Source organism: Humulus lupulus, chromosome 7, assembly GCF_963169125.1.
Source record: "Humulus lupulus chromosome 7, drHumLupu1.1, whole genome shotgun sequence".
Lineage (NCBI taxonomy): Eukaryota > Viridiplantae > Streptophyta > Magnoliopsida > Rosales > Cannabaceae > Humulus > Humulus lupulus.
This window is the reverse complement of record NC_084799.1, coordinates 204,350,047-204,422,135: the sequence shown is the minus strand read 5'-3', so window position 1 is coordinate 204,422,135 and position 72,089 is coordinate 204,350,047. Positions and strand designations below refer to the sequence as shown.

The window sequence follows — 72,089 nt, the reverse complement described above, 5'->3', positions numbered from 1 at the left end:
ATCCTTATCATATACAAAAATACAAGGATGTATAAACACCTCACATGTGAATTACAATATGAAAAGAAGCGCCCCATAGTTGAGTCGTAAGATCGAACTTTGCGTCCACCCTTAAGGGTCCGACGTCTTTGTCGGTTACATTTCTGGCTGGGTAAAGGCTCTGATACCATTTGTAATGCCCCACGTCACTATGGCTGCTTCCTGGAATGACAGCTGTGAGGTGTTTATATATCTTTGTTTATATGACTAAAGATGTTTTGAGTTATATGAAATGTAACACAATGCCTTTATTGAATACCATAAAACATCAATCATAAACATGAACATTGACATTTCAACATCAGCATGTATGCATGACATGTACAGTTATGTGATACATCACTATGTGATATAAGACCATGCATAAAAATATGAGAAAAGTTATGAAATGCCTTGATATCACAGATTTTATCTTGTATAATATGTATCACACTATTTTCTTTGATAACGAAAAACAAACTTATTAAATATTGTTGACAAATGAATCACTTCTATTGATTTTGTGATCCTGATCTGAACATGGAAATAATTTGTGAATTGTTGAATGAATCGATGTGATAGATGTTAATTATTGAATTACTCTGTAGCGTGAAATATGTGAATTTTCAAGTAACCACGGTTATTTGCATTCTAGCATAGTATCAAAAAGCCCCTTATTATTTTTTTACATTTGGAAACAATTTTGATTTTTAAATTTTTTCTTAGAGAAAGAATGAGAGTCAAACTTTTCTGAACTCGTACCTAATAGATAACCTATCTCACTATTACTATTTCTCATTCAGGGAAAAGAATTCGGTTTTGACAATGGAAGAGTTTCATAGAGACTTGGTTTTAATAATAATAATAATTTTCGTTATTAAATAACCTTATTTCAATATTAAAATAATTTTAAACATATTGATAATAACAAAATACAGGAATAAAAATATGTGTGAGTGTATATATTCGAATAATCATTTTATAAAAAAAATCATATTTTTAAAATGAAATTGTAATAATTGATATAATGATAATAATATAAATATAAATATTATATTACTATTAATCAGCTATAAAATCGATCATATTGATAAAATAAATATAATTTTTACAAAATTTAATGTTCTTACAAATATCAATAACTGTATAAAATTAGTTTTTTTTTATCTTAATATTCAAATATTAATCAAAATATTAATACACCATAATAACCGTTAAATAATAGTTTAACCACAATTACACTTTACATATAAAAATTATATTCTTATTTACTAAACAAAATAATAAAAATGATTACTTTTCACCTTTTTTTTCTTTTTCTTTTTAAGTTTTTAAGGGAAGAATAATTTTGTGAATAACAATAGTTATAAGAGAAATTTGTGAAAATGTAATCTTTTTTTTAAAGTGATTTTGCACTCAGGCATATTTTTTATAACTTTTTGCGAATTGGCTTCTGTCTAAAATTTGACCTGTTTAAATTTTTCGACTAGCTATTTAAAATGTTCAACTGATTGTTTGAATGTTTTGTTCAATTTTTAAATTTTTTTGACTATTTGTCTCAATTATAAGAGATTATTTTGTAAAGAATTATTAAAATTAGGCTAGAGTGTAAAATGACTTAAAAAAATATATTATTTTGCCAAAGAACTCTAATAATAATAATAATAATAATAATAAATACCAAATTCTAGTGCATTTGCTAATACCAATATTATAACAGGGAAAGAAAAATGTAAATATACTAAATTTAACACCGATTTCAACTTATACTGCAATGATATTGTAAATGATTGAATTCTTTATTAACATATAAGTATTTTATTTCTTAATTGTTATTTATTTATTTATAAAAATATTAAATTTATATTCATATTAAAGTTGATAAATTTTAAAATGGAATAATTATACAACATATTGATTTTTAAGAAAAAAAAATCTTTTTTTTAACTGAAAAAGAAAATATTGAGTGGTATCGCTAGCCATTCCCAAACAATTGGCCTTTGCTCTAATCTCCACGTCTCATTACCTGACTGTTGCTGACGACCATGGGTGGTAACCAACTGATCTAAATTTAAAAATAATTAACTACTTAGATTAAGAGTCTTTTGACAAAATAAGTTATTTTGTACTCCAATTTAGTTTTAATAATTTTTTACAAAATGACCTTCTATAATTTAGACAACTAGTTAAAAATTTAGATAGGTGGTCCAAAACTTCAAACGACTGGTCGAAAAATTTAGACAATTTGTCGAATTTGAGATAAATGTTATTTTACACAAAATTATCAAAAGTAGACTAGAGTATAAAATCACTTAAAAGAAAGATGCAATTTTTACCAAATTCTGTAAGTTTAATTAAAGATCTGAATTTATTTTTTCAAATATATAAAAGGAAAAATAAAACTAAATACTACATTTTGAAGAAAATCAAATTAAAATACAATCCATTTTTTTTTTGTGTGCGACGTCAACCTTTTTTTTAAATGAAATCTATGATTTTGTTTGGGAAAATTGGTAAAATATCAATTGTTTCTTAATAAATTATTTTGAAAAATAACTCATGAAATTTTAAAAAAAATGATGCCATAAATTTAAAAATGGAAAAAAAATAACGTAAAAAAAAGTTATTTTTTTCTTATTATATGAGTAATTGAAATAAAAAATCACTTGGGCTCAAGAAAGATAGCTAAAAAAATTTCGAGGAAATTATATTTTATATGAGATTTTCAATAGAGGGTAAAAAATATGGTTTTTTTTTTCAAAAAAAGTTAATATATGATTTTTTTTTTTTAAGAATTTTTATTTTTATGGGTTTATTTTATCATATTTGTGTATAAAAGTTGGTTTATGCCATAGTTTTACTCTTAATCAAATTTGGAAGGGTATGTTTGTAATTTGATTATTATTTTTGTAGGTTATTCATTTTTTTATATTGTTTTTATATTACTAATTTTATATTAAATTTTTCTTTGATTGTTTTGCAATTTTTTTTTTGTAATATAAATTGTTTTTAAAATTATTATTTATTTATTATAAACATATTTTTTTTAAGATTGTACGTTTTTTTTTTCAAATCCTGGGTAATATAACCAGTTACTTGATTGATCTTAAAAAAAAATCCTAGAGCTAGGTTAAATAACATGCACTAGGAGGGGTAACCAATTATCCTGTGTACGCCCTAAATATCCACGGGTTATTAGCGAGCTGGAATAGGGCATAATTCTATTAGCCACGTGGAAGCCACCTACCCGGAGCTGCTGTTACAAGTCTCTATCTCTTTAGCTCGAGATAACCAAAGGTTCATTGAGTACTAAGGCATCGAGTCAGCAGTGTGGACACCACGAGCTGAAGCTACATCAAGCTTGGGGTACGAGCTTGAGTTGACACCTCTTGTAATGACCCAGATTTTCAAGACTCGATAATGCGGAAATATAAATGTTTTCATTTAACAAAATGTCTCAAAAACCCATAGAAAAAAAAAACTTTTTAAAAAGTCGTATGACCATACTTAACATTTAGTTACAAACATGTTTTATAAAGAGTAGAGTGAGCCTAGTTTAGGAAAATTACACAACATTTTCAAAAATAAAACGACTTCCCAAAAGGTCGGTCCACATGTACATTTGCAAGGAAGACTCCAGCGCTCACTGCTCTGCCTTGCCCTTGCTCTTACCTACAACATGAAACAACTAGGTAAGCGAAAACGCTTAGTAAGATCAACTTTCAAACAAAGCATGTAGAGAATTAGGATTCCGGACCCTACATAATCAATTTCAAGAACGCTAAAGCGTCCTGACAAACTTATGGTCATGCCTGATAACCAATGATAAATTAATTCATAACTAGATAAAAAAATCCTACAATCAGAAAAATCCCAGAACAAGCAGATATATTATATCACAACTATATCTTATCAACAATTATATCCCTGCACTCAGAAAATCCCAGTGCAAGCAGATATATTATATCACAATATAATTCGAGACCAACGCTCGACAATTTCCAACAATTCAGGCGTAACGCGCCCTCCAACATAATTGCTAATCTGCAAAAGAGAACCGAGTCTCCACACTAAGATCTAGCCAATAAATATTCTCATCAAGGGTAACTATCGTGTTACCTAGGGCATCGCTACTTATCCAAGAGTGTAATCCAATTTACACGGTTTTATGAAGACTTCTATGTTAATCAGTGGTGATGGTGAGCAGTTGCCCCTAGGGTGTTCAGCCTCACTCAATCTTGGCAACCCGTAGTATTTCTAGGCACTCTCACTGAATGGCCAATATTCACGGTTGCTATCCGGGAATAACTTATCAGAGCACTTGCTCGGATTCTAACCGTCCAATGATTAAGTAAGCATGAGGCCCCTAGGTCCCATTTAGTTTGGCACCCCTAGGTTTAACCAGCTTATCCTCATCTCATGGCCACTCGTCGCGGTAATGAACCGGACATAAATAAAATCAAGCAGTGTGACGGGGATCAACCGTCTAGGATATGACGGACATCTACCGTTCGTATTTTCTAAATCAGCATTCACTAGACTAACGTCTCTAAGCAACTTTCTATGACAGTCTATATATGTGCATGTATCCATATACTAACATACAAGACAATAATCATTTCATGTTGTAGTCATACAATATAAGTTGACTTACTTGGAGTCCTTAGCGCTCAGCAGGTTTTCACCCTCCAACGTTCACTCGAGTTACGCTTAGCCAATACTATAGTTATCCATACAGTATACTCAGATTAATTATGGCACTCATAATTCATTATTATTATTTTGCGCAGTTTGGTCATTTTAATAAAAGTCATTTGCAAGGATTTATAATCCTTATTTGGTTTTAAACCTATTAAGGAAAGTCATACAAAATATTCGAGACTAAACTCTAAGTCTCGAGGAGACCTATCCTAAGGTCTCGATACCTAGGCTCGGGTATCACAATGGTAATTCCCCATAATCCGCTAAAAATCTTATTCTTTCAAGATATTGCTATTAACCCGCACTTTCGACTAGTCGGTTAAAATATGTAAGATTTTAGCCGGTATTATATCCAGAAAATACAAATAAATTCCTTAATTATTTTTAAAGAAAATAAACTCTTAATTTTTTCCCTTTTATTTTTCTTAAGGTTTTAATCTCTAAAAATCGTTCTAAGAAAATTGCCTAATGTGTCTTAATTAGGAAAACCGTTAAAAATTTCTCATATTGACTAATTAATTTTCCAAAATCAATTAATCAATTTTACTTACTAAAAAAATAATTCATTTAATTATTTTATCAAAATATAAGGTTTTAAACCATCTTTTAATTTATTAACTATTAATAAATTAAATATCTTATTTTTAGAAAGAATAAAAACTCTTTAATAAAAATAATTCATTTAAACTCAAAGGGGTAATTTTAGTGAAAATATGATTTCAAGACTTACCAATTTATATATTGAAATAAGCAAAATTTTACTTTTTACTTCCAAAATTTCATTTTTACACTAAATGTGAAAAACCTTTTTTTCCCATTTTTAACTACATACTTCGTTAGTTCATAACTTGAAATTTACTTACCCAATTATTACCAAAATTTCCCAATTCCATTTTTGTTATGCCATTTAGGTCTTTGTAAAATCTTAAGTTAAAATGAGCATTTTTTATTGGTGAAATTATTTTCCAACAATGAGGTAAAAATGACCTTATTTTCAAGTCCTTATTTTTTCCAAACTTTGACAGTTAATAACTTTCAAACCGTTCAATATTTTCTTACCAAATTTTACAGTGGAATAATAGGTTATGCCAGCAATATGTCCACAAAATTTTAGAAAAAACTGGGTTCATTTGCCCAATACAGTGGCTGTCCAAACTTGGTTCCAAAAATAAGAATACGAAAAAATAGTTTTTTTACCTAAACTTTGAAATAGCATAACTTACTCATTTCTAAACATTTTTTAGTGTTTCAAAAGCTCAATTTTATGTACTCAATCTCAACAACATTACAGTATAATTTAATTTTACAAAACCAATATACAGTGGCTGCTTGATCCCTTGGAAGTCACAGCTCACAACATGTTTTGTTTTAGAGTATCCTACAAAACCCTTAGGGGTTTTGGTTCCCATTTTCAAAAATCAATACACATGCATCATAAAAATTATTAAACAACTACCATAGCTTTATTACATCACCAACAAGAAACTTTAAGCATTAAATATACAAAATAATGCTTAAAACTAAAAACCCTACAACAAAATCATCAAAAGTAAACTTTTTACCTTTTTGGTATTCTTGCTTAAGGTTTGGACCTTCCTATTAGCTTTGACTCATTCAAAACCTTTCAAAAACCCTAACCAACTTCCCCCAACAACATAGTTATTTAGCTATATGAAACTCTATGCTTAAAACTTTACAAAAGTCTAGATTAATGAAACTTTACCTTAAGGAAAACCCTCCCTAGACCAAGACTTAGCCTCCAAGTTTCCTTGGTGTTCTTGAGGTTGAATATTGAGAGACAACTTGAGAGAGTTAAAAAAAAAAGATGATAGTGAGAGAGTGAAAGTGAGTGGTCGGTTCTTAGGGGGAGGTTAGAAGAGTTTATACTACTCTAATTTATCCTAAAAACACTCAAGTGTTTTACTCCCACTTGCCCACTTGACATTATCCCAAACCTTTAAATAAATGGGATTTAAACTCAATTAGTTAATAAATGGGTCCAAACATCACATGGCCGACTACCCATTGTTATATATGTGATCATTTCATTTTTTTTTATAAAGGTTAATAAATGTTTCATAAGAAGAAAAGTCCAAATTGGTTTTTGACACCTTTTTCACTCTTATTAAGTTTTAATCACCAAACTTAACATTAATTAATTAAATTAAATGTCTCTCACATTTTATTTAATTAATCACATAATAAAATTTAACCTAAGGTCCATTCATGGAATCAAATTCCCCATTTCGGCAAAATTAGGCATTTAACACAAAATGCCTTAAAATTTCCATTTTCTTTTAGGTTTATTATTTTTGACCAAACTTTAACTTTTATGAATGTATTTTATGCCCAAAATATAATTTCCATGATTTTTCATTTTATTTTCCGAGATTTTTACCCGATCAGGGTTTTTGTGTCAGTCCTGGATCGAAAGTCTTATATTGACTTTTAAAATCACAAAATTCACATTTTGGCTAGCAATAACTCATGGAATACTTTCAAACAAAATATAATATTATTTAAAATAATATTCTTAACATGATGGAAAAATCTCGACCCGAGTCGTTTAAAGGTACCCGAAAACGCAGGACGTTACAATACCTACAATTTATAAAGGTTTCGTCCTCGAAACTTAAAATAAATGAGGATACAACTCCCTCATCTTGTCTTCTGTTTCCCAGGTTGCCTCTTCAATGCCATGGTTACACCACTGCACCTTTACCAATGGCACCGTCTTGTTCCTCAACACTTTTTCCTTTCGGTCTAGTATCATAACCGGTTTTTCCTCATAGACGAGCTGAGGATCCACGCTCAGCTGCTCATAGCTGATTACATGCGAGGGATCGCGCATGTATTTTCTCAATAAGGATACATGAAACACGTCATGCACCTTAGACAGGGCGGGCGGAAGAGCTAAACGATAAGCTACTTCCCCGATCCTCTCTATGATTTCGAAAGGTCCAACGAACCTTGGGCTAAGCTTTCCTTTCTTTCCGAATCGCATAGCCCCTCGTAGCGGAGCTACCTTCAGCAGAACATTATCGCCAACCTCAAACACCAGGGGTCTCCTGCGTCGATCAGCATATTTGCGTTGCCGATCAACCGAAGTTTGCAAGCATTGCCTTATCCGTCGGATGTCCTCTGTAATCTGATCAACCTCATCCGATCCGAGAAACTTTCTTTCACCGGTCTCGTGCCAATGAATCGGTGATTGGCATTTTCTTCCATACAACGCCTCATACGGGGCCATCTTGATGGAATCATGATAGCTATTACTGTAAGCGAACTCTATTAGTGGAAGGTTCTCATTCCATGACCCTTGAAAGTCGAGCACGCAGGCTCTTAGCATATCTTCCAGGGTCTGAATTGTTCGTTCGCTTTGACCGTCTGTTTGTGGGTGGAAAGAAGTGCTAAACTTCAGTTTAGTACCCAACCTCGTTTGGATTCTATTCCAGAATGTCGAGGTAAAACGTCCGTCGTGATCTGATACGATGGAGTTGGGTACACCATGCAGTCTCATTATTTCTGCAATGTAAATATCTGCTAACTTATGTGCGCCATAAGTTACCTTGATCGGCAAGAAATGAGCGGACTTAGTCAGCCTATCCACGATAACCCAATTGGCATCGTGCCCCTTGGGAGTGGTTGGTAGACCTGTGAAAAAGTCCATAGTGACCATCTCACACTTCCATTCTGGAATTTCTAAGGGTTGTAACAATCCGGCTGACCTTTGTCTGCTGACAAGTCAAGCAGTGTGCCACATATTCTACAGTCTCCTTTTTCATCCTAGGCCACCAAAAGTACTTCTTCAAGTCTTGGTACATTTTTGTGGTACCCGGATGCATGGCATAAGGAGCATTATGTCCTTCGAAAAAGATCTGCTTCTTGATCTTGTCATCATCAGGAACACATATTCTTCCCTTGAACCCCAATACTCCATCCTCGGAGATATGGAATCCTGGTCGCCCCTCGTTCCTCACTTCGTGCATCAATCCTTGAATCCAAGGATCGACTAACTGCCTGCCTCTTATAGCTTCCATAATGGTAGGCTCGATAGAAAGGTTAGCCAATTGACCAACTACTATCTCTAAATCCAAGGTAGCAAGGTCGGCTTGTAACTGCAGCAAAATTTCCTTCACTGTCATCACATAAGCACCTGGTTGTCGACTCAATGCATCTGCCACCTTGTTTGCTTTTCCCGGGTGGTACAGAATATCGTAGTCATAGTCGTTAAATAGTTCCAACCATCGACGCTGTCTCATATTCAATTCCTTCTGAGTGAAGAAATACTTCAGGCTTTTGTGATCAGTGTAGATGTCGCAGTGTATCCCGTACAGGTAGTGCCCTAAAAGAAAATGGAAATTTTAAGGCATTTTGTGTTAAATGCCTAATTTTGCCGAAATGGGGAATTTTATTCCATAAATGGACCTTAGGTTAAATTTTATTATGTGATTAATTAAATTAAATGTGCGAGACATTTAATTTAATTAATTAATGTTAAGTTTGGTGATTAAAACTTAATAAGAGTGAAAAAAGTGTCAAATGCCAATTTGGACTTTTCTTCTTATGAAACATTCATTAACATTTATAAAAAAAAAATGAAATGATCACATATATAACAATGGGTGGCCGGCCATGTGATGTTTGGAAATCCCATTTATTAACTAATTGAGTTTAAATCCCATTTATTTAAAGGTTTGGGATAATGTCAAGTGGGCAAGTGGGAGTAAAACACTTGAGTGTTTTTAGGATAAATTAGAGTAGTATAAACTCTTCTAACCTCCCCCTAAGAACCGACCACTCACTTTCACTCTCTCACTATCATTTTTTTTTTTTAACTCTCTCAAGTTGTCTCTCAATATTCAACCTCAAGAACACCAAGGAAACTTGGAGGCTAAGTCTTGGTCTAGGGAGGGTTTTCCTTAAGGTAAAGTTTCATTAATCTAGACTTTTGTAAAGTTTTAAGCATAGAGTTTCAAATAGCTAATTAACTATGTTGTTGGGGGAAGTTGGTTAGGGTTTTTGAAAGGTTTTGAATGAGTCAAAGCTAATAGGAAGGTCCAAACCTTAAGCAAGAACACCAAAAAGGTAAAAAGTTTACTTTTGATGATTTTGTTGTAGGGTTTTTAGTTTTAAGCATTATTTTGTTTATTTAATGCTTAAAGTTTCTTGTTGGTGATGTAATAAGGTTATGGTAGTTGTTTAATAATTTTTACGATGCATGTGTATTGATTTTTGAAAATGGGAACCAAACCCCCAAGGGTTTTGTAGGATACCCTAAAACAAAACATGTTTTGAGCTGTGAAATCCAAGGGGTCAAGTAGCCACTGTATATTGGTTTTGTAAAATTAAATTGTACTGTGATGTTGTTGATATTGGGTACATAAAATTGAGCTTTTGAAACACTAAAAAATGTTTAGAAATGAATAAGTTATGCTATTTCAAAATTTAGGTAAAAAAATTGTTTTTTCGTATTCTTATTTTCGGAACCAAGTTTGGACAGCCACTGTATAGGGCAAATGAACCCAGTTTTTTCTAAAATTTTGTGGACATATTGCTAGCATAACCTATTATTCCACTGTAAAATTTGGTAAGAAAATATTGAACGGTTTGAAAGTTATTAATTGTCAAAGTTTGGAAAAAATAAGGAATTGAAAATAAGGTCATTTTTACCTCATTGTTGGAAATTGATTTCACCAATAAAAAATGCTCATTTTGACCTAAGATTTTATAAAGACCTAAATGACATAACAAAAATAGAATTGGGAAATTTTGGTAACAATTGGGTAAGTAAATTTCAAGTTATGAACTAACGAAATATGTAGTTAAAAATGTGAAAAATAGGCTTTTCATACTTAGTGTAAAAATGAGATTTTGGAAGTAAAATGTAAAATTTTGCTTATTTCAAGATATAAATTAGTAAGTCTTGAAATCATATTTTCACTAAAATTACCCCTTTGAGTTTAAATGAATTATTTTTATTAAAGAGTTTTTATTCTTTCTAAAAATAAGAGATTTAATTTATTAATAGTTAATAAATTAAAAGAGGGTTTAAAACCCTATATTTTGAGAAAATAATTAAATGAATTATTTTTCTAGTTAGTAAAATTGATTAATTGATTTTGGAAAATTAATTAGTCAAGATGGAAAATTTTTAACGGTTTTCCTAATTAAGACACATTAGGCAATTTTCTTAGAATGGTTTTTAGAGATTGCCTAATGTGTCTTAATCCTCATCCCCATTGGCGGGCTCCGAGCTTCTCAAATGGAAGCTATTGGACCGGGAGTCGTCGAAGTGACATTTCCGCCGGAGACCTGCGCCAACGTTTGAGCTCGGCGCAAAGTTCTCAGGCCGCCCCGAGGGGCGACCTCCGAGTTCGTTTAAACTCTCAGAGAGGAGACCCAGTTGGAAATGGCAGTCGTGCTCGCCAAGGGGAAGGCCTGTCTGAAGTACGTGACAGTGGGAACGTCCCATATAACCTATCTCAAGATAGGAGGGACAATAACCCGCCTAACACGTACCATGGAACCAGAGCTGTTGAACAGCTCCGGAACAACCAAAGAAGTCAGGACCAAACCCTTGAGCGTCTGGCTCAAATGGAGGAGCTGATGAGGAAGCTCTTGTCGGAAAAAGAAAAAGATGAGTATGATTCAGGGGACGAAATCGAGCTCTTCGCCCCCAGCATAGCAGCAACGGTGTATTCACCTGGTTTCCGTATGTCCAAGTTCAACGGAGACGGGGACCCGTCAGATCATCTGAGTATGTTCAACACCTTGATGATGGCCCACAACATTGGTCCCGAGCTGAGATGTTTAATATTTCCTTCCACCTTGATTGGGCCGGCCAGGCAATGGTTCAAGCAGAGTAAAAAGCAATCAATCAGCTCGTGGAAAACTTTCTTTGCTGACTTTAAGAGGGCCTTCCGAGCTTCTCAGGCTGCCCGCGTCAAGGCCGACACCCTGGAGAACGTAAGACAGCAGCCCGACGAACCTTTGAAGGCTTACCTGAGCAGATTCGCGAACGTCGCTGCTCGAGCCAGAGATGCGGACGACAGTTCCAAGCTCATGGCCTTGAGAACTGGGATCCTCGTCGGAGGCGGACTCTGGGAAGAAATACAAAGAAAGGGAGTCAGCACCGTAAACGAATTCCTAAATAGGGCCCAGGGATGGATCAACCTGGAGGAGGCGCGAGCATCAGCCGCGGGAACCAGCCAGGCCCCTGAGCAGCCTGCTGGAGAGGGAACGGACGTCGTGACAGCGACACAAACTGTTACACAGAATAACCAGTTTGGTGGAGGCAAGAGAAAATGGAGCAGCGAGGGCGGCCAGCACGACCCAAAGAAGAACAAGTCCGTAGAAAAATTTAAGCCGGTCTACACGACTTATACCGAGCTCACACACACTAGGGAGAACATTTTCCTAGCCAATTCTGCTCGCCTCCCCTGGAAGAGGCCGGAACCGTTGAAGCACTAGAAGGGTAAGTGAGACCCCTCCAAGTTTTTTCGGTTCCACAACGACATTGGCCACAATACCGATGACTGTAGGCACTTGAGGGATGAGATTGAAACTCTTATCAGAGCCGGACCCTTGGCTCAGTATGCGCGGAATAGAGTTTCTGCAGGCCAACCAGCTCCGGAGGTCCGATAAGTCAGCCCGGCTCTCGGATAGATCAGGACGTCCCTCCTCCTGTGATAGGAGGAGAGATCTCCACTATCTCCGGTGGCCCCCATCTGGCTGGCACGAGCTGAGGTGCCCAAAAGAGATACGTCAACGAACTTAAGGCTCATAATGGAGTGGAGTTCGTCCCTGAGTAGCATCTCCCAAAACAACAACGATTGGAGAGGCAACCAATCATATTCACTGAAGAAGATGCCAGCCACGTCCAGCTCCCTCATAACGCCGCTTTGGTCGTAGTCTTTCATCTCGCTAACTGGAGGGTTAGGAGAGTACTGGTCGATAATGGGAGCTCGGTAAACCTACTATTCCGGTCCACACTGGAAAAGATGGGTCTCTCTGTCACCGAGCTGAAAGCCACCTCCATGATGCTATACAGATTCTCTGGGGAAGGGTCGGCGACAATAGGAACGATCGAGCTGGTGATCACCTTGGGAGAAGGACCTCGGACAGTATTGAAACTCCTCGAGTTTGTGGTCATCGATTGTCCCGCCGCGTACAATGCTATTTTGGGCCGACCTACATTGATAGCGTTCGAAGCCATAACCTCCATCCGCCACCTCGTGCTAAAATTCCCCTCGTCCTCGGGGATATGCACGGTTCGTGGCGATCAACTTGCTGCTAGGGAATGCTACAACATTTCTATGAAGGGAAAATTAAAACCCGGGCAGTTAACGATGACCGTCCAGAGCGGGAATGAGGAATCTCAAGAACTTGTGCCTAGTCCTGAGATTGAAAAACCTCAGAATGTCGAAGGGGAGAATATCATCTTAAGTGATGATATCGACTCCAGAATAGGCGAGGATAAATCTAAGCTCCAAGCCATCGAAAAGCTCGAAGAGGTAAATATCGATCCACAAAATCCCTCGCGGATGGTAAAACTCGGGAAAAATCTATGTGGCGAAAGGAAGGCGGAGCTAATTAAGTTTCTGCAGGAGAACCTGGACGTGTTCGCATGGTCTCATGAAGACATGGTGGGGATCAGTCCGAGCATCATCATGCACACCCTCCACTTGGATAAAAGCGTGCCTGCGAAATCCCAGAAACAAAGGCGCCTAGGAACAACCCGAGTTGAGGCCCTAGAAGAAGAAGTAGCCCAGCTCTTAAAGTGCGGCTTTATCCGCGAGGCGAAGTTCCCGATCTGGGTCGCCAATCCTGTGTTGGTCCCAAAGCCCAACGGGAAATGGCAGACCTGCATCGACTTCTCTGATCTAAACAAAGCCTGCCCCAAAGATTGCTTCCCCTTGCCGAGGATCGACCAATTGGTAGACGCCACGGCGGGGCACGAGCTCATGTCCTTTATGGATGCATACTCGGGTTATAATCAGATCGTCATGAATCCAGCGGACCAGGAACACACTAACTTCATGACCCCAACTAACGTTTATTGTTACAGGGTCATGCCCTTTGGGTTGAAAAACGCCAGAGCTACGTACCAGAGGTTGGTAAATAAGATGTTTGTCAACCAGATCGGGAAGAACATGGAAGTGTATGTTGATGACATGCTGGTCAAGTCGAAAACTGCCGATAACCATGTTTCCGATCTGGAGGAATGCTTTAAAATATTGAGAGAATACGACATGAGGCTTAACCCACAAAAATGCACTTTCAGGGTCGCGTCAGGAAAATTCCTGGGTTTCATTGTTAATATCAGGGGAATCGAAGCAAACCTTGATAAGATCAGGTCGTTACTCGAGATGCCCTCACCGTGGTCGTGAAAGGACGTTCAAAGTCTGACAGGAAGGGTGGCAGCCCTTAATGGGTTTATTTCTAAATCTACCGACAAGTGTCTGCCATTCTACAACCTGCTCCGGGGGAATTGGAAATTCGAGTGGACCGAAGAATGCGAACGTGCCTTCCTCGACCTGAAAGCACATTTAGCCGAGCCGCCCGTATTATCCAAACCAACGGCAGGAGAGCCTCTTTCCCTTTAACTAGCTGTCACGGAAGACGCAGCTAGCGCCGTATTAGTTCGAGAAGAGAACCAATCTCAAAAGCCAGTCTATTACATCAGCAAGAGGCTTCTCGGAGCTGAATCCCGGTATCCGTTGATGGAGAAGATGGCTTTCTGTCTCATTACGGCCTCCCGAAAGCCCAGGCCGTATTTCCAGTCCCACTCAATACACGTCATAACTGATCAACCTTTAAGGCATGGAATGTAGATAATGGAATGCAGTTTGATAGCGACCTCTTCACCGAATTCTGTGAGAGGCACGACATTGTTAAGAGCTTCTCCTCCGTGGCCTATCCCCAAGCAAATGGGCAGGTCGAGGCCGTCAATACTGGACGAAGCCAAGGGGGTCTGGTCAGAACAGCTCCCCCAGGTACTGTGGCATACCGGACCTCGCATCGAACGCCGACGGGTCATACTCCTTTCTCCCTGGCTTTCAGGAGTGAGGCAGTCCTTCCCGTCGAAGTAAAGGTAGCCTCACATTGAGTCTAGGCATTTGACCAAGACCGCAATGACGAATTGCTCTACGCGTCCCTCGACCTGATTGACGAAAGACAAGAAGATTCACAGCTACAACTCGCGCATTATCAACAAAAGATCACTCGTTATTTCAACTCAAATGTCAGGAAATGCGCCTTCAGCGTTGGCGACCTGGTCCTCCGAAGAGTCTTCCTAGCCAGTAAGGATTCCAAGGACGGAGTATTGGGACCGAACTGGGAAGGGCCCTACCAAATAACCGAGGTCATAAAAGAAGGAACCTATAAGTTAGCTCGCCTTAATGGAGAAGCAGTCCCACGAACTTGGAGCGCTATCCATTTGAAGAAATAATTTCAATAATACCTTTGTAAGGCTTAGTCAGAAAAGCCATATTTTGTTTATTAAGTAATGAGAATTAAATCTTTTTACATTATTGTGTATATTTATTAAGTAACTACGAAAGTCCCTTTCCTAATTACTTGGGGGGCATATGTCCTGGATATAACCAGGTCGTCCTAAAACTTAGAAGTTAGTTCAAATTGATTGATCGATGTTTTTTTTAAAAAGCACGAGATATCGATAAAGGATTAACGCGAACTAAGTTGTATCCTGGATATAACCAGGTCGCCCTAAAAACTTAGAAGTTCGTTCAAATTGATTGATCGATGTTCTTATAGAGCACGAGATATCGATAAAGAATTGACGCGAACTAAGTTTTCAAATTAATATCTTGGATATAACCAAGTCCTAAAACTTAGAAGTTAGTTCAAATTGATTGATCGATGTTTTTCTTAAAAAGCATGAGATATCGATAAAGAATTGATGCGAACTAAGTTTTCAAATTAATATCTTGGATATAACCAAGTCCTAAAACTTAGAAGTTAGTTCAAATTGATTGATCGATGTTTTTCTTAAAAAGCACGAGATATCGATAAAGAATTGATGCGAACTAAGTTTTTAAATTTATATCCTGGATACAACCAGGTCCTAAAACTTAGAAGTTGACTCAAATTGATTAACATGTTTTTTCCTAGAAAAGCATAAGATGTCAATCACAACACCAACAAAAACTAAGTTATCACCAAATGCATAGAAAAGAAATAACCATAAGGTCGGGGTAAAAATATGTAAATAAATTGAAATAAAGTTGGGGATACCAATTGTTTCGAGGATAAAAACCTCATAATGAAAAATTACAAAAAAAAAAGTAAATGATAAAAGAAAGGGAGAAAAATCCTAAGCCCCGCCAGGCCGTTCTGATGAAGTCACCCCCTCGCCATCCTGCTCGGTGGCAATGGAAGTCTCCCCGGTCTCGAAGGGCGCCTCTTGTTGAAGGCGAGCTTTGAACTTCTCCAAGAAGGACTCCCACACGTCCGGCCCCAAGAAGGAGAAGTCACCATCTAGGTTGAAGACCCAGCAGTGGTACAACATGGCCTCCATGGAGGAGCTAGAAGCTGCCCTCTCCGCCGCCAGAGCAGCCTTGGTCTCCTCGACCTCGACCTTCGCAGCGTCTAGTGCTGCCCGGGCAGCCTTGGCGTCCTCGAGCTCGATCTTCGCAGCGTCTAGGGCGACCTTGGTGGTCTCGGCCTCCTGCAGCTTGGTCTGAGATGCCTCCAGCTCGGTCTGCGCAGCAACCGAAGCGGCCTGCGCGACCCTCTCATTTTCTCGGGCAGTTGCCAGGGCCGCCTTGGCATCCCTTTCCTGTTGTTGAGCAGACGCAAGGGCGATCTGAGCAGCCTGGTGCTCGCCCCTAATCTCCTCGATCCTGGCCCTGGACCGAGATATGCTCCGATGGAGGGCCAAAGCCGCTTGCAAGACCAAAAGATAATAAGGCAAGTGCCTTAGGAAAAAAATAATAATACAAACAAACAGGGAGAACCAGTGGCAAGGCCAACTTACCGTGAGGGTAATCCCCAATGAAGACTCCATCACGTTCTCGGGGCTCCTTGTCTCGATCTCCCGCAAGTCCCTTGGGGTGGCATTATAGCAGTGGTCCACCATGTAGGTCGCGGTTTCGTAGACCGTCCCCCTAAAGGCATCAGGGACTTTCTCTAAGGCCTGGGGGTTGACTGGGACACGCACACCGGACGTCGGAGATGACAAGGTCCCAGTGGACGCCTCCTGTTCCCGAGTGGAGACAGGAGGTCGCGGGGGAGGTGGAGCCATCATCCTCTCCATTGCAGGAGGGGGTAGAGGCACTTTCTCTAGAGCAGCAGGGGCTTGGTTTTTCCCCTTGGCAGGAGACTTGGAGGTAGTCCCGATAGCTTTCTTCGCCATCCGGAGCCTCTTCACCATGGGCCCAGAAGACCCGGAGGAAGGGTTCCCTCCAGGGAACATAGCTCGAAGATCATTGCCCCCGGGCTGCGACATCTCCTCGGCTGAAACAAAGATAGCAAAGCATTAATATACATGTAAAAATATTTGTGCAAAACAAGTGTAACGCCCCAACTCCAGGGACCGCTATAGTGCACGTTGCAAACAGTGCTAAACTCGTTAATCGAGTCGTTTGGCCATAAACGTGTAACTAAGTATGATTAGCGGTTTATGAATTAAAAATTTTGGTTAAGATGTAACGTTTCATTAGAACGTTTACTATATACATTGGGATCCCAAAAATATAATATCAGAGTCTATTACAAGAGAATGTTTACAACAGGCCGTTCTAAGCGGCAAAACAGGGTTTAACCCTAGTTCCTCTTTCAAACCTCGCTCAAGTATTGGTCGAGCAGCTGCATATGTACACGTCATCACCTAAGCTCTCAAACTCAAGGATGGTCCAGCTTCCTTTTGCCTTTACCTGCACCACAAAGCACCCGTGAGCCGAAGCCCAGCAAGAAAACTCATATGCTCATAAACAGTCATATCATGATATCAAATCATATCTAGCATGCCTAGCAAACATAGCTTTTTCAAGCATGCAAATTAATTCAAACCAATGCAGGGGTATCCAGGATAAGAAATCCTGCTCTTCTGATTGGATGACTATCAAGTCAATCCTAATCAGATGAGTGTCTCAACACTTGAGGTTCTGGTAAACCATGCTGAGTGGCCAACAAGCAAGTCACTACGGGGCTTAGCACCCAAAGCCATGCATATGATGATCAAAATGATCATACAGAGCTCATAGCTCTGATCAGATGAGTGAATATCACTTGAGGTTCTGGTAAACCCTACTATGTGACTGACAAACAAGTCACTAGGGCCTCAGTGCCCATAGCCGTGTAACGACACCGTTACCTGGGCTCTCCTGCAATGGCTCTTATCAGATGAGTGACTGACAAGCCTGTCACTGTGGGGCCGATGCCCATAGCCATGTGACATAACAGTCACGGGGCTCGCTGGCCCTAGCTCTAAATGGCTAGCCCTTGGCTAGACAAGTGCTTTTTAGTATTCATCGACCTTGAGGTCGGTCCGGCATTAATGCTCATTTGAGTCATTCAATGCAGAAAGTCGATTAGAAATCTTTGTTGGCTTGCGTGGAACACGCTAAGGCCGTCTTGACTAATGAGTCAGCGCAGTGTGACCAGTGCTCAGTACCACTGCCGAACCTGACTAATGAGTCACAGCTTCACAGTTGATACTAACACATTTGCCAATTCTGACTAATGAGTCAGTACCATGCACAAGTAAGCATTGCTATCAAACATATATCATATGTCACACATCCAAAGATGAGGCATTCAACATGCTTACTTAACAATTGCGAGCATAATAATGATCATGCACAAACACAGAGACTCAAGCTCTGACCAATCTCATATTTGATATCTATGGCATGCCCTAGTCACATGTTTCTCGTGCATCACATGCATCACACTTAATCATCCAGCATGCCTCAATAATAATCATATGCAAATGAGCAAGATTGCTAAGCATGCATTATGCTATCAATGTTTACATTTAAACATCCAACATGCATCAAACATAACCATGCAGTCACATATGGGGTGCAGTTTTCTTACCTTAGGTCCAAGCACAGGTTACCAACAAATGAGCCACAAGCACGATCCTGATTCCAAGCCTCCAGTGATAACCTAGTCACAACCACAAATGGTGATCCAATGAGTTCAAGTTCTAAAACTGTAATGATCCAATATTCTAGACTTATGGACCATTAACGAAACTATACATACAAATTCTTACTAAAACTTACATTTGCGAAAATACCATAATTTTATTAGAAAACTTATAGAAATAAGAGTTACTTACATAAATACCAAGAAGGATATTGGATCCCATTGTTTGAAAAACAAAACATAACATGATTTATAAAATAAAGTGATTACATAAAAAGTGCGGAAAATACATATAAAGACCATAAATAAACGACTACATCCTCGAAATCGAACTCTCGACTCTTTGAATCCGTTCATCACCGATACACATTCTCTAAGCGTCCACGAATCTTACCGCCTCTAAAGTTATTTTCCTGCACATAAAACAAAAAGGAATGAGCCTAATGCCCAGCAAGGAAAATCTAACACATAGTCATAAACATAAATTTCATAATAAAGATAAAGACATCATAAAACTTATTACATACATACTATAATGGTCATTATTACTTGGGGTCCCATAGACTAAACAAGTCATATGCCCATGAGATTAGTGGGGTCCTACTAGCTAAGTAGGTCATATGCCCATAATCTATTTGGGGTCTTGCTAGTCATATGGGTCATATGCCCAAGCCTACAAACATACACATTTCATAACATATTTCATAGCATAGAACATAAGATAACATAAGCATATAACATATAGATTCTATCCTATTTTCCTTACCAAAGTTACCGGGATATGTGGACAGTGTTAGGACTTTGGAACACTCCTAATAATCATTATGAAAAAGAGTGAGTCTAATGAAGAAAAAGAGATGAAAAGGAATGGGAAGACTAAACCATTGAAAAACATACTTACCAAAACTTATGTGCTCAAGAACTTAGATTTCCTAACCAAAATAAAGATTAAGGTTAGAGGCTGAGTAGAAGATTATGAGAACTTAAAAGAACAAATACAGAATTGAACTAGAGTTTTGGGTTACCTTGAAGACTTGTAAGACCAATCTACTCCTCAAACCGAAATACTCTAAAACCTTACTTCCCAAAGTGTTTGATAAGCTTATGATTCCCAAACCCAGGTGTTTATACTCTCACACTTACTTAGCACTTGCAGCCTCTGAACATAGAGCAAAAGATGAATAATGGCTGGGTACTAGGTCCTATTTATAGAGTTTAGGAATGAAAGGATCTTGATTTTACTTGAATAAAAATAATAGCTTTTTAGGTGAAAAATATTTGAATAATCGTTCAGCAGAGGCTGAAGACTCGTTCAAAAAGATGCTGGACTTATCAAGAGGTTGAATGGCTGAATGGAAAATGAATTCAAAACATTTCAAAATACACTGAAGGAGGCGATATATCGCCCCCTGTAGGCGATATATCGCCTGAGCCAGTATGCCCAAGGCTGTCGTGCATCGTCTCGTGTTTTCCGTATCTACGTGCTGCGATATATCGCCCCCTATAGCTGCGATATATCGGCACACGCTGATTAATTAAACACGAAATTACACATTTTTAACTAAGTTTGAATGGAGTAAACAGCCTTGACTAAGCCCTCAACGTATTCAAAGCTGCTGACTGACCTTATAGCATTCAAACTTTACTCCTTATTAAATTTAATCCTCAAAATACTTAATTCTTAATCATCCATTCATAACATGTGCTTAAAATCCTATTGGTTCTCATCTAAACCTTATAGTATAATAAATATTATCATTAATATCAGTCATATAATCAAACCTTAGGTTAACATTAATATTATTAAACTATAGGTTAAACTTAGAAAATCTATAAGTACTACTATGAGTGTCCAAATAATTCCCGGTCTGAACCAAAAATCCACAGTTACAAAGATAATACTATACATACTATAATACTACTAAATAATTAGCTAAGTAAAGTTCTTGGACTCTACAATTCTCCCCTACTAAAAAGAATTTCGTCCTCGAAATTTACTTACCAAATAATTCCGGATACCGGCCTTGCATGTCCTCCTCCAATTCCCACGTTGCCTCGCGTTCAGAACTATTGCTCCATAGGACTTTGACTATAGGAAAGCTCTTGGACCATAACTGCTTCATCCCCCTATCTAGGATGCTAATCGGTCGTTCCTCGTAACTTAAGTCTTTCTGGAGTGCTATGGTATCGTACTTGAGGACGTGAGATGGGTCTGACACATACTTACGTAGCATCGAAATGTGGAACACGTTGTGACTATCGGCTAGTGCAGGCGGTAAGGCTAGTCTATACCCAACTGGTCCCACTTTGTCCAATATCTCAAAAGGACCTATGAATCGGGGACTAAGCTTGCCTTTCTTCCCGAACCGCTTGACACCTTTCATAGGAGATATCTTCAGGAAGACTTGATCTCCGACTTAGAACTCCACATCGCGTCGCTTGGCATCCGTATAGCTTTTCTGACGGCTTTGAGCAGCAAGCATACGCTGTCTAATAAGCGCTACTGCTTCTTGAGCTTGTCTAACGACTTCGGGCCCTAGAAGCTGCCTTTCTCCTACCTCGTCCCAGTGCAACGGTGATCGACACCTTCTTCCATATAACAACTCATAAGGTGCCATCCCGATTGTTGACTGGTAGCTGTTGTTGTACGAGAACTCGATCAGCGGTAAGTACTTGTTCCATGATCCTCCGAAATCAAGTACACACGCGCGTAGCATATCCTCTAAAATCTGAATCGTACGCTCGGACTGCCCATCTGTTTGAGGATGGAAAGCTGTACTAAGACTTAACTTAGTACCCATAGCTTGCTGTAAGCTTCTCCAAAATCTTGACGTAAACACCGATCCTCTATCCGACACTATCGTCTTGGGGATTCCATGCAATCGTACAATCTCTTGGATGTAGATGTTTGCATATTGGTCTGCCGTGTATGAAGTCTTAACAGGCAGGAAATGAGCCGACGTGGTTAGTCTATCTATTACTATCCAAGCGGAATCATGCTGCTTATTCGTCTTTGGCAGACCCGTCACGAAGTCCATGGCTATATCGTCCCACTTCCATTCTGGCACGCTAAGTGGTTGCAATAGGCCTGCAGGGCGCTGATGCTTCGCATTCACTTGCTGGCATACCAGACACTTAGATACAAACTCCGCTATCTCCTTCTTCATCCCTGGCCACCAATAGATTGCCTTGATGTCATGAGTCATCTTGGTAGACCCTGGATGAACTGAGTACGGGGTGCTGTGCGCTTCTTCCAGAATCTTTTTCTTAATACTTTGATCATTTGGCACGCATACCCGATCCTTATATCTCAATAAGCCTTGGCTAGATATTGAGAAATCGATATTCTTGCCTTCTTTGACTGCTTCCATATGTGCTGCTAGCGATTCATCATGTCTCTGACCAATTCGTATGTCCTCTAGCAGATTTGATTGGATAGACAAGTTAGCCAGCTTGCCTACAACCACTTCTATTCCGGCACTGATAAGCTCCTGCTGTAGCGGCTTTTCTATTCCGGATAAGGCTGCTAAATTCCCATAGCTTTTCCTACTAAGCGCATCGGCAACTACGTTCGCCTTCCCTGGGTGGTATAGGATTTCACAGTCGTAATCCTTGACTAACTCTAACCACATGCGCTGCCTCATATTGAGCTCCTTCTGAGTAAAGAATTATTTTAAACTTTTGTGGTCTGTATAAATCTCGCACCGTTCTCCGTAAAGATAATGGCGCCATATTTTTAACGCAAAGACCACCGCTGCCAACTCCATATCGCGAGTCAGATAGCGTTGCTCATACTCCTTTAACTGACGTGAGGCATAGGCTATCACCTTGTCGTTTTCCATCAGCATGCATCCCAATCCTAGCTTTGATGCATCACAATAGACAACGAACTTATCGTTGGGTGTCGGTACACTAAGTACTGGTGTTGAGCAAAGCTTATCCTTAAGCAACTGGAAGCTTTCCTCACACTTATCATTCCAGTTAAAATTTTGTTGCTTCCGGGTCAGGTTGGTGAGCGGAGTGGCTATCTTAGAAAAGCTCTCTACAAACTTCCTATAATAACCTGCTAGCCCTAAGAAGCTTCTTACTTCTGACGCGTTCTTTGGTCTAGGCCAATCCTTCACGGCCTCTACCTTTGATGGATCTACTGCAACTCCGTCTTTCGATATGATGTGCCCGAGGAACGCCACTTGCGAAAGCCAAAATTCGCATTTCTTGAACTTGGCGTAGAGTTGATGCTCCTTCAATCGTGTCAAAATCAGCCTCAAATGTTCCTCGTGCTCTACTTCATCCTTGGAGTATATTAAAATGTCGTCGATGAACACAACGACGAATTTATCCAAGTAGTCTTTGAAGACCCTATTCATTAAGTCCATAAACGCGGCTGGTGCGTTAGTAAGACCAAAAGACATAACCAAGAACTCGTAATGTCCATAACGAGTCCTAAAGGCTGTCTTAGGAATATCTTCTCCCTTTACCTTGAGCTGATGATACCCGGAGCGTAAATCGATCTTAGAAAATATAGTCGCACCTCGGAGTTGATCAAACAAATCGTCTATCCGAGGTAGCGGGTACTTGTTCTTGATTGTTACTTTGTTCAGCTCACGATAGTCTATGCACATCCGCATACTCCCATCCTTCTTCTTCACGAATAGTACCGGAGCTCCCCATGGTGAATGGCTTGGCCTAATAAAACCCAAGTCTAGGAGTTCTTGTAGCTGCGTCTTTAACTCCTTGAGTTCCGTAGGTGCCATCCGGTATGGTGCCTTAGAGATAGGCTCGGTGCCTGGTACTAATTCTATCGTGAAGTCTATTTCTCGATTTGGGGGCAATCCTGGCAAGTCATCGGGAAAAACTTCTGGAAATTCTTGTATAACTCGAACATCTCCAACCTTAAGTGATGTCTCCTTTTCCACATTCGAGATGCTGGCTAAGAACGCTTGACATCCTTTCTCCATCATTCGTTGAACTTTGAGAGATGACACTAACGGGGTGCGCAATCCTGAAGCTTGTCCCATGAAGCATCATCTCTGGCCGTCAGGAGTCTCGAACATCACCTTCTTGCGTTTGCAGTCGATTGTTGCGCCATGCCGTGCTAGCCAATCCATGCCTAGTATTACGTCAAAGTCCTTGATCACTAGTTCTATCAGGTCTCCTTCTAGTTCTATGTCCTCAATCTTGATCGGTACGCCTCGTACTATTCGTGATGATAGAACTACTTTGCCCGAAGGCAACTCGGTTACAAACCTAGTTCTAAATCTTTCACTAGGTTTGTCTAGTTTTTCTATCATTCCTAACGAGATATACGAATGAGTGGCACCTGAATCAAATAATACATGACATAACTTATTGAGGATAGAAACCTGACCTGTGACCACCTTGTTGCTAGCATGGGTTCCTCCCTAGGTCAAGACAATGACTTTGGTCTGGAACAATCGTTTATCCCTCTTCTCCTCGCTAACATTCATCTGAATCCTATCTACTTCGATTGCCGTCTCAAGAACGTCGGCATATGTAGTGTTTCCCGGGTTTGCTAACTTAATCTCTAATTCCATCTTTGGTCTAAGTCCTCGAACGAACTTGGTCAACCTCGTAAAGTCAGTTGGAACCAACTCTGGTGCAAACTTGGCTAATCTGTCAAACTGACGAGCATATTCTTTTACCATTAGCGATGACTGCCGAGGTGTAATACTTCTTGTGGAACATCTCCACAAATCTTGTCCATATCATGGTGATGACATCGTTAGTCTGCTGAACTAAGTCCCATCATATTCTGGCATCCTTCTTGAGTAATGGTGAGACGCAGGATATGCGGTCCGCATTGCTGAGATTCATGTGTGTCAGAATCGACTCCACATTCCTTAGCCATTCTTCTGCTTCAAAGGGGTCCGTAGTCCCTTCAAAGTTTGAAGCGTGCTGCTTGCGGAACCTTTCATACACTGGCTCCAGGTGCTGTACTGGATACGGCGCGTAATTCGTCATTGGCCATCCCCCATATGGACCAACTTGTTGGGGTGCTGGGGCCATTTGTTGTGGCTGCATCTGCGGCTGTGGCGGAGGCTGAGGCTGAGATTGAGCCTGTTGGCGTTGTTGCTGCAAAAGTTCCTCGACTTGCTGTCGCAGTCTGGCAATCTCCGCAGTGTTGTCAGCTGGCGGTGCCGGCGCATTGCGGCGAGCAGTAGCACGCACTCCCTTTCGGTGAACTGGAGGGACTTCGTTGGTTGTTGGGACGGCGTTGGAGGCGTTTCCGTTCGTGCGTGCAGATCTTCGGAGCGACATCTTCACAAAAAGTTCTAACAGTCGAGAACATGTTAGAACTTACCCTAATAGGCTCTAAGGCAAAACTTATTCTAAAACAAACATATATCGGACCTATTTATTATGACTTCTTATGAAAAAAATTATATAAGTCTTTATTATTATTTAGAGTGGGTTTCTATACTTAGAAAAACAAGCCATCATTATTTTCCAAGTCTGTTTCTAATCATCCTATATGACTTAATCCTCAGGCTCGAAACTTATCTTTGTTCCAAAGTTAACCATATTGAGGGAGGGCTGGGATCAGTAAAATCGTTCCCACTACTTTGGCCCCCTAACTCTCAATAAGGAAACTTGGTTCATTGATTTGTATCCACCCTCACCGAACTTAGTCATTATTCATTTTTTTTATTACTTATTATGATTGCGAAAATAAAATCAAACTCATACATGATAATAAAATAGCATGTTATTCATTTGGAAAAACAATTTTCACTTATTACAATCATAAAAAAAATAAAACAAACAATAAAAGCTACTAATCTAAAAATCAGGATCTTCTACATCCGATCCATCATCTAGCATATCGTCATCTATCTCCTCATAATCATCATTATCATGAGCATCAAAATGCCCTCTAGGAAAGTTTGTGAGAATTCTATGTTTTTGCTCATTTGTGAACTGAAACTCGAATTTTGCGGTGAACCTAACTAAGAGGAAATAATATCTCATTGCTAATGGTAGTTCATTCTCATCATTCATGTTTTCCCATATTTCTTCTAAGGCTGCTATTACAGGATGGAAATCTTTAAATAGCCTAATTATTAGTACATATTGTTCCGTTGATCTTAACATTATTTGCTTAGCCTCTTGAAGGCCACCTATCTCTTGGTGAAACAAGAGCAATCTTCGAGTGATCCTTTCTAGTGCTCCTACGGTGTTTCTTGGCTCCCTTATTCTTTTTAAGGCCTTAATGGCTCGAATATCTTGGTAGGTTAAAGCTTCGTTCATACTTAACTGAAAACATAAACACTAAAGTTGTTAGCTATACATAAGCAACATAACTAGTAACTTACATACTTACTTGGCGGTCAGATTCGGAGCTTTGAGCGTGTGTATCGAGGAGAACTTCATGCGAAGGAACCGTTGCTCTGATACCAACTGTAATGATCTACTATTCTAGACTTATGGACCATTAACGAAACTATACATACAAATTCTTACTAAAACTTACATTTGCGAAAATACCATAATTTTATTAGAAAACTTATAGAAATAAGAGTTACTTACATAAATACCAAGAAGGATATGGGATCCCATTGTTTGAAAAACAAAACATAGCATGATTTATAAAATAAAGTGATTACATAAAAAGTGCGGAAAATACATATAAAGACCATAAATAAACGACTACATCCTCGAAATCGAACTCTCGACTCCTTGAATCCGTTCATCACCGATACACATTCTCTAAGCGTCCACGAATCTTACCGCCTCTAAAGCTATTTTCCTACACATAAAACAAAAAGGAATGAGCCTAATGCCCAGCAAGGAAAATCTAACACATAGTCATAAACATAAATTTCATAATAAACATAAAGACATATCATAACACTTATTACATACATACTATAATGGCCATTATTACTTGGGGTCCCATAGACTAAACAAGTCATATGCCCATGAGATTAGTGGGGTCCTACTAGCTAAGTAGGTCATATGCCCATAATCTATTTGGGGTCTTGCTAGTCATATGGGTCATATGCCCAAGCCTACAAACATACACATTTCATAACTTATTTCATAGCATAGTACATAAGATAACATAAGCATATAACATATAGATTTGGCGGTGGAGTGAAGTAATTCTCATCAGCAGAGCTCATAGTCCACCTCGTGACTAAAGTATTCAACTCCTCAATGTGAGCCCGCCCATACTCATTTTGTTGCACCATAAAGTCATTATAGTGCTGATTTTGCGCCTGATGCGATTGGATTAAGTATTGATTTTGCTGAATAAGGTAATCCAATCGAGCATGCGTGCGCTGCGTGTGCTCATCAATAGGTCCACTAATTGCCAAATTCGAAGGTGGGTTACTGGGACCTGGTTCATCTGCTTCCTCCTCCTCAGCTTGATCGATGTCCACTGTGTCATCAGCCCGACTGCGCTTATTTTGCTGGCTAGAGGCAGGCGGCGTAAGAGAGGCTGAAGGGAATGCCGTAAACATAGTCTGATTGATTGCCCCCATTGCCCTCCGGACTAGATCGCTTGGGTAGACTGGTACCTCATAAGTGTTGCATAGAGTCGAGAGGAAGGTACCATGGGCGACACCAGCTGTAGTATTGAATCTGCTGATGTTGCGAATGCTATAGCGAATAATGCGGCCCACATCAACTTTCATTTGGGTCATGATAGCATACACTAACAAACATCGCTCTCTATCAATAGAAGACAAATGAGAGGTCGGCAGTAAACGTGAACTCACAAAATAAACCCACGCCTTCGCAATTGGATTTAGCTGCCACATGTACAACTCTTTGGGCTTTCCGTTATGATAGTTGAAGCGTGCACCTTCCACACTCAAAACTGCAACCACAACATCATAGTCTGGCTCCTCAAAATGGGCCAACTGCCAATGTTCATCCTCTTGTGCAGACAATGAGGGGAGGCCCAGTAATTGGTTAAATGCATAAGATGTTGTAGGCACCAATTTACCCCTGATAAAATTGTTCTGTTCTGCATCTAGATATGACAAGTTGGCGAAGAATTCATACATCTGAGAACAGTTGGCTGACCCCACATAGGTCGAGTCACAAAAGACACCCCAGTTACGTCGCACTATTTCAGCTTTGATGAGATCATAGGCAGGGTTTTGTACAACAGTGGCCTCATTAAGCTCAAACCCCCTTTCCTTTACCACCGATCTCTTATAAATCTTTTTAAACAAATCAGCTGCGTCCTTATTGACAAATAAATTCGTGTCATAATCAGCTGGGGCAAGTGGTGTTGGTGGTGGTTGAGTGCGGGATGAGGAGGCTTTCTTTGAGGAGGTACCTCTAGGGGGATTTCTCTTAGGACCCATAGTGTCTTTCAAAACAAGAACAAACTAAACCCCCAAATAGGTTTTCTAGAACTTGAGTATAATTTCCTTTTGGTGTCACCCCCCCAAAACTTACTGATTAACACAATCAACAGCCCAAACACTAATTCCCAGATAAACAATTGACAAACCCCTTAAACGTCTCACAAGAAAAGCATAGAGCAATCCATAATACCACAATGCAAACTATTCTCCAATCAAAAGCACTAGAGTAGGAGACACTTACTTGAATGGCACAAAAGTTCTTCTTTTTGTCTCCTTGGCTGATGGAAGTCTGAAGAATTAGAGAGAAAAAGAGGTTTTGAGTAGGAGAACAAATTCTGAAAGTGATAATGAGTGAGAATGTGGCCAAATTAGGGCTTTTTATCCCAAATTTCGGACTCGGGCCGCGGCATTACTTTGACCATGCCGCGGCCCGCATAAAATCTCAAGTGTATAATGTCGCGGCCCGCCTCGATATTCTGGGAAAACTGGGGTTCAATGCCACGACCCTCCTCATCCATGCCGCGGCCCGCCTCTATACTTCAAAATCTGTGGGCCTCTGGAACCCCCAATGTCGCGGCATCATATGGCTATGCCGCGGCCCTTAAGGATTTTCTATTTTTTGTTATTTTTTTAAAAGTTTTTTTGATTTTTTTCGTTTTTCACGATTCTAAAAGTCCAAAAATAAACCAAATATTCATTGTTTACAAATACAAAAGTAAAATAAATAACAAGTAAAACATAGGGTGCCTCCTACAAGCGCTGTCGTTAACGTCATTTAGCCGGACGTTGAACCCCTCTTCAGAGAGGCTTTAGAAGGAGGACAGACTTCGCTTGATCAAAACTACCACCCAAGTAGGGCTTCAATCTCTGACCATTGACTTAAAGGAATCACCTGAGTTGCCCCGAACTTCTACATAACCATATGGAAAAACTTGAACAACAGTGAATGGCCCTGACCATCTTGATTTCAATTTGCCAGGAAACAGTCGCAGTCTTGAATTGAAAAGAAGTACCTGCTGCCCTGGTTGGAACTCTTTTCTGATTAAGTTCTTGTCATGCCAAGCCTTTGTTCTTTCTTTATAAATCTTGGCATTCTCATAAGCCTCATTTCTGAACTCGTCAAGTTCATTCAGTTGCAACAGCCTTCGTTCACTAGCGGCACTCCAATCAAAATTCAACTTTTTCATAGCCCAGAATGCCCTATGTTCCAATTCAACTGGTAGATGACATGCTTTACCAAACACCAACCTGTAAGGAGACATGCCTATTTGTGTTTTGAATGCAGTTCTGTAAGCCCAAATCGCATCATCTAACTTTTTCGACCAATTTTTCCTTGAACTGTCAACGGTCTTCTCAAGGATGCTTTTGATTTATCTGTTTGAAACTTCAGCTTGCCCATTTGATTGAGGATGGTGAGGCAAAGCTTTTCGGTGATAAACTCCATAACGAGCCAGCAATGCATCCAGTTGCTTATTCACAAAGTGTTTCCCTTCATCACAAATCAGAGCTCGGGGAGTGCCAAATCTAGTAAAAATATGTTTATGAAGAAAATTAAGCACAGTTTTACCGTCATTGGTTCTTGTTGCTGCAGCCTCCACCCATTTGGATACATAATCTACTGCCAATAGAATATATTCATTGTTGTAAGATGGTGGAAAAGGCCCCATGAAATCGATGCCCCACACATCAAACAGTTCCACTTCAAGAATCCCTTGTAAAGGCATTTCATTTCTCCTCGAGATATTACCAGTTCGCTGACATCTATCACAAGCCTTGACAAAAACATTGGCATCCTTGAATAATGAAGGAGGGCCGCGGGATTGAACCCCAGCTTTCCCAGAATATCGAGGCGGGCCGCGGCATAGGTATCAGAGGGTCGCGGCATTATACACTTGAGATTTTATGCGGGTCGCGGCATGGTCAAAGTAATGCCGCGGCCCGAGTCCGAAATTTGGGATAAAAAGCCCTAATTTGGCCACATTCTCACTCATTATCACTTTCAGAATTTGTTCTCCTACTCAAAACCTCTTTTTCTCTCTAATTCTTCAGACTTCCATCAGCCAAGGAGACAAAAAGAAGAACTTTTGTGCCATTCAAGTAAGTGTCTCCTACTCTAGTGCTTTTGATTGGAGAATAATTTGCATTGTGGTATTGTGGATTGCTCTATGCTTTTCTTGTGAGACGTTTAAGGGGTTTGTCAATTGTTTATATGGGAATTAGTGTTTGGGCTGTTGATTGTGTTAATCAGTAAGATTTGGGGGGGTGACACCAAAAGGAAATTATACTCAAGTTCTGGAAAACCTATTTGGGGGTTTAGTTTGTTCTTGTTTTGAAAGACACTATGGGTCCTAAGAGAAATCCCACTAGAGGTACCTCCTCAAAGAAAGCCTCCTCATCCCGCACTCAACCACCACCAACACCACTTGCCCCAGCTGATTATGACACGAATTTATTTGTCAATAAGGACGCAGCTGATTTGTTTAAAAAGATTCATAAGAGATCGGTGGTAAGGGAAAGGAGGTTTGAGCTTAATGAGGCCACTGTTGTACAAAACCCTGCCTATGATCTCATCAAAGCTGAAATAGTGCGACGTAACTGGGGTGTCTTTTGTGACTCGACCTATGTGGGGTCAGCCAACTGTTCTCAGATGTATGAATTCTTCGCCAACTTCTCATATCTAGATGCAGAACAGAACAATTTTATCAGGGGTAAATTGGTGCCTACAACATCTTATGCATTTAACCAATTAATAGGCCTCCCCTCATTGTCTGCACAAGAGGATGAACATTGGCAGTTGGCCCATTTTGAGGAGCCAGACTATGATGCTGTGGTTGCAGTTTTGAGTGTGGAAGGTGCACGCTTCAACTATCATAACGGAAAGCCCAAAGAGTTGTACAGGTGGCAGCTAAATCCAATTGCGAAGGCGTGGGTTTATTTTGTGAGTTAACGTTTACTGCCGACCTCTCATCTGTCTTCTATTGATAGAGAGCGCTTTTGTTGGTGTATGCTATCATGACCCAAATGAAAGTTGATGTGGGCCGCATTATTCGCTATAGCATTCGTAACATCAGCAAATTCAATACTACAGCTGGTGTCGCCCATGGTACCTTCCTCTCGAATCTATGCAACACTTATGAGGTACCAGTCTACCCAAGCGATCTAGTCCGGAGGGCAATGGGGGCAATCAATCAGACTATGTTTACGGCATTCCTTTCAACCTCTCTTACGCCGCCTGCCTCTAGCCAGCAAAATAAGCGCAGCCGGGCTGATGACACAGTGGACATCGATCAAGCTGAGGAGGAGGAAGCAGATGAACCAGGTCCCAGTAACGCACCTTCGAATTTGGCAATTGGTGGACCTATTGATGAGCACACGCAGCGCACGCATGCTCGATTGGATTACCTTATTCAGCAAAATCAATACTTAATCCAATCGCATCAGGCGCAAAATCAGCACTATAATGACTTCATGGTGCAACAAAATGAGTATGGGCGGGCTCACATTGAGGAGTTGAATACTTTAGTCACGAGGTGGACTATGAGCTCTGCTGATGAGAATTACTTCACTCCATCGCCACAGTACACTTCATACCAGTGGCCACCTCCACCACCTCCTCCGCCATACTGATGTGGCGTCAGGTAAGTTATCTTCCCTTGTTCTTTTCTTTATCACATTGAGGACAATGTGCATCTTAAGTTTGGGGGGGAGCTTATTTTGTTTTATTTTTGTTTTCTGCGTTGTTTAGTTTAGTTTTTTTTAGTCTGTTGTGTTGTTTAGTGTAAATGTTTAGCCATCATTCTTGTCTGTTGTTGCTTTGTCTTTGCTCGTGAAAAGGAAATTGAATTCAACTGTGTGCTTGGTTCAATTGTTTTAGAGTTTAATTTAAAAGGTTTGTGGGAAATTTTTAATATGTTTTGAAAAGGCAACATTTTGGATTTTATTATATGTGTTTGACTAGGGTTGGTGGAATGACAATTTGAATTTGATAGAACTTGCATTAGTTGGCCTTTGAGGCGAAATCCTTGATGACATGTGTTTAGAAAAGTGATTTAGGCAATTTTTTTTTTTTTTTAGAAGAAAATTGAAATTGCATTAGTTCATAACAGGGATTCAAGTGATTCAATTAAACATCCTAAACAGAAAATTAGTTCATAGTCATAGTGCTAATCACAACAAAAATTAAAGATAACATCAGGAAGAGAAGAAAAACATGTAAAAATACTCTAAGCTTGAGCCTTCAAAACCAGAACTTCTCCCTCGAATAAACAAGTAATAATAGTGGAAATATATTATCGTTCCGTCAGGGAATTGATCTAATAATTACCAATAGCAAACTTTTATTTCTATTTGACTAACGAGATTTTAATGGCAATTAACAATGAACAATAAACTAAGAAAGCACAATTTAATTAACGAAATTTAATATAAGCGAAAGATTAGAGTATTCTAATTTCATCAACCTTCAATTCTATTCAATCAATAATACAACTAATATGTTTCTTTGATCTATGGTTATAGCAAGTTTACTAATGACAATTCTATTCTCTCTCAAGATATAAAATATTCAGTTTACCTGTGAATTTTCTACATGTCTGTGATAAATTCTACACATAAACCGCATTAAGAACAAAAACCTAATTGCTACACAAACCAATTTGATACTTTCGTTCTAAATTGAAATCTATGTCTATTGTCTAAAGCTATTCCAATTCTCACTTTTCAGATATTGAATTAAAACCAATAATCATGCAACAGATGGCCAATCAATTACAAGCATTAAACATAAGAACAATAGATAACCATAAATTCAAAGATTCATAGAAATTGCATTAAAGACGAATAGAATATCCAGTGACTACATTAAAATACTCTAAATACGAATTTAGTTCATAATATTAAACTTCATCATCCAATCTAAAATTCAAAAACATAAAAATAAACACAAACGAAATAAACGCGGATTCTTCTCTGTTTCTTTCTCTTTGCCGTCAGAATGCCTCCCTCTTATTTTCCTTTTAGATCTTCTTTTTATAAAAATCCAAAAACCTACGAATTTCCATGAAAATTTCCAAAAATACCCTCGTGCCGATATATCGCCCAAGACAGGCGATATATCGCCTGACGAATGTTCTCGATAAAAACGCAAGTTTCTGATGTCGTTTCTGCAAAGCCAAAACTTAGAATTCCTCCTTATGCCGATATATCGCCTGTACCATATTTCCACATATTGGCCAATTTTCGGCTACTAAAACCAACATTTATCCAAATTCTCGAACAAATCAGAATAATAACGACAAACTGCACAAGTTCACCAAACAGATTAAATAGAAACTTTATGTTGAGAAAAACAACCAAATCAATCTGAAAATGTTATCAATAAGCGTATATTTTGTACGCTTATCATCCGTACATACATTTTCTCCCCTTTTCGCAATATTAAAACCTAAGGCTCAAATTTTAAAGAGGCGGGCCGCAGCTCTACATACACTATGCCGTGGCCCGTGTCATAATTTCTGGGCAAAAGATCCTCTCCATGCCGCGGCCCTCTGAAGCCATGTCGCGGCCCGCATCGACGAGTTCTGGGAAAAATGCCCATCTATGTCGCGGCTCTCTCTAGCCATGTCGCGGCCCGAGGATTTCCTTAAAAACATTGCTTCTGTTTCCCACCTAGCCGCGGCTCCACTTTGCTCATGCCATGGCTCTTAAGGGATTTCTCAATTCTTCAAGTTTTCATCCCAAAATTTCACCAACACTTCCAAATTGTGTTGAGAACCATTCTTTATCAAAATATGATGAAAAACTTGGTTATTTCTGCCCTTTCTTTGACATTTTCTTCTATGTGCTCAATTCTTCCTGATATTCACAAAGACAGACAAACAAAGCATAAACCCGCACTAAATGAAATAAAAACAAAATAAAAGACTACTAAAAACATCACCTAAACATGACAAAACTAGACTCAACAAGATTCTATCCTATTTTCCTTACCAAAGTTACCGGGATATGTGGACAGTGTTAGGACTTTGGAACACTCCTAATAATCATTATGAAAGAGAGTGAGTCTAATGAAGAAAAAGAGATGAAAAGGAATGGGAAGACTAAACCATTGAAAAACATACTTACCAAAACTTATGTGCTCAAGAACTTAGATTTCCTAACCAAAATAAAGATTAAGGTTAGAGGCTGAGTAGAAGATTATGAGAACTTAAAAGAACAAATACAGAATTGAACTAGAGTTTTGGGTTACCTTGAAGACTTGTAAGACCAATCTACTCCTCAAACCGAAATACTCTAAAACCTTACTTCCCAAAGTGTTTGATAAGCTTATGATGATCAAGCTTATGATTCCCAAACCCATGTGTTTATACTCTCACACTCACTTAGCACTTGCAGCCTCTGAACTTAGAGCAAAAGATGAATAATGGCTGGGTACTAGGTCCTATTTATAGAGTTTAGGAATGAAATGATCTTGATTTTACTTGAATAAAAATAATAGCTTTTTAGGTGAAAAATATTTGAATAATCGTTCAGCAGAGGCTGAAGACTCGTTCAAAAAGATACTGGACTTATCAAGAGGTTGAATGGCTGAATGGAAAATGAATTCAAAACATTTCAAAATACACTGAAGGAGGCGATATATCGCCCCTTGTAGGCGATATATCGCCTGAGCCAGTATGCCCGAGGCTGTCGTGCATCGTCTCGTGTTTTCCGTATCTACGTGCTCCGATATATCGCCCCCTATAGCTGCGATATATCGGCACACGCTGATTAATTAAACACGAAATTACATATTTTTAGCTAAGTTTGAATGGAGTAAACAGCCTTGACTAAGCCCTCAACGTATTCAAAGCTGCTGACTGACCTTATAGCATTCAAACTTTACTCCTTATTAAATTTAATCCTCAAAATACTTAATTCTTAATCATCCATTCATAACATGTGCTTAAAATCCTATTGGTCCTCATCTAAACCTTATAGTATAATAAATATTATCCTTAATATCAGTCATATAATCAAACCTTAGGTTAACATTAATATTATTAAACTATAGGTTAAACTTAGAAAATCTATAAGTACTACTATGAGTGTCCAAATAATTCCCGGTCTGAACCAAAAATCCACAGTTACAAAGATAATACTATACATACTATAATACTACTAAATAATTAGCTAAGTAAAGTTCTTGGACTCTACAAAAACCAATCCTTGAACTAAAACTTAGCCTCTAAGACATCAATCCTCACTAATCCGGGTAGTAGGAATGATCCCGAGGTCTAAAACCATGTTCTCGGTGCTAAATACGCAAACGGGCTCAAAAGCCTGCCTGAGCCGCGGCCCTGGAACCTTGAGCCGCGGCCCCCAACCTACTCTGAAGCAAGGGTCGCGGCGCCCAGCAGGAACAAATTCCTGCACCAGCTTCATCGAGCAAGGGCCGCGGCGCCCAAGAACAAGGCCGCGGCCCAACTTTGGGGCAGCCATTTTCCTTCTTTTTTAACCTTTTAAAATCTTCCAAAAACATGTCTAAACATTCCCAAATCATCAAATCAAAGTTCCCAAACTCCCCAATGGTCCAAGACCACCAAAACCTGAGCCTCAAACGAACTAAAAACTCAACGATTCACAAAATCCAATTCAAGCTTAAAAACTTTTAAAAACTTAAAATTTAAACTTGAATTACCTGCGATTGAGTTATTTCCAACTAAATCCTCCGGTTAATAAGCTTCTAATTCTCCTTAGGATTGCTATGCCTTGATCCTCGCTTGATTCCAAGTCCTAGAACTCAAGTTATCTTTGAAAACGCGATCGGGAGACGAAAAGGGAACTTTTAGGGAGAGAGAACGTACAGAATGTTCTTTTTATTTTCTTAAAAGGTTACTTCAAGCTTAAGTAGCTTCCAATAAAACCTAATGCTCGGGGTCCCGAAAACACCCCCGGGGACATTATAGTCAAAACTTCCAGAATTTCCTCCTGATCTTACTAACTCTCAATTTATCACCAATTATTAATTCCCATTACCCAATAACCCGGTAATGCTCTAAATACCCCTTGACTTACTCCAAGTCCAGCTTAAATCCCGTTGTGACTTTCCCACTAGCTTACCTCCTAGGACCGTCTTGTACTGGGTAACCCTGGCATAACCAAATAATAACAAAGTACCACGCCCATTTCACATATATGCCAAAAATGCCCGAAATGGCCAAAATATGAAAATCGTCCAATTAATCACAAATGGGTTCACATGCATATTTAATACACCTAAACATGCATATTATCATTAAATAGCATAATAAATCAATTATGGCCCTCCCGGCCTCCTAATCAAGGTCCTAAACGATATTAGGAAACTTGGGGCATTACAACAAGAAAGAAAGCATAGCTTAAGTATGTATTGAGAGGGGTCCTACCCTCCGAGCTAAAGGAGGCTCTGGGTCCGGATCCGCCTTGGGACTGGACTCTTCTACGTACTGCCTAAGACATGGAGCTACTACACCTCCAGGAGGGAGGGTCACGATCTAAGATTGGTCTCATACTCCTCAAAAAAGGCCGACCTAAAGGCCAGGGTGTTATCTACTACTACGGTCCCCCTAGGGCGGCTCATGTCATAACACAGTACGAGCTGGTCAACGCATTGGAGTAGGGTGGTATCGCGGTCTGGGTCGTTTTGGTGGCGATGAACGGGTTGGCTGGGGTTAAACCTAGCAAGCCATAGGTCTGCAGTGGCCCTGTCTATGTCCCTAAATAAATAAGGGTTACCTTGGCCGGAGGGGCTGGCTGCTGCCCCGGACTGGGTCCTCTCTGCATTGGCTTCCTGGGCGGCCTCCAGAGCCCGCTTCCGGCGCACGAGGGGCACCTCGTCCTCCTCGTCCTCATCCTCATCTTTGGCCTCCTCCTCGGGGATGGGCGCCATCTCGCGAGCAGCGGGGATGGTCCGCAGTCTCCTCAAGGCTAGAGTTTGGTCCGGGGAAATTAACTTGCACGCCAGCATCGTCTCGTCAGACATGAGCTGGCGGTAATCCTTTTCACTTGGGGGGAGCCCCGCCAAGGTTTCGTATTGACCCCCAAGGGTCACTGACTTAGTCGTCCTCGCGAAAATAGCTGCATGATAGTTTCTAAGTCAGGAACGAATAAGAAGAAGCTAATCAGCAACCAAATTACGAGCTGAAGATAGAAGGAACTTACAAGGACGGTTGAAGTAATGGTATTCGCAGTTGCGAAACCCCTTTGACATGAAGAATTGATCCTTAAAGTCATTGGGGTGGTTGGGCAGCTCGATGACCGCAGCTGAATTGGGAAAACGGGTCAGGTAGTAGAACCCGTCACCTTGCCCTCGTTGCTCCGGGCTGGTTTTGAGGCAAAAGAAGTAAAGGATGTCCGCCGGCGTGGGGACCTCCCATTCCTGCTTCAGGAATAAATACTTCAACCCCGTTAACAGACGGTAGGAGTTAGGGGGGAGCTGGAAGGGAGCCAGCTTCACGTAATTTAAAAAATCCGCGAAGTACTGGTCCAGCGGAAGGAAGGCCCCAGCCTTGAGATGCTCATCGCTCCAGGCGGCTTACTCCTCGTCAAGCTGCGCGCAGCTCCGCTCGTCCTCAACGAGAGGTCGGGCGTCCAGGGCGCCGCTCCCTATCTCAATATTATGGGAAAGCATAATTTTATTAACTTTCCCTTGGGTGGTGACCTTCGAGGCGATCCTCTCGGCCTCAAAAAGGCGTCGGGCCCCACCTCGACCTCCTTCTCCACGGTGGGACCAAAGTTGGGGATCAGGGAGTCTGTGGCCACCTCTTTCCCCTTACTGGTTTGCTGGGAAGACGAGCTGCCAGCACTTTTCTTGGGTGCACTCTTCTTGGGTCCCATCTAGTCGCCTAACGAACAAAGAAGAAAATTTAGAAAGGGCGACCTAAGCATAAGAAAGAATCTAGCGCGAAGGATTTCCTTTACACGGGCTGAGGTAATCTCAGCCTGCGGCGAGTGAGACTACATGGTTCTATGAACACGCGCCTGTGCTCCCAATGGGTCCCCGATTACTCGGAATCCATGTGTTAGGAGGGTCAAAATAAAGGTTTGCCTTGGAAGGAAAGTTTTGATAGGCAAAACTGCCTGTGAAGCGTGTCCCCTAAGCTACCTGGTTTTTGCACCCTAAAAACTGGTTGTTCCAAACAGGCATAAAAAAAAAAATTTACCCAGAAAATCACCCCATAGTTGTATCCTATGAGTCATGCTTCTAAGCACTTTTTCTTACGGTCGATACCCCTAGGATAAAAACCCTACGCATAAAATTTCAGCAAAAGACAAGCAACCTACTACATGCGGCTAAAGAGAAAGTTTACCTAAGCAAGAGAAAGGGAAAACATTTGAAGCATGCAACGAATGGAGGACTTACATAAATTCTTTGCTGTATAAAGACCGAAAGGAGCGTCTGGGTTGAAGTCCTGTTGGAATTGCTGGAACCGGAGTCACGAAAGAGCCCTCGTATCTGAACCTCTGGAACATTGGGAATAATGACCGGAAGAAAGAAAGGGTTTTGAGACTGAGAAGAAAGAAGAAGATGAGAAAATTTTCAAATAAAAAGGTGGCTCATGCGAAGGGTGGCCAACCTTATATATACGTAAAAGGCCAAAGGATGAGGGCCATTCGATTGTCTTGATGTAGGATACGAGGATCACTACTCGAAAGACGAAACGACGGCCGAAGATAGGTTAGGCCATTTAATGCGGTTCTCCAAAGACGGACCGTCGCCAACCACGATGCTCCACGTGTCCGATACCAGCGTAATGGGCGGAATATGAAGAGTCCACAAAGAAGCTTAAAAGCCCCCATTGTGGCCCCAGGTCGTGTGCCACGAGCAGGGGCTTGGGGGGCAAATGTACGCCCTAAATATCCACAGGTTATTAGCGAGCTGGAATATGGCATAATTCTATCAGCCATGTGGAAGCCACCTACCTGGAGCTGCTGTTACAAATCTCTATCTCTTTAGCTCGAGATAACCAAAGGTTCATTGAGTACTAAGGCATCGGGTCAGCAGTGTGGACACCACGAGCTGAAGCTACATCAAGTTCAAGGTACGAGCTTGAGTTGACACCTCTGACCTTTTGTTTAAAGTCAACCACGCAATGTAAACGTGCATATATCAGACATCACGTGTCTACTCCATCCCTGAATTCTCGGACACGCAGCATAAACGTGCGTGTTCAGGCACCCATGACTGGGTTGGGCCATGCGGCCCATTATCCCCCTTACCTATTGATTAGACCACACTTCATTGTCAGGTTTTAGGAATTAATCATGAATGTCACAGAAGTGACATGATGGGTAAGATGGTCACGGGATGACCTCCATTGCCAACACCCAGGTGCCTTCTCCCTATAAATATGGAGACCTTGGGAGTTGCAAAGGGTTAGCCTCTAATTTATAAAGAAATACCCTGTAAAGAATATCAGAGATATATCAATAATATTGGCTAGTGGACTAGAATGATTTTAACCTTTGAACCACCTAAAAAACTATTCGAGCTATAATTTTCCTTTGAGATCATTCATCTATTACGGTTCATTATTTAGCACTTGTTATCCCCATTTCTTGCATGGGCTCGGTGCCTTCGTCTTGGCCCACTGTTAGGGGGCCAGCTCAGCACGTGGGCCCGGCCCAAGGTCTCTTGGTATGGAGAGTGCCCAAGAGGAAGGGTATGGATCGGGGACTCAAGACTGGGCCCATTGGAGGGGTCCGGGATGTCCCTCCGGGTCCGTCCTCAGCGAGGATAGTCCGGGCGGCGTGCAGAGCATTCCAACCACTGCGGCCTACGCGTCCCTGTCCCGGACCACTGACGCGGTCCGGGCCGATGGTAAACGAAGCGGGACAAAGGTAAATGGACCCGGATCATCTCACCCCTGGTTGAAGGGGCCAGGACTCCAGGACCCTAACGCCGCCTCGCTCCACGTGGGCGTTGTCCCCCACTTTTCACCTACAGAAAAGGTCATCTCGGGATTGCACGCCAATGTGTCAGGTCTGCGCAGCCAAGTACTCTAACTGGTCTTGTCTCCTGAATCTGCCTCGTGACTCGAAGTGGCCAGGCCAAAAGCGTCGTTTTGTCGAGCGAGATATAGCTCTAAGGTCAACCTGTTGGGCCTTAGCTGGTTTGGATTTATGTATTTTGTACCTTTTTGTATTGGGCCTCCACTAGAAAGGCCCCTTGTATCCATTTCTCCGATGGACCCGGATCGGACCTGGTCCAGACCCGATATTCCCATCAGCTTATAAATATAAGCTACAGAGCACTGTAAACAGGGTCTCCTTTCAGAAAAAAGAGAGGAACTCTGTCAAAATATAAAACTCCATTGTAAAAGCTTCTTCAAGCTCTAATAACATAGACTCGTGGACTAAGGCTAGTTAACACCCCAACCACGTAAAAATCCCGTGTTGATTTTCTGCTTTCATTATTATCATCAATAAACATTACTTATCGATAGAGTTGCCGAAAATCTCGGTTAACAGCACTAATCCCTCTCCTTATTCATATAATTATCTGTTGCCGAAAAACTGCGCCAACATCTTGAGATGAGTAACTTTCTGCCATAAGAGGGGTAACCAGTTACCTAAGAGGGGTGGTGAGTTAATTATATTAAATATGAAAAGAAACATCAAATTTGAAGGAAAAAAATAGAAGAACACTTCATTAAAAAAGAAAAAAGAAGTAACTATGATTTTAGTAACATAAGTAACTAGTTACCATAAAGAAACCATAAATATACACACACCAGAACGTGAAAGTAACAAATCACCCTCATAAATATACACACAAAGAATGTGAGGTAACCAGTTACCCATTCATGTTTTCATATTTTTATTAGTTTTCTTTCCAAATTTTGGTATTATTATAAGTGTTACAGTAAAAAGAAAATGTTGAAAAAATTGATTAGAATTTTCTTTATATATCGTGGAAAAAACTATAAAAAAAAATTACAATAATAAAATATAATAAATAAAAAAATAGTAGAATAATTATGTAATGCTAAAATACATGTATGAAAAAAAAGAAAAAAAAAGAAATAGAATGAGAAAAGAATAAGTACAAAAATGAAAAAAAAAATATGAAAAAAAAAACAAAAGAAATGATGAATGAAAAAAATAGATGAATAAATAAGAATGAAAAGAAGAAGAAAAAGAAAAATAATTGAAAAATGAATAGAAAAAAAATATGAATGAAAAAATTGGTAGAAAAAAAAGAAAAAAAAATGGAAGAAGAAAAAAAAGTTCATATGTGTGAAAAAAGAAAAAAAATGGAAAGAGAAAATAATAAATACAAAAATAAAGAAAAAATATGAAGAAAAAAAACAATACAATACAAATGAAAGAAAAAAAATAGATAAATGAAAAAAAAAAAGAATAATGAAAAAATTGAAAGAAAAAAAGATGAAGGAAAAAATTGGTAGAAAAAAAAAAAAGGGAAAAAACAAGAAAAAATAATAAAAAATGATGGAAAAAAATAAAAATAAAATAAAATTATCTTCAAAATCAAAGAAAACATAACTATGATAAAAAAATGTGACATTTTCATATTTTAGTTAGCTATTAATTGTATTTTCATACTTTAACTTTTTCTTTAATAAATTTCTCATACAGATTCAGAAATGTATAACTCCTGTATAAAAGTCATATTTTTTAAAAATTCCTAAAAGTTTCTCTTTAAAAAAAAGAAATCCAATGGGCTGGGCTAGTTGGGGCTCTTGGGTTGGGCCAAACTCTCTAAATTAGGGCTTCTGAGATTTCTTAGGGTTTATCGAAAGCACCTCTAGAAAAGGTGGAGTCATTGCTCACAGCGGCAGTTTCATCTGGATCCGAAGAAGGTAGAGTCGAGCAGGTAGCGTTTCTTTTCTTCAAAATTCTCCAGGAAAATCTTCAAATTTTCTTTCTGGTTATATTGAAAAGCCTAACATTGCAATTCTTTGATCTAGTATTAATTCTATGTGCATGGATCAAGGAATCTATCCTTAGGCGATAGTAACGCCGAAGTACATACATCCAATTCTGTATGTATTTTCCACCTTTAGCTCCGATTTTCCATGTCTTTCTTTACCAGGAATTGTTCGGTGACAAGGTTGATACAGTTTTGATTTTGATTATGATTTTCTAGGGTTAGGGTTTATGATGTTTGGAGTGATGAAAAAAATCATTCGGATTCCCAATGATCAATTTTCTATTATGATATTCCAACCAGCTACTTCTGACCTTTCATCATAACCATTCTTAATCTCATTTTTTAATATATATATATGATTTTATTTTACATAAGAAAAAATAGAAGAAAAGGCCAGTGATGTATCAAAATATTTGCTACTCTTGATGGGTTTTCACCTATTTGATGATGGTTTTCCACCAAGATCTCTGAGGCCTTTTTTTTTTAGTTCTAACATTGTTTATGGTGAAGTTTTTCTGTTAAGTTTTTAAACTCAGTTTATAGAGAATTTAGAGTGGAAATGAATTGTAATGCAAAATTGATGAATTGACTTAATTTATTGATTGAATCGTACTATTCAACTTTATATTTATTAAATTAGGTTTTGTAATGGATTATTAGGGTTTATCATGTGATGAAATTTGGAATAATCTTAGGACACCTTCCTACACAGTTTGCCAAAGCTGTGGATGAGAACAAAAATCCATTCTGATGATATGTCTGAAATTATTATTGTTTATGTTTTGATTCATGAACTGTATTTACTGTTAATGTTGAAAATGATTTTAAGTTTCAAATGATGATTATGGATGTCATTTTCTCACGACGGTCGTCTGAGATTTTTCAACATTATATTTTTCAATTTTATATTTTGAAGGTATATGTTTTTCGTTTCTGTAGAGGCATATCATGTGATGAAATTTGGAATAATCTTAGGACACCTTCCTACACAGTTTGCCAAAGCTGTGGATGAGAACAAAAATCCATTCTGATGATGATGTGTCTGAAATTATTATTGCAAATTGTTATGTTTTGATTCATGAACTGTGTTTACTGTTAATGTTGAAAATGATTTGAAGTATGATACTGAAGTTTCAAATGATGATTATGGATGTCATTTTCTCACGACGGTCGTCTGAGATTTTTCAGTGATGATAAACATCCTATTGTTCTGATGAGCCTTCAACCCTCATTCATTGTACATAGACCACACCAGAGTTAGGAATAGGAGATAATGGAGAGCATTGTAGTTTTGTATTGGCAATTCCGCCTAGACTGTGTCCTATCATGCTTGAAGAATATCAGCTTTGATTGTTTTCTTTATATAAATTAATAATCCTTTGATCTCCTACCGTGCTATGAAGATACTCGTGAAGAACGATCATATGACACAAATATAGCAAATATCATTTCGAGGGATGAGTATTGTGTGACAGTTAGAATCCCGCAATGGTTCAAGAAGTTGCAATGATGCATTTTATTTTTGGAGTATATTTGCTGATCAAGGAATTAGAATGGTGAAAAGGTATACTTAACAATGAGTTATGCGGGTCTCACATGAAAGGAAATAGGTTGGCATTGTTAGGACGAAGGGATGGGCGTAAAAAGCTAGTATCGAACTCGTCCGATTGTATGGCAGATTTAGATGGGTTCAAGTTTCGGGTATTGTTGGCTGGTGTTATCGGGTTTTGGGAATCTTGGGCCTACAGTGGGCCTTGGGGCGAAATGTAAAAAATATCATCTTTTAAATATAATTTCACCACTTTTTTAGCGGGAAAACTTCAAAAATTCCCAGTTTTAGAATTAGTTAACTAAAAATAGCTACTAATAATAATATTTAGTTGAATATTATTAATTTTTTTAAATACATTTTTCATATTATTCTTAAAACACTATTAAAGTTCAATGTAAAAATCTCAATCTTTGTATCTGTCGTGTAATTTTTTTTTTTTTTTAAATAATATTCCATTGTCAGCTTCACTGGACCACCACTCCTCCACCTTTATTATCAGCACTACGCCTCCCCAAAGCATCACCACCATCGTTCCTTTCTGCCACTGCCACCATTATCATGGTGAGTTGCATTTTTTTTTCTACTTCCCAATATTTTTTCAAGTATATATATTTGGATTATATATATATATTTATAAATGAATATAACAATTTATATGTTCTTGAAGGGTAGAATCATTAATATTTTTGGTATTAATCTAAGAATTTTAAAATAGGGGTAAAAATTAAAGAGGTTAACTTAAATTGGGTACTAGGTATAATTTTTACTTTTTTTTTTTTTAAGTTAAAAAATAGGATCTTGGCCTTTTATTTGAGTTAAAATTCAAATTAGAGTTATTGGGCTCGTTAGATTAAAATTTTCAATTGAAGTTGTTGGACCTCTAGTGCTAGTTATTTTGGGTATTAGAATATTTTTTTTGTTTTAAAAAATATCATTTTTTTTACAATATGGAGTATTTTGGGTATTTTTGTTGGTAAATGGAAATAAAAGAACTCAAACTAACTTACAATGTTACTCAGGCTTCATCTATGGACAAGAGACTAGATACATGATTGAGGAAATGAAATGAGAGTAATACCATTCGGATGGACAAGAGGCTAACGAGATGGACACCTAAGCCTAGAGCTCTTCTGCATCTTACGGGAATTAGCCTGATCGAAAAATGACTTTTCACCGTCTTCTCTTTCCATTTTCGCCATTACAAATACTGCAATGTAAATAGTAAAAAGGGTTAGAGACTGTTCATCTCTTCGAAAGCATTTACTCAATGTGATCAAACTTCCAACTAACTCAAGAACAGTGAAGTTACTAAGTGAAATATTGACTAAGTGGATGTAGGTCTTATGAATGACCGAACCACGATAAATCTATGCTCTTACATTTATACTACATTTCTTACTTAGTCTTTAGTTTTTTGTTCACAACAAATATTCTCGTTATTTATTACTCTATGTGGTTCATGAAAAAACAAGTCAACATATGTACTTTGACATCCAATGATTAACAACCATCAAATCAACCTAATTATTGATCCAATAGTTAAGGAAATGAACAAAATGTATACCCTAACGGGATCAAAGTAACATAAATATTTTATTAATTAGATGATTAAATATAGAACATAGTCTTAACTCTTAATCCTTAGCACTCTCAATAACTTCTTTATATCATCTTTTAAAATATGTTATTAAAATTCTTTTTTTTATCTTTTTTTTATTACTACTAACTTTAAATATACAATATACATTAATTTTTCTATTATTTATTTATATTATTTAAATATTATAAAGGTGTGAGAAGATAAAGACATGAAAGAGAGATATTTCAAAAAAAATCTATAGGGGCACAGTGATATATAGAAGTAGAAAAGACAATACATAAATACTACTTATAAGCACCTGCGATGCACGTGTTCCAATACAATTCAATTAATGTGAAATGAGAATAAAAATACTCATATGTTTTATTTAACTTGCATTTATTGAAGTTTGAAATTTGATCTTAACAATAGCGCAATATCCTTTATTAAAAAGTAATAAATATTTATGTTAAAAGGAATAATATTGTAATTTTACTATTTAATTTTTTTTAATCTTTCCAACTTCCCTCTTAGCATCAAATAACAAAAAGAATAACAACTATTTTCTTCATTTTTTATACTCTCTATCTTTTTTAAACTATCTATTCATCTTACTCTCCCTCTTTCTTATCGAAACTCTTTTCTATTAAAGGCTGTGTTTAGTAGGATGCATTAAAAGTTAAAAATGATAGAGTTTAAGAATGATGAGTAGAATGATGAATAGAATTTTGTATTGAGAAGATAAAGATGATAAAGTTTGAATACAAAATTACAATATTATCAGTTATAAAAAAATATTTATATTAATTCTTTATAATTTTGCATCTTTCCATTTTTGGAGGGATTCATAATGAAAGAGTATTAGGACAAAGATTTCATCCTTTTATTTCTCCGGACAAATAGCAATTTCCTCTAGCTAAATTATAGTCTTTGTAGAGTTTTGCTCCTGGATTATTTTTTATGGGAAAAATGCCCTCTGAACTATGAAAATCACTGCTAACATGCCCATATTGTTACATTTTGTTCATTATTTTAAGCAGTTTGCTATGCATCCACATGTCACATGCATAGTTACAGTACACTGATCTATTTAATTAACTGAAGTTAGTCGAAATCGAGTTTATTGACACTAAACATACAAAAATTAGTTCTAAAAATGCATATACATATTTTCAAAATTTGTCATTATATCACTATGCATATATGTATTTGTCTATTAGGACTGTCGGATCTTGCCACATCAGTGTTACATGAGTAAATTGTTAAAAAAAATTAACGAAATGCAATATAAGGAGCACATTTATAATAGTTGTTATAGTTCAGAAGAGATTTTTCCCATAAAAAAACGTTCAGGGCATAACTCTATAGTAGCCATAGTTCAGTGGTAAATTTCTTATTTACCCTATTTCTCCTCTCCTTCTTACTTTTTTTTTTTTAGGCTATCTCTAACCCATAATACCATATATGCATCTCCAATCCATAACACCATATATGGTATTGCACCAACACCAAAACTAAGAAATCTTAGCACCATATTTTTTTTCTATTCCAACCACAAAATAAAAAATTACACAAAAAATTATATTCTTTATTATTATATCTTATATATAAAATAATATACATATCTATTTATTATTAAATACTAATATAAGAAGTAAAATAGTACTACTATTTTTTGTTTTTGCTGTTGTTACAGTACTTTTGTAGTTTGACAGCATAACAGTAGGATAAATAAAGTTGGGTTGAATTTAATTTTGTACTATTTTAGCACTATATTTACTGTTTTGCAGTGTGCATTGCAGGTGGAGCTACCCTTACAAAACAAATAAATTTTGCTCTCCTAATGTCTATATCTCACCTCTACTTCCTATCTTCCCTCTTACCAAACAATTTTACTTTTGTTTTCATTACATCATTTTCTCTCTTGCGTGTGTGACTCTCATTTTGCTCAACAGTACTAACCTGACAACCCTAAAATTGAGGCAAAACATTGGACACATTAATTAATTGGACTCATTTTAGGCCTCATATCCCTAACTCTATGACTCATCATTTTACAACAACTACTCTTCTTCTATGTTCTTCTATGGTAGGGCTCACTCTCAAAATTCTTTGTTTTTTTTCATATATAATTGGGAAGAAGAGGACCATACTTCTCATTTTATAGTTATAAGAAGTAGGGTAAGAACTATAGAGTAAAAACTATGGATATATAAAATGTACAATTCTCACTAAATTATTGATGATATTCTCATTATTTACTATTTCAAAATGTGAAAATGAAAGTGAAAAAGTCATGTTAAAGAAAGAAAAAAAATCTTTGACTGATGACTTCTAAGATTGCAATCTTTTCTTTTCTATATTTAGAATGCTTGTTCAAGGAGTGAAGAAGTCAAATTATAATAAGTGACAGAAAATATATAATATTTTTTTCTTATGTTTTGTTTGATATGTAATAAGGAAAAAGATAGAAAATAATGATATATAGTTCAGATATAATCTAGTATACAATTTTAAACATATTATTTTATTCTATAATCAAGGAAAAATAAGTAATACTCTTTTTCTTTGAGTGAAGATAATGAGTTTTCCTTCAAAAAAAAAAAAACATAAGAAAATTCACAAAAATACCTAAAGTTTTTAAAAAAAATATTGAAAACATAGAATCGGTAAAAAATTACAAAAATATAGAGTGACATAATCGTAAATATAGAGTTTTTTTTCTTAAATAAAGTATAAATTTGTAGCAATATAGTTTTTTTGTAACCAAATTTACAAATTTGTAATTAAAATTTATAAGTTTGTAACTATATATTACAATTTTGTAAACAACATTTACAGATTAAATAGAAAATTGTAACAGATGATTACAAAACTGTAACAAACTATTATCTTTGTTTATATAATTTTTGTAAAATTCCGTATTTTTAATTTTTTTTTTAAATTTACATTGTTAAGTGCAATTTTTCCAAGAAAATAATGATCCAATTTTAATTTGATTACGACTTAAAAAGAAGAAAAATAGCGTTCCACCCACCTACCTACATTTTTTTCTTTAATTTTCTTACCATATAATTTTTTTCTTTCTAATACTTTTAATTTTATTGCCATTAATGTGTTAATGATTTGTATATATTTCTAGATTGATAGAATAAAATAATAAATAATTGTGTCTGGATTGATACGATACAAAACACAAAATAGATCGAAACTAAATATTTTAAAGCCAACTAAACTCAATTAACACTTCTAGTTCCAACTAGTGTCCTTTAAAAAAAAATCCAATATCTCTAAATTTGAAAAATAAATAAATAAATATTGGTGGAAAGATACAAAATACCTACACACATAAAATTTACTCCTTTGCTGGTTTTTTTAACCGCATGAACATAATACATTTAAAAAAATTGAGTAACAAACAAAAAATATTACCAATGAATAATGTGTGAATTTAATTTAACATATTTCAATTATTATTATTCATTATTTCCTAGAGTAATAGGTGAAAATGACTTATTTTTGGAGTCATTTTCTATTTTGACATAGTTTTGATATTTTTTTGTGAAATGACATTTGTCTAAAATTTCGACCAGCTATTTAAAAATTTCGACTAACTGTCTTAATTTTTCGACCACCTATCTCGAGTGTCGGATGCTATTATGCAAAATAATTTTAAAAAATAAGTCATTTTGCCTAGTGACCATTATTAACAATTGTACTATATATATTTTTGGAGTAGATGAGATGTAATTTTTAGAATATTAATTTATTTACCATGATTGCAGACATAAGGCATGACATAAATAATAAGTTAATTGAGTAATAATGTTTTTATTAGCTGGATGAGCCTTCAATAATTAGTCGACAAACAAACACTGATTAGATAAATATTTGTAGTCATTTAAATGTCTCATTATATATAATAGTGTCGAGTCACTTTGAAGTTTCATCACCACATACATCTTTGACATTCTTCTTAATAATTAATGTTTGTTATAAATTTTTAATTAGAGATTAATTAATTGAAACCTAATGCTATTAATAACAACATTTTGTCTTCAATCATGTCATTAAATGTCACTTTATGTTGTATTGATATATATATATAATTAATGTTGGGATATAAGATTTTACTTATTACACCTAAATTAAATAATTATACTAATTAACTACAATATATATTTTTATATATTGGTAAACAAAAATTGAAAAATGACATAACATTATAAATGTTTAAATGATGAGAAAAAAAAGTAGATATATGTAATTATGGTGAAATATATTTAAATACTAGGTCCACTAATTTATATTTTTATATAATTAGATTTTATTATACTTGCTATTCCTCTTAATATTATTCTATATATATTAGCTTCTCAATAGATTAAAATTGCCTATGTAAAGTTACTCTAAGCCTACATCCAAGACAGGGCAAAGCCCTAGACGAAATCTATAATGATAAATAGAAAAGAATACAATCACCAATATATTTTATAGAGATCTAAAAACCCACTCTCAAATCTTAATTGTGTATCAAGAATAATCAGAAGAAAGTTACAAACCTTAGAGATTAGTTCCCCAAGAAACCTCTCTCTATTACAAAATGCACTTGTTGATTTGATCTAGAACCCTCTGAACAAAATGAGTAAATGTAGCTCTAATAAAAGAACCTGCCACATCAGCAAATTCCGTCAAAACTGATTTTCTAATATAAAAACCAAATATATTGAGACATCCAAAATTACATGTTAAGACATGGGCCCAGGCCGCGACTACTAACATTCCTGGTCGTGCCACTGCTCTCTAACTGTGAGGTCGCTGCCAGACATGATCCAGGGCAGCAACCACGGTGTAAAAATGAGACAACTCTTCAATAATTACTTTGTGCATGTAAACATATGCATACGAATGAGATTGTCCTTTCAAAGATTAAAATATAGTTTAATTATGTAATTACTCTTTAACTATTCTACATTATTTTTTCAATATATTTTTAGACCAAACTATAATTAAACCCAAGTGTGTGGTGAAACACTTGAACAAGCCAATATTTGCTATCACATCTTTATTGGTCACTTTCCCTTACCTCTTTTTGGTTCATAATTACCATGCACGCATCTCTGATCTAGAACATGCATTATACAAACTTTTAAAACAAACATCAAATTGCTTCAAATCTATATATAAACAAATAATTTTTATTTTATTTTATTTTATTTATTTTCACCTTATAATAAACCATATGCACGTGCAATCAATGATACACCATGGGCCATGGGTGGTATTGTAAAGGAATAAAAATAATAAAAATATTATGTCAATATTTTTTTTAAATCTATTTATATATATAAAGCTAGAAATAATTTATATCTCTCTACAAAGGCTCCAAAGTATGTATAATTTTGCACACTATCTTTTTCAATGAAGGCCCTAGCTAGGTTAAAAGATTCCTTCAATATATATGAGCATAAGTATGTATATATATTTTATGGAATAAATTTTATACTATACTTAAGTACTATCACATGGGTAAGGACATGGAATAAAGGCCATAAAATAAAATTGTACTATAATACATTAATTAATTGTATATATTGATTGATAAAAAATAAATAATATTTTTGTTTAGGATGATAATAATAGTGTTGGGCAGATCTGATGTGCCAACCCTAGGATGACTCAAAAAAAAATGTCAAAGAGAAAATTGGACACCAAGCAAAAGATAGTTTGGTTTGGTCTTTGTAGGGACCCCTTTCATGTGCAAAAGCTATATAGGTAGACTAGTGTATTTTAAAATTTTAATAAATTATTCAAAATTAACCTTAAACATTATAGCATTAATATTATTGGATAGAAATTTATATTTTGACTAGCTAGTAGTGGTAGACTTTGCTATGTTAATTAAAAAGAATTGACATTGGTGGAGGGACAATTGGTGATTTTGAAGTTTGAACTACTAACATAAAATTATTAAAAACCAAAAGTTTCATTTGACTAGTAGTAGCTAGATAAGTCATAGTTGAGTATTGCTTGACCAATGGACAAGAACTTAGCACTATCAAAATTCAATTGTACAATTTAGGGTATAAATTTATTAGGGTATTTTTTTTTTTGGTAGGGAAGAAGTGCACTAGAAAACTCCAATTGTACAATTTAGGGTATAAATTTATTAGGGTTTTTTTTTTGGTAGGGAAGAAGTGCACTAGAAAACTCCAATTGTACAATTTAGGGTATAAATTTATTAGGGTTTTTTTTTTTGTACTCTTGTTATGCAAAATATTCGATGTAGAGGAATCCAATATTATTTGACAACTATTTATCATGGATTAAATATGGTTGTGTTTAAAGTGTATATGCAAGAGTTATTTACAATTACAAGTATCACATCATTGAAAGCAATAGTGATGGTATTTATCACTCACACACAACTTTAATTTCCAACCAATGTGTTGGGTACCTATAATTGATAATGAACAATTAACTATACATTTAAAAAAGTTAACCTAATTTTTTATCACCTTCATAATTAGTTAAGAAAAAGTTCTCTAGATATTATTATTATTTTTTTATCAATTTATCTAAAAAGGGTATATGCTTAAAAACTTACATGTAGATTTTGTTCATTCACGATTATTTTCATCATTTATGATTGAACAAACATTAAATTTTGATTTACAATCTTAATATAAGTTCTCTTTTTTTTTTTCCAATCACTACTTAATTTTGTTATTACAAAACTTGTTACATGATCATTGTATCTTTTACACCACTTTGATGGATCTAGTCTCAAAGGAATGATATTGTACCATAGTAATCCGCCCTTAATCAATGATACAATTTTCTCCAAAATAAATGAAACGATAATAATATTGCTCATCCCTCACTAAACTCGTACCGTTTATGTATCATTTAACATAGAGAAATGCTAAGGGACATCAGTGGTGCAATTCAATATCGAAACACATACAATTTAGTTTAATAATAAATATAGAGTATCACTAACCGATCACGAACAACCAACAATTTTGCAAAAAAATGAACAGTTTTTGTTTTCAGAAGAAAGTGGTGGAAAATGAACAATAACAAAGATGGTATTTCAAAAACCAGTATTTTCCTACCCAGTTGCCATGTTTACAAAAGAGTAATGATACGTGCACCCAAAATATACACCAAAACATTGGACACACTGATGTGGTAGTTTAGCCTAATCATTCGTATTTATTAAAATTGGAACTCACTACTTTAAAAAAACAATGACACATCGCTGTGTGTATTGATAATAAAAAATAATAAAAAAATGGGATGGTGTTGGAAAATGGATTAGCTAGCTAGCTAGCTAAGTGGTGGGGTGTGGTGATGAAAATCATACAGGTGAGACCCATAACAGCTTTTCCAAAATATTGAGTCGTAGATACTGTCTTTGAAAGAAGAAACCGACCACTTTTTGGTGATTGATGGCCGAAGCAACACGAGTGAGTGAGTGGTGATGATATGGGGCCATGACTAGAATAGTACGCCAAGACAGGTAGGCACTACTGTGGAAGTTGACACACAACACAATACAACACTACTAACTACTGCCATTAATGTGTTCAATCAAGGAATCGACTGACTAGAGAGTGACCACTTCGATCTACTATAAATGTTGGGAGTTGTGAGCTGATCTCTTTCATTATACCACTAAAATCAAAGCTAAGCTAGGTCAATATGGGTGAGTTTAAACACTTGGTGATAGTCAAGTTCAAGGAAGATGTAGCTGTGGATGAAGTTGTCAAAGGAATGGAGACTTTGGTCTCTCAGGTTGAGTCTGTCAAGTCCTTCGAATGGTAACATACATAGATTAATAATCTTATAGTTTCTCTTATATATATATATATATATATATTGGATTATCAAAAGCTAGCTTCTACTCTATTTTGAATATTCTATGTTGAGATCACTACTACAAAACAAGCACTTAATCAACCCTAACGGATGTCTAAGTATAGTTGATCAAAAAAATTTATTCCATGATCTACTTTGAATATTTTATTAGAACAAGGGGAATGTGTATATATGTATATATATATATGATAAATTGGTGAAAATAATATTATTTTTAAGTAGTTTTGCACTGTGGTCTACTTTTGATAATTTTTTGCAAAATGACCTCGGTCTAAAATTTGACCAGTTGTCTAAATTTTTCGACCAGCTATTTAATTTTTTCGACTAGCTCTTTAAATTATGAGATGTCATTTTGCAAAGAGTTATTAAAACTAGGCTAGAGTACAAAATAACTTTAAAAAATAAGTCATTTTGAGTATGTATATATATATATTGTTAGAATTTATATATATAAATTTGTGTCAGGGGAAAAGATGTGGAAAGCATAGAGATGCTAAGACAAGGATTCACTCATGCATTCTTAATGACATTTGAGAAGAAAGAAGATTTCACAGCATTTCAAGGCCACCCCAAACATGTGGAATTCTCATCAACTTTTTCAGTTGCTATAGACAAGATTGTGGTGCTTGATTTTCCTACTCTTCTTGTCAAGACTACACCAGCTTGAATTTCAATTTACCTATTAATTTATAATTATTAAAAAAAAATTGTTGTTCAAGAAATAGCCTTAAATCCCTATGTGTTTAATGGCTTTGTTTGTGTTTTTATGAATGTTATTTATTATGAGTGTGTTTTTTTTTCTTGTAAAAATCATGCTTGATTATGTAGATCATTAAGTTTGATTATTGAAACTCCCAAAACTTGATTAGTAATCTATTTATAGCCCCTTGTGAATTCATCAATGAAAATCATGTGTGGTGAGAGAGAATGAGAGTATATTAGATTATAATATTACTATTGATAGGAAAAAAAATTACTTTTATGTTATATTGTTTGATGTGAAAGTACTTAATTTATTATGTTTCTAGCACTTAAGTATCAAAGTTATCGGCGAAAGTGCATTCTGTCTATGTTTTGGTGCAGTTCAATACAAACATTAATTCTCACGATAAGTTTGATTGCGCCTTATAAGTGAAAGTACCCCAATTAAATGGATATTTGTGGCGAAAATACCCAATTAAAGAGAAATTTGTAGCGAAAATACTTAATTTAAGAGATATTTGTGGCGAAAGTACCTAAGTTATAAGTAGATTTCACGTCATGCTGGCAGATTTAACAACGAAACAAACATCTGCATTAAACTGCACTAAAACATAGACGGAATGTACTTTCATCGCCAAAAAATAACTTAATTATTTAAGTGCTACAAAGACAATCAGTTAGGTACTTTTGCCACAAATATCCCTAAGAAAATTAAAATTTACTCAAATTAAAAAATATATATTTTAATTGTTTAAAATTAAAGGCAAGATAATAATTTTCCATAATAGTGATTTTTTTTCATTCTTCTCTCTTTTCTCTCAATTTGAAAATAAAATAAGATGGGGCTCAATTCTTTTCCCTCAAATTTGATTTATTTACAAATTTCTCAAATATGATGTTTTTCCTTCGTACAAAACATAACATTAACTATCATATGTCATAGTACCCCATCAAGAATAATATTTTAAACGATAAGCAAGAATAATGATATTTGGTGGATAGTCCCATGCATAATGATGGAAGGTGGTATGGTACAAATTCAAAAGTTTTGAATTTTTAAGAATGGATTTTTTTTTTAAAAAAAATCCAAATATTAATTATAATTTTTCACAAGCTAGTTAATAAAAAAAATGATGAAAATAGACCTTTGTCAAATATTATTTTGCAAAATAACTTTTTCGAACAATTTTTTGTAAAATAATATTGCCAAATGTATTGAGAATGCTATTTTGTAAGAAATTATTTTACAAAATAATGTAGAATAAAAAATATTTTGCTAAAAGGAAATTAGTTGACTTCTGAATTCCAAACAATTCGATTTGAGGTCAGTACACAAAGATTTAAAGTCATTTCTTCAATTTGTTATCCATTTCTAAGTTCATAGCATTCGCAATAACTTCATCAATGTTACCTACCAAATAAAAAACATGTTTACAAAAACCATCTAATTCTCCCGAAAGAATCAATAGAATGATTATACGGTGGATGCATTCATGGCTACAAGTATAACTTAGTGTGAATTGAATAGATATTGCCAAATAAAAAATGTTTAAATTGTGTCTAACTAATAATATTAATTTTAAATAAAGTCAAAATATAAAATATATATAGAAAATACCAGTTTGATCCCTGTGTTTTTTCTAAATACGCGATCGACCCATATGTTTTGTTAAATGACAATTCAAACCATGTGTTTTACGAAATGGATAAAAATAGTACCTTATATCTATTTTTTGTCAAAAAAAATTCAAATATAATATTTTACTTTCAGCTCATTGACCACTTTCTTCGCTTCTCTGAACCAATCGCATCACTAACGACCCGATAATTCATCTTATTATTGAAAATATTTTAACCATAATTGTGTCTAGGTTACTATTTTGATTCATTTTGTAAAACACATGATCTGAATTGTCATTTAATAAGATACAAAAGCTGATCGTGTATTCGAAAAAAATACAAGAACCAAAATAGTATTTTCCCATATATATATATTTATAGAATTTTTAATAATACTAGTTTATATATTGTTAGTAAAAAAGAATTTGTAGACAGAATTTGAGAAAGATTTATTTTGATTATATTGATTGAAAACTAATAATGCTTTATGTAAAACATGGTAGTACACATAGGGACATTGAAAAGCATGGACAATGACCACAATTTTTGACTTTATTTGCCACACACACCTTATCTTTGCTATTCAACAACAACTACTTACCCATAATTGAGGAGGTCCCATCTTAAAATTCTTGCCTGCCACAATCTCAATTCTCTCAAATCACCAAACCAAAAAGCCTCAAAATTTTAAATTTGAAAAATAAAAAGCAAATAATAATAATAATACATTAAAACTTTCTGATGAATATTACTAAACCTCACAGACCAAGATTTGTTTGTTTTTTTTTTTTTTAAAATAGCTGTATAAAAAAAGAATCTGAAAAATAAAGTTTTAGGTCCATTGAACATGCCAAATTGCTCAAAAGAGAAATTGAAAATTGAGAATTTCAACAGTGGAATCTTTCTTGTTCTTTTTACAGGCATTTTTTTCAAAGTGAACATAAGAAAAAGGTAAATAAAGTAATATTCTCTTGTGTATGTATAATTAATTTGTTGTAATGATCTTATATTATTCAATATTCTTCACTGTTTCAAACCCCAAAACCAGCCAAGAAGAAAGAACCAAAATGAAACCATTCAAGAAACTCCACCACCACCACCATCATCATCATCATCATCTTCAACAACATCATCTTTTCCTTCTCATAATTCTAACAAGTTTTTTCTTAACATCTTATGCCTCTAAAGATTCTCTGACAATTAGAACCTGTGGTAAAATCCCAATTCAAGAGCCATTTTTTTCTATTCAAACTTCAAATCTTTCATCCCCATTCAATCACATGCTTCTCTGCCAATCTCAGAAGCTGTACTACAGAACCTCAGTAGGCCTTTTCCCAATCTCCTCCATTAATTACACCACTAAACTTCTTACTATTTCTGACACTTGTTCTTCTCCTCACTATTATTTTTCACTCTCAGTTGGTTTTCCCAAACCCTCAAAACCCAACTCACTTCTTCTCCTCAACTGCTCAAACAGTACTACTACTACTAGTACTACCACTGCTAACAGTGCTTGTTTATCATTATTACAAACATGTGGAGTACAAGAAGATGTTGTTAAGAAGGAGAGATGTTCTAGTTCCATATTTATTGATGATTTTGAAAATCTTGACATGGGTTTTCACCCCAGACACTTGAATTGCTCACATTACACTAGATTGTATTATGATGAATTTGAAGGGGTCAAATTGGGGACTAGGGTTTCTTTTGATGTGCCTGATCATTTGCCTAATATTTGCAATGAATGTGAAAAACCAAATGGCAATTGTGGTGTTGGACTGAGGTGTATGTGCCACCCAAAAGAGTGTAGTAAGTTCTCTAACCTAAACAATAAATTTTAAGTTTTGGGATTGAACCCTTTTGATTTTTAGTACTGATATGTTGTTTTCAATGGTTTTTTTGTTTTTTTTATTGCAGAGGACAAGGTAATTTCAAAGGGTGGATCCTTGTATGATTATGTTGGTAAAATTATGTTAGTCTCTTTGGTTTCTTTTCTAGTAGTTATGCTTTCAGTTGAATTTTGATCATGTAATGAACTTAATTTTATGAGTTCAAGAGTACAAAAAACTTTTACCCTTTTTCTCTTTATTGCCTCATATCATATGGCTATTCTTGATTAAAATTGTGAGCTTTATGTTTGTATCACTTAAAATGACACCAAAATATATCATAACATATGATAAGAAATTATTATTCATTAGCTAACTTAAACAAAAAATTATAAGAAAGAAACTCATTACCTCATTGAAAGAACAATACATTTCTGCAGAATTCAAACATAGAATCTTAAACAGTCTAAGTAATTTTAAATCATTAGGGGACATGTTCAATTATTGGAGGGTTTATACTTTTTTGGATCATGTATTTTGTCTCATTACCTGTTTGGACCATGTGTTTTGACAAATTACTTTTTGGACCTTATGTTTTGTAAAATAGTTAAAATAGAACCTTAAACTTAATTTTGATAAAGAAAAAAATTAAATATAACAACACAGTTTTTAAGCAGAATGATTTTATTTTTGTTCTAAATTGTTAGTTTGGTAAATTATTTGTGATTTTAGTTGAGAAAACATTGACCAAAATCGGGTTTAGGATTTTATTTTAACCATTTTACAAAACATATGGTCAAAAAAATAATTTGTCAAAATACAGGGTCCAAACAAGTAATGGGACAAAATACAAAATCAAAAAATGTATAAACCCTTTATTAGAAGAGGAGAAATCTCTGTTATTTCTTCTTCTATTTTTACTATTTTTTTTTTAATATTTTTATTTTGGGGAGTAGTCAGAAAAAAGTAGTTGCTGATAATAGCACTAAGGTAATAAGAAAGTGAAACATTTTGGGGTGACAACATCCTCCACATTTTGTCAGAACCTTTTACAAATTCAAGTGATCTAATTCACTAAAATCCACTTGCATTCCTGCCAACCAGACAATATGAATCAAAGTACTGAATCATCACAACAGAGGTACCATGTGGTAAAAATATTTTGGGCCACACTTGGGTCAATTTTTATTTATTACCATTTATTTTTGAAAAAATTACATAAAATACTAATTTTCATTAAAAGAATTACGTTTTTACGGTCATACATTTGTTTTTTGGGATTGATGTTCAGTTGGTCCAGTAAATTATTTTCAAGTTGTTTTTCCTAAAACTATATTTTCGTAATTATGAAACTTTCAAAATCGTATTTTTTAAAATATTAATGCGTATTTTTTAAGAAAAAAATAAGAACCATAACAAAGTAAAAAAATATATATATATTTACGAAAAAAATCTCTATATACTTAATAAGAAACAAATCAAATCAAGTTTTCTATGAATAGAAATAAGTACTATATATATCCTTCAAATTATGCAGTACTTTTACTGTGTGGGGTAAAATTTGTGATTCATCACTGAAAAGCACTTTCATTTTAGAGAAAGAATTTTTTTAATAGATAAGGATTAAAGAGTAATGTTTGTTAGATATAAAATAATGTATTTTATTAATTTCAAATTATGTGTTTCTGATTTTTGGTTTAGGTTGTAAGTGTTCATAATATTACTAAGATCATTAGTTGGTCACACTATAACAATTGAGAATTGAGATCAGTGATTTTGAAACTACAGAGGGCCTATTTATAATTTTAAACATGTAAGGGGCTAAAGTGCAATTTTTGAAAAAAAATGGATTATATTTATAAAAACTAATACAATTTTTATAAGAAGATTTAAAAAAATAAATAAATAAGGGGATATGGCTCTGTATCAGGTTGGAACGGTTGTCATGATCAGCATGCCCAAGTACACGGTTAATAATAAAAAGTAATTTTTAGTGAAAAAAAATAATATATAATTATAGGATATTTCTTACAGAGAGACTTCACTTTAAGTCCTATTGGTGAGACTTTCACTGTTCTCGACCTGTGAACAGTTTTCGACGCGATTTTTTTTATGACCGTGTATATTATAGTTATTTAGAGTATCCTGCAAATTTTCAGAAGATTCTAAATAGTTTATAGTACCGAAAACTAGGTTCAAACATGTTATTTTCCACGTGCATAAAAAAAATTAGTCATGTGTGCAACAACATGTTTGAACTTAGTTTTCGATACTGTAAACTATTCGGAATTTTCTGAAAATTTGCAGGATGCTCTAAATAGCTACAATATACACGGTCATAAAAAAATCCCGCCGAAAACTGTTCACGGATCGAGAACACTAAAAGCCTCACTGGTAAGGCTTAAAGTGAAGCACCTATAGGAGAATTCCCCTATAATTATATAGCTTTAATTTAAAATTGCAAAAACTAATAAGAATAAATTAAAAAATAAAAACAAAACTTATTTTTTTCCGATGATATAAATATTAATATTTGAAATATTTATTAGATTTAATTTCATACGTAATTTTTTTATTACATATGAATCAACAACTGGCGATTTCACAATTAACTAAAAATAAATATAAACTATCAAATTAATTATAACAACTACATTTAAAAATATGTATTTATTTTTATAGCCACAAAAAATATATTTATGTAAAATATGACTTGATATAAAACAAAAATAATACAATATTAAAAAGGAGTAAGATCCAATATGATATATAATAGATCGAAAACAAACACACTAGAGTGAAAAAAAAATCACATGACAGAAACAAGAATGATTAATTATGATAATATTAATAACATTGTATTAGAGATTAAATAAGAAAATAAGACAGTATGATAGTGAAAAAACAAACATTACCAAATACTACAAAAGCACACTAGTAAATACAATAATAGCTATGAAAATAATATAAATGTGTAGCAAATGTACAATTATTATCCAGATTTCCGAATAGCGTTTAGATGGATATCCTCGGGGAAGCAGAATTATCAATGTCTTTCACGGTAGGTGACCCGAGCTCGCGGATGGACAGAAAGGCTTCGCCTCTTCCGTTTAGTGTCCGGATTACTCTTTCAAGCAAACGCGACACGGAAGCTCGTCGACTCTCCCGGACTCCCGAAGGGGTATCCTTCGGGGGAGCTCCTTCCAGGAGAAGCTCTTCAAGTGGTCTTCGCGGAAACAGTTCCGTGCCACGCACGGAACAAGCCAGGCGATCGAGTCGTGGAGGAGGCATGGTGGGAATGATATTCGCCTGACACAGAATCCCGCCTGACACGCCCGACAGGTCAAAGCCGCACACATCCCAGCACGCCTAAAAGTACTATTTCGCCTACTGTTCCGCTGACAACTTGGAAAAGACGGCTGCCTTTGTGCATTCCCCATACTTTCATGTAAATATACCCACATAGAGCTTGGTAGCCAGGTGACTACGGTAATTGTATCCCCTATTTATGGCTGGTGTAATTAAGACTCATGTGAGTAGAGAAAAACCCTAATCGAAAACCCTAGCTATAAATACCCCCTCATTTTACAATGGAGGGGACAGCCAACAAATCAGATAGCAAGAACTCTACTAAGATCTCTCTAGCTTCATCTTCTCCAAGAGAACCCGAGAGAAACACTGTGAGGTTGTGAGTTCCTTATACACCAGCTGTTTGACTGTTATTCTCTACAAGTATAATAACATCGACTCGTGGACTAGGGCTCGTTAACGCCTGAACCACGTAAAAACACTGTTTGTTTATTTATATTTCTGCACTTTTATAGCTCTTGTCTTTTTACTATTCCGTTCGTATTCGTTTCCGAAAAACTCGGTAAACAACAATCATTTTATTAATTAAACATAGCAGAATTAGTAATGTATCCAAATTAACTTGACAAGAGACACAAATTATAGAAATATACACTACAAATAAAAGTAATTTTTAGTGACAATTTTTTAGTCACAATATATATTTTGTATGACTAAATGCCACTTTTAGTAACAACAAAAAATTACTTGTGACTAAAAAGTCATACTTACTCACAAGTTGTCACTATAGTAATTTTAGTCACAACCTATTATTTTTAGTGATAAAGTTTGTTGTGATTAAAAATACATTTAGTAACAACAAATTGTGATTTTTGTGACTAATACTTTTAGCCAGAAACTTTTTAGTGATGAGATAAGTAAAATAATTTTTCTTTAATAAATTTTTTTTTTTTTAGTCACAAAATTTATTGTAACTGAAACTAAATTTTTTTTTTTCTTCTAGGAATAATGGTGTGGATGGTCCACAAAACAAAGTTAACACCACTAATGATATATTTTCAAAATAGATTTATAATAGACAAGATGTACATGAGCAAAGTACAAGTCCCAAATAATCATAATAATAAGACAAGGACAATTATGACAATGACATTGCTAACACGGTAGTATCATGGAATTGGTAGAAAAAGCCCAAAGCCCAATCTAGAGGCTTATATGGTGGATAATAGCATGGTCCAAAAATCTAGTTTTTTTTTTTAAAGTTTACAAAAAATAGTAAAGATTTATAAAAATAATACTAAAAATACATAGGAGCACAATTGTAAATGTGTATTTATAAAATTTGTAACAATATATATATATATATTTTTGTGTACACAATAGTTATAGAGTAAATGGAAAATTATAACCAGCAGTAATAGAAATATTAGAAAGTGTTATCCGTATTTTTTTTGGTAGGTAACTATTTAGTGTCCTGTGTTTTTATAAAGTATCATTTTGGTACCATGTGTTTACAACAATGTTCATTTTCTATATTGTATTTTGAAATCGTACATATTTGTTACCCTTAATTCAAATTTAATTAATAAAAAATTTCTAATTTAATCAATTGCACAAAAGTTGTGGCAGTTTGGTTATTGATGAAATTTTATTTATCAAATTTGAGTCTAAAATACCAAATATGTATGATTTTAAAATACAGAGTACCATATATACATTATTGAAAAAAAATAGTACCAAAATGATAGTTTACAAAAACGCAAAGTACCAAATGAGTAAATTCCTTATTTTTTATTTGTAAAATTACTCTAGCCGAGAAAAGGTTAAGCGAGTAAAGATGAGCCAAAATAAAGAATGATAAGACCTCAACATTTCACACGCCATTTAGATCTAGATTTATATTATATTGTAATTGAAAAGGAAAATTTCACTATTTATGCATAACAATGTGTCTTATTACTAAAGGGAAATTTGATAAATCATGCTTACATTAGCTTAATAATTAAAATTTGAACCAAAGTTAACCACCCTATGATACAAATGCTTATCTTTCATTTAATACCAAAAATACCCCTCTCATAACAAAATCCCATACCTTTCCTCTCTAAAATCTTGCAAAAAAGATACACATGGGTAAGTAATTTTCTTTGATTCTTGTTGTTGTTGGTTGTTTTTATGATTTAGATTGCTGTTTAGATGTTGGATCTGTAGTTTGTTGGTATTTTTTGCTGTTTTTTGGGTGAAAATCGTGGTCTGTGAAAATCTGCGTTTTTTTGGGTTCCTTGAATTTTTTTCTAAATGCCCGATAGTGTCCGATATAGGCCCGATGCAGGGACGATAGTTGTTGGGTTTCAAGGTTAGTGATGAGGTCCGATGGCCACCCGATGCTTGCCCGATATGTTTTGGTTACCCGATGGTCATTAAGGTTCGATGGCTACCCGATGGTTGCCCGATATTTATTTCATTCTACAAACCCTTTAAGTACGATAATGGATCGATACGAGTCCGATGCATGCCCGATAGTTGTTATTAAGTTAATGCAGACCTATTAGTACGATTGTACACGATGGTACCCGATAAGTGCCCGATGCTTGCCCAATAGTACGATGGTACACGATTTTACCCGATGGTACACGATAGTGATAAAAAAACTTAATAAAAACCGTACCTTTCGGCTTTTCCCCTGCCCATTTCCCGTTCCCTCCCAAATCCCAACTCTTCACTCCCACAAAACCATCGAGCAACATAAGTACTCACACCCGACGCTTCTCTCTCCCTCACCCACCATCACCCGACGCTGCTCTCTCCCTCACCCGACGGTCGGAAAAACCCCCACCGGAGACGTAGAAAAACCAAGCCCCAACCCCCACTGGAGACGAAGAAAAACCAAGCCCCAACCCCCACCGGAGACGAAGAAAAACCAAGCTCCAACCCCTCACCGGAGAAGAAAAACCGACACCCCATTGCGCAAAAATGTCTAGGGTATGTGTTTTTTTTAATCTCTTCTCCATTAAAAAATGTTATAGTATGTATTGTTGAATTTGACTGTGTTAAATCTGACTGTGTGACATCTGATAAACCGTAAAATTTTGAAAAAAATTTCTGGGTTTTTTTAGAGGTACGATAAGGTACGATAGTGGGTCGATATGGGTACGATAGTATTTGTGTTTCTCATAACTTCAGGTTGAAGATGAGTGTACGATATGGGTACGATAGTGGTTCGATGGTGGTACGATAGGTTGTGTTTTCTGATAACTTGAGGTTGAAGATGGAGGTACGATAGGGTACGATGTGTGCCCGATAGTGGGAACAAATTGTTGTGTATGTTATAATACGATGGTGTACGATGTGAGGTACGATTGTGCACGATAATGTTATAGTTCCAGTTTTCCATTGGTGTCCGATATGGTGCGATAGATTCCGATAGTTGCTCGATAGTATATTGCAGAATATAAAATTTGATGTTTTTTTTTGTTATTCTATTTAATTGGGTATTTATTTGTTTTATGCAGAACTTAAGACCTCCACAACTGATAGTTCCAGTAGAGGAACATTTTACGGGACGTATCACTTGGCGCGGCAGTTGGTACTTTCCAAAGATTAAAGCAAAATTTATACAGTGTGGTTTATTGGATAGGGTGAAGGAATCCCCTTTCAAACAGTTCTTCATGGCGGAACCATTAAATTTTTCTGGTGCCTTAGTCCATCAATTGTTGTTGCACAAATTCAGAGGGGAGAAGACTGACGAAGTCCAGTTTTATATTGGGAAAAAAAGATGTAGATTTAGCCAATTGGAGTTCGCTTTAGTTACTGGTTTAAATTTTGAGGCCGGACCGTCTGAAGCTGAGATTAAAGCGAAGACCACTTCAGATCGGTTAATTCTTGAGTACTTCAATGGTCATTCCCAAGTGAGCATAGGGCAACTGCGCAGAACTTTTGAGAGTTGTCAAATAGTTGATGATGTGTACAAGATGGGTTTGTGCTTATTAGTTGAGGGTGTTTTGAAAGGTCGTGAGGAGAAGTTGATGGTTTGGACTGACATGCTGAAGATGGTAGACGACGTTGACTTCTTTTTCCAGTACCCGTGGGGGAAGATATCATACCAGAAGTTGTTACAAACTTGTCAAAAAGACTTTGTTGAAATGAAGAAGCATTTACAGAAGAAGATTGAGAAAGGAAAGACTCAAAAGGAGGCCAAGTACTCTATTTATGGGTATGCTGCAGCATTGCAGTATTGGGCTTTTGAGTCCATCATTGAGTTGGGTCAGGATCATGCTGTGAGATTGGGCCAAGGCATACCAAGAATGATCAACTGGCAGAGCAAGGAGAAAGTAGAGATACACAAAGAGCAACTTATTAAGTTGTTTGCCAAAAAGGTGTGCTTTTACTTTACTTTTGAATGTTCTATATTTTTTTCTAGATATGCAATTTTATGGGTACTGCACGATAGGAATACGATAGAGTACGATTTGAGTACGATTATGGGGTTATTTTGTGGTTTTTTGTCAACTGTTTGAAAACTGACTAAGTGGTACGATTTGGTACGATGATGGTCCGATGGGGGTACGATATGTATTCTTTGTTAATGTAGTGGTAGTGGTACGATATTGGTACGATGTTGTACGATGATGGTACGATAGTTAGCAAGCAATTCTCACTTACGGGTACGATATTGTTATGTTATGGGTACGATATGGGTACGATAATTGCATGATATGGGTACGATTGGGGTACGATAGTTTACCATTTTTCAGAGATGACAATTACTTATTTTTTATATTGTTTTACTTTCCAATCTAAATATGCATTGTTTTTTGTGGCAGTTGACAGTATACCCCTACCTGTGTGCCCGACCTGCTGAAGAACAGTATGTGAGGACCCTTACAGACAATGAAGCCCCATTGTATGTGGACATGGGGTTAGAGGAACTAGAGGTGGGTCCCGATGGACAGCCTACACAGGAAGCCTTACAGAGCCAGGCTGAAAAGCTTGCTGAAAAGTTAGCTGAGCAAGCAGAAGCAGCAAATATTTTTAAGGAGGTTCCACCAGCTCAACCTGAGGCACCTGAGGTTCCCCCATCAACACCTCATGCCAGCACCTCCTCCCAAGCTGAGCAACCAGGCTACTCTATGATTTTGGCCAGGTTGGAAAAGGTTGAAGGGCAACAAAGTGCCCTTATTAAAGGTCAGTCCGAGATCTTGGGTCAATTGCAGAAGCTTATGACAATGATGGAAGATCTTAGTAGGCCAGTTCCAGATCCACACCCTCAGTCCACTGAAGAAGGCCCTCAGTCTCCTGTAGATGAAGACATTCTCCCTAACGATTACAGACCTGATGATGTAGATGATCACATTTTTCGCACACCAGAGGATATGCAAATTACTGTAATCGGAGATACTGAAGATTCTGAAGTACAATTCTTAAACATAGCTCCACCAGCACCGGAGAAGAGGAGAGAAAGAAAGAGGCCTAGGTGGTTCGATGAGTACACTGCAATGAGGAAAAGGAATAAGAAATCGAAAACAGCAGTGAATGTGGATCCATTGAGGGTTGTTGATGGTAAATTACTTATGACCTTTCACAAGTGGTTGCTTGGCACCATTGGGAATAAATATCCGAGGGAATGCTTCTCAGGGACACACGATGCTGCTTGGTTCCTGAAACTGCATACTCCGAGGACATGGCTTTCTGACTCTGTAAGTTTTCTATAACTTCATAATTAAATAATGTTGAAAATTTATTTAAATGTTTCTATATATAGTGGTACGATATGGGTACGATATGGTACGAATGTAGTACGATAATTATAAGTGTCAAATTATAAACGGTTTATATGTCAATGGTACGATGGTGGTACGACATTAACACGATAGTGGTACGATATAATTTGTTAAGTAGTTACTATTACCATCATAATTTTAGAATTTGTAGTGGGACAATTTAGGTACGATGGTAGTACGATAATGTACGATGATGGTACGATAGTGGGACGCTAGTGTGTACGATGGTGTATAATACTAGTTTTTGCCATAAAGGTACGATGATGGTACGACATTAACACGATATTGGTACGATAGAAGGTTTTATTGTTACTATATTCATGTACGATTGGGGTACGATAATGGTACGATTGGGGTACGATAGTTACTATATTCATGTCTGATAGTTTTTTGTTTGTTTATTTTGGTACGATATTGTGGTTACTGACTTAATTTTCCTTTAATGTAGCATTTAGATGCAGCATTCCATCTCATGAGGAGGCGTCTAGAATTTTATCCTAACGTGTACCCTCAGAAATGTGTTGTTATGCCTACAATTTTTCCCGAATCATTGAAGGGTCGGTGGGACGCTTTTCCAGGTTCTGACTACTCTAGATTTAGTTGGGATGACAGTATATTGGACCTGGTTAGGGGTGATGCAGTCCAGTTCTTACCGAGTTGGCAGAACAAGGAGTTCATTTATTTTGCCCTCTTCTTGAAAGACCAAATGCATTGGGTAGCTGTAGAGGCAGACCTGAATGGGTGGATGCTCAACATCTTTGACTCCAGTATTGGATCAATTTCCGAAAACGATTTGATCAGCTTGATGGTTGACTGGTGTACCATTTTCCCGTCGGTCTTGCGACAGTCCGGTTTATTTGAGAACCATGACGTTATACTCGCGCCTCAGTTGACAGCATCAGAGAGTCAGGTCAGACCCTTCGATTGGAAACTCATTCCACGTGAATTCGTACCGCAAACAAAATCCAGGTGAACTTTATTAAATATCACATATTAATTATTATTTCTTAATTACAAAACTTTATTAAATTATTTTTTATTTTCTAATGCAGTGGCGATTGCGGATGTTACGTAATTGAGCATATTGAACATAAGCTTCTACAACTACCATTTGATAATGTAACTGACAATAATATGAAACTTTTTAGGCAAAGGTGGTGTGTAGACTTATTCTACCAAAACTTATGTTGAACGGTCTTAATTTTTTTGAATTGTATAATTTTTTTGATTGCTCTTTTTGTAATTACTACATTTTAATGTGCTTAATCTTTGCATCGTACTATCATCGATCACTATCGTACTCTATCGTACCCTCACTTGCCTCACAAATTTCACGAACAGTCCTGAAACCATACCATCGTACCATTATCGGACCAATATCGTACATTATCGTACCCTAATGTCGTACATTAACTATCGTACTACATCGAGCAACGTCGTACCATATTGTAAGATACATTTAAATAATCCTACAACAAACAATATCGTGCATTGTCGTACCGGCATCGTGCACTATCGAACCAACACTGGATTATTACATATTTAAGAGTTTCATAATGGAGAAAAAAACAGAAAAAAACCTGCAAAATCCAGCACATAACAAATATTACTAGTTCAAGCAGAAATAAAACATAATAGGTCAACTAGAATACAAACAAAACAAGTTAACCTCGGTACTTGCAAGACGCTTTGTTGTGCCCTTTACCACCACACTTGCTACAACATCGTTGTATCACAACCTTGTCTCCATTAGAAGGATATCGATTTTTCCTAATTCGTCCGACCTTTTGCTTCTTCGGTCGGCCTACAGGTTTCTTCTCAATCGGTACTCCAACTTGGATGTTCTTAATGTCTTCAGGCAATTCCCAATCATCCTCATCACCAACTGGCATAATTGTCCCCTCATATGTGCTCTTCCAACTCTCTCTTGTGTAATATTGAGAGCACAATGCGTACATGCTAATATTTCGTTCTTGAGCAGCAGCACATGCATGTGGACAAGGAATCTTCATGATTTGGAATAGGCCGCAACTGCATTGTCGTGCCTCCAAATCAACTATACCACCGCTCTGAACTGTTCCTCCGGGGTGGACATTAAATGTATAAGGTCCAGCTCTGTCGACGCTTAAGAACCGAGATTTCTCAAATTGACATGACAAGTCCCCCTCCATAACTAGTGATAGAGTCGTGCTACACTTTTCAGCGTTTTCCTTTCGAGTAGCAAACCATGTTTGAATAGTAAACCTGATGAATTCAACAAAAGCAGTGATCGGGAAGGCTCTTGCGTCCTTAGTTTTGCTGTTGAAACTTTCAGCCCAATTACTTGTCATTACATTGTAACGGTCCCCTGGAAAGTACGCACGAACCCATCTTTCAAATCCAATGCCCTCAAGATATAGTGCAACTCGAACATCCATTGCTTTTATCTTTTCAAATTCTCTTTCAAAATCTGTCTTCTTATACGAGTATGCACAACTGTAAATATGATCCGTGAAGCAATCAGTCTTGAACTTGCTAGCCACGTTCATAATAATGTGGTGGTAGCATGCGCCATGGGGTGCATCAGGGAAGACAAGTTCCAAAGCATGAACAATGCTTTGATGCCTATCCGATACGAATGCTAAGTTCTCAACATCACCAATCGCTTGTTTCAACTTCCTCATGAAATAGGTCCAAGAGTCGTGGTTCTCACTGTCAACCATTGCGAAAGCAATCGGAAATATGTGGCTGTCTGAATCCAATGCCACGACACACAACATTTGGCCACCATACCTAGTTTTCAAGAAGGACCCATCAATACATATAACAGGTCGACAAAACTTGAATCCCCGCCTACAAGCACCCAGAGAAAAAAAGCAATACTTGAAGCGACCCTCGTCTACCTTGAAATCAGTAATGGAATCGGGATTGATCAACCGCAGCATGTGCAAGTACCCAGGTAACTTCGAATATGAAGCTTCAGGCGTACCCCTAACTATGTGGAGTGCTTTCTCTCTGCATCTCCAAGCCTTCTCATAACTCATTTCGATCCCGAAAGAATTCTTCATATCTTCTCTTATTTTGGAGGCTAAATAATCTGAACCGTTAACTGAGAATTTATCCTTGATCAGTTCGGCAACTACCAAAGGTGATGCTTGACGGTTATCTTTTTTTCGAACATCGAGGGAACATGTGTGTACATTTTCAAATGCTGTCACCTCGAACATGTTAGAAAGTTGCTTCTTCTTCCCTCTTAACCTCCACCCACAATCAGGATCCTTGCATGTAATATACCAAACATCAGTACCAGACTTCTTAACTATAAAGTCGAATCCCTTCTTCATTGCAAACAAGCCAGCAACCTTTTTTAAATGTTCCTTGTCTCTGAAAAACTTTCCTAAATGAATCTCCCCGCCCGATGTGCCACCCATAGATATATAGTGACTATTATCCTCAATGTCTTCTCTCGTAAACATCTGAGCTTTGAATTTACTATAATATGTCGAAGAAGAGAGTGGATCACTAAATTCTCTAGCATCATTTGTTCCGTCTGGACGACTACTACTAGTACCAGGTGTTTGGCGATCTTCTCTACGGGGTCTACTTCTACATGTTGTTTGCCTCGGTATTTGGTACGACAGTGGACTCAGGCTCAAAGCTTGAGAACGGACTTCTGTTTCTTGGTCGTCATTGCCCTCAAAATCATTTTCAGGGTCAGGACAATCAGGAAAATCATCATGAAATGGCATCTGTGCTACATGGTCAACTGTTGGTATGAAAGGGTTTGATTCAGGTATAGCAGTGGCTACCAGCACCTCCGGATTTGTTTCTGGAACATAAGTCCCAACCTCACTACGAGTATCCTTAACAGTACTTGGTGGAGGATTACGATCAACAATGATATTCTTCTCCACCAAAGTCACAAAAAGGGGAACAAATTCATCTGGCTTCTTCAAAAGCATTGACAAATATAAGCTTACACCCTTGTCATTCCTTATAAGTTCAGGCCGATACATTAACCCTTTCATGTACTTATAATTCACTTCTAATTTCAGGTCATACTGCACTTTGTCAACCTCCAGCTCTGAGTACAGAAGTTCAACAAGTTGTGAGTAAGTTATGTCCTTCTCCAACTCGAACGTTAAATTTTCGGCTCCATTAAAAACCCAATCTCTACCTTCACGCTCCCAAACACCATTATACATTAAGTACGCGAACAAAGTTGACCCTATCATGTACAAAGAAAAAAAATCAGTAAATGGCAACAAAATGTCGAAATTTAGTTCAAATGTTTGGGAATCGTACCAGTATCGGGCCATATCGGGCGGTATCGGGCAAAGTTTTATTTATGTTTTTTGATCACTTAAAACACTAATATCGGGCAAGTATCGGGTAACATCGAGTACCATCGTACTATTAGGTCAGCAGTAACTTAATAATAACTATCGGGCATATATCGGACTACTATCGATCCATTATCGTACTTAAAAGGATGTGTAGATTTAAAAAAATAATCGGGGCAACCATCGGGTAGCCATCGTACCCTTATAACCATCGGGTAACCAAACTATCGAGCAACCATCGGGTTGCCATCGGACCTTCATCCCTAACCTTGAAACTCAACAACTATCGTGCCTGTATCGGGTCTCTATCGGACACTATCGGGCATTTAGAAAAAAAACTCAGGGAACCCAAGAAAACGCAGATTTTCACATAACACGATTTTCACCCAAAAAAACAGCAAAAAATACCAACAAACTATAGATCCAACATATAAACAGCATTATGAATCATAAAAGCAACCAACAACAACAAGAATCAAAGAAAATCACTTACCCATTTAATATCTTCACTATGAGCAAAAATAACACAAAGCTTGGTGTTTCTCCTCAAACAATCCACAATGTCCGAATGTGTATCTTTCTTGCAAGATTTTAGTATAAAAATCTTGTGTGTAAAACGTATGGTGAAGAGAGAGTGAGAGAGAATGTATGGTGAAGAGAGGTATGGTGAAGAGAGGTAGAGAGGAAGAGGGAGAATAGAGAGGAAAGGTGTTATGAGAGGGGTATTTTTGGTATTAAATGAAAGATGAGCATTGATATCATATGGTGGTTAACTTTGGTTCAAATTTTAATTATTAAGCTAATGTAAGTATGATTAATCAAATTTCCCTAGCACTATTCATTTTTTCAATTTAGTGCTAAACTTTCATCAAGTACCAAAAATACCCCTCTCATTTTTTCCCCTCCCAAAAATTTTCCCACCACAAACTCTCTCATTATGTTGCTTCTCTCTCTCTCTCTCGGACCCGAAGAAGAACACTCCCAAACACCCAAACCCCAAATCGATCTCACCCTCTCTCTTTCGCTTCTCCCACCTCGACGACCCTTCATCGTCCCTGTTTGAAGATCATGTTGTCGACATTATAGAGGGAAACCCACGGCCTCGACAAGAGACCAACATCGAACCCTCCACAATCAATTTTAAGGTAAATTCTTGAACCTGTGTAATGATTATTTGTGTTTAAATCATCTTGAATTTGGATATGTGGAATGAGTATGGCAGTTCTAAGGGCTGGGTTTTTCTCTGGTTTTTTCGATGGAGCTCGATGGGTTCGGTGCAACCTCGATTAGATGAACACATTAGGCTAACATTCGGTTAGATTAGAGCTCAATAGGGATCAATTTGAGCTCGATAGGGATCGATTTGGAGCTCAATAGAAATCGATGGAAGTTCATAAGTGCCATTGATGAATTCTCGAT

The 72,089-nt window shown here is 36.6% G+C and overlaps 2 protein-coding genes, 2 long non-coding RNA genes and 5 other non-coding genes across 9 annotated transcripts in view; all 9 read left to right on the top strand.

Annotated features, from left to right (window-relative positions):
* LOC133789163 (uncharacterized) overlaps window positions 1–320 on the top strand; it is a 4,965-nt gene extending 4,645 nt beyond the window's left edge. Inside the window, exon 3 of the long non-coding RNA XR_009873504.1 lies at window positions 1–320. This exon is cut by the window's left edge and continues 3,629 nt beyond it. This is a non-coding gene — a long non-coding RNA (uncharacterized LOC133789163).
* A 29,931-nt stretch (window positions 321–30,251) lies between these two features.
* On the top strand, window positions 30,252–43,902 carry LOC133789164 (uncharacterized). The gene is made up of 2 exons (XR_009873505.1): window positions 30,252–42,036; window positions 42,131–43,902. It is a non-coding gene; the product is annotated as an uncharacterized LOC133789164 (long non-coding RNA).
* LOC133792900 (small nucleolar RNA R12) lies at window positions 42,327–42,408 on the top strand. Its single transcript, XR_009874370.1, has one exon. It is a non-coding gene; the product is annotated as a small nucleolar RNA R12 (small nucleolar RNA).
* LOC133792946 (small nucleolar RNA SNORD24) lies at window positions 42,485–42,568 on the top strand. The gene has a single exon (XR_009874406.1). It is a non-coding gene; the product is annotated as a small nucleolar RNA SNORD24 (small nucleolar RNA).
* Window positions 42,756–42,851, top strand: LOC133792912 (small nucleolar RNA snoR31/Z110/Z27). Its single transcript, XR_009874379.1, has one exon. It is a non-coding gene; the product is annotated as a small nucleolar RNA snoR31/Z110/Z27 (small nucleolar RNA).
* LOC133792908 (small nucleolar RNA Z161/Z228) lies at window positions 42,922–43,012 on the top strand. Its single transcript, XR_009874376.1, has one exon. It is a non-coding gene; the product is annotated as a small nucleolar RNA Z161/Z228 (small nucleolar RNA).
* On the top strand, window positions 43,224–43,312 carry LOC133792907 (small nucleolar RNA Z161/Z228). The gene has a single exon (XR_009874375.1). It is a non-coding gene; the product is annotated as a small nucleolar RNA Z161/Z228 (small nucleolar RNA).
* An 8,923-nt stretch (window positions 43,903–52,825) lies between the features above and the next one.
* LOC133789162 (stress-response A/B barrel domain-containing protein At5g22580) lies at window positions 52,826–53,953 on the top strand. Its single transcript, XM_062226916.1, has 2 exons — window positions 52,826–53,050; window positions 53,574–53,953. The coding sequence occupies exons 1-2, from the start codon at window positions 52,932–52,934 to the stop codon at window positions 53,773–53,775; spliced, it is 321 nt and encodes a 106-aa protein (XP_062082900.1). The 5' UTR covers window positions 52,826–52,931; the 3' UTR covers window positions 53,776–53,953.
* Window positions 53,954–56,326: 2,373 nt separating this feature from the next.
* On the top strand, window positions 56,327–57,516 carry LOC133790157 (uncharacterized). Its single transcript, XM_062227695.1, has 2 exons — window positions 56,327–57,239; window positions 57,348–57,516. The coding sequence occupies exons 1-2, from the start codon at window positions 56,429–56,431 to the stop codon at window positions 57,452–57,454; spliced, it is 918 nt and encodes a 305-aa protein (XP_062083679.1). The 5' UTR covers window positions 56,327–56,428; the 3' UTR covers window positions 57,455–57,516.
* The last annotated feature ends 14,573 nt before the right edge of the window (window positions 57,517–72,089 follow it).

Bases quoted from the DNA above. Each gene is read 5' to 3' on its own strand.
- LOC133790157 (XM_062227695.1), top strand. From the start codon at position 56,429: ATGATCTTATATTATTCAATATTCTTCACTGTTTCAAACCCCAAAACC. The intron at 57,240-57,347 runs GTAAGTTCTCTA...TTTTTATTGCAG, and splicing joins GTGCCACCCAAAAGAGTGTA to AGGACAAGGTAATTTCAAAG.
- LOC133789162 (XM_062226916.1), top strand. From the start codon at position 52,932: ATGGGTGAGTTTAAACACTTGGTGATAGTCAAGTTCAAGGAAGATGTA. The intron at 53,051-53,573 runs GTAACATACATA...AATTTGTGTCAG, and splicing joins TCTGTCAAGTCCTTCGAATG to GGGAAAAGATGTGGAAAGCA.